The sequence below is a fragment of the Orcinus orca genome, chromosome 9 (genome assembly GCF_937001465.1).
Source record: "Orcinus orca chromosome 9, mOrcOrc1.1, whole genome shotgun sequence".
NCBI lineage: Eukaryota > Metazoa > Chordata > Mammalia > Artiodactyla > Delphinidae > Orcinus > Orcinus orca.
In genome coordinates, this window is record NC_064567.1 from 23,376,938 (window position 1) to 23,446,688 (window position 69,751).

The window sequence follows — 69,751 nt, forward strand, 5'->3', positions numbered from 1 at the left end:
GTGAATGGATTAAATGCTCCAACCAAAAGACACAGGCTTGCTGAATGAATACAAAAACAAGACCAATATATATGCTGTCTACAAGAGACCCACTTCATACCTAGGGACACATACAGACTGAAAGTGAGGGGATGGAAAAAGATATTCCATGCAAATGAAAACCAAAGGAAAACTGGAGTAGCAATATTCATATCAGGTAAAATAGACTTTAGGGACTTCCCTGGTGGCGCAGTGGTTAAGAATCCGCCTGCCGATGCAGGGGACATGGGTTCGATCCCTGGTCCAGGAAGATCCCACATGCCACAGAGCAGCTAAGCCTGTGCACCACAACTACTGAGCCTGTGCTCTAGAGCCCGCGAGCCACAACTACTGCAGCCTGTGTGCCTAGAGCCTGTGCTCCACAGCAAAGAGAAGCCACCGTAATGAGAAGCCTGCACACCGCAACAAGGAGTAGCCCACGCTCGCCACAACTAGAGAAAGCCCACACACAGCAACGAAGATCCAATGCAGCCAATAAATAAATAAATAAATAACTGAAAAGAGGGAGAGGACTCAAATCAACAAAATTAGAAATGAAAACGGAGAAGGTACAATGGACACTGCAGAAATACAAAGCATCATAAGAGACTACTACAAGCAACTCTATGCCAATAAAATGGACAACTTGGAAGAAATGGACAAATTCTTAGAAAGGTATAACCTTCCAAGACTGAACCAGGAAGAAATAGAAAATATGAACAGACCAATCACAAGTAATGAAATTGAAACTGTGATTAAAAATCTTCCAACAAACAAAAGTGCAGGACCAGATGGCTTCACAGGTGAATTCTATCAAACATTTAGAGAAGAGCTAACACCCATCCTTCTTAAACTCTTCCAAAAAATTGCAGAGGAGAGAACACTCCCAAACTCATTCTACGAGGCCACCATCACCCTGACACCAAAACCAGACAAAGATACTACAAAAAAAGAAAATTACAGACCAATATCACTCATGAACATAGATGCAAAAATCCTCAACAAAATACTAGCAAACAGAATCCAACAGCACATTAAAAGGGTCATACACCATGATCAAGTGGGATTTATCCCAGGGATGCAAGAATTCTTCAATATACGCAAATCAATCAATGTGATACACCATATTAACAAAATGAAGAATAAAAACCATATGATCATCTCAATAGATGCAGAAAAAGCCTTTGACAAAATTCAGCACCCATTTATGATAAAAACTCTCCAGAGGGGCTTCCCTGGTGGCGCAGTGGTTGGGAGTCTGCCTGCCGATGCAGGGGACGCGGGTTCATGCCCCAGTCCGGGAAGATCCCACGTGCCGCGGAGCGGCTGGGCCCGTGAGCCATGGCCGCTGGGCCTACGCGTCCGGAGCCTGTGCTCCACAATGGGAGAGGCCATAGCGGTGAGAGGCCCACGTACCGAAAAAAAAAAAAAATTAAAAAAAGGCAAAATTAAAATGAAAAAACATTTAATCAAAAGTCTCCAAAATATGACATTATCTCAACTAGACAATTTCAACTCATCTCGATAACCATCAATGTGGGATGTGGGTGTATTTTAATGTGATGGGGGCATCATACGATAGGCATGTTGAGGGCCTGTGGAAGTTCTTAAAGTGGGTGGATGGTAGATTATGGATTCATTTCATAGTTTCCTGTAGTTTCCAATTTTCTACTATAAGCATATATTGTATAATAATAAGAAAAAAATCAATGAATGTTTTGAAAAAATGTTAATGAAAAAGCTTAGGAAGGATTTGGGGTGAAGAAACCCTGTTTCCTCATCTCAGTAAAAGCTTGTGGACGGTCTAGTCTTCTCTTCTGTAGGTAGTAAGCATCAAAGGGGAAACTCACTCAAAACATGTATTTAAAAGTGTTTTCTCTTTCTGTGCTATCTACCAAATTATGTCCATCCAAGAGTTTGGGATAAATCTGTGTGTTGACACTCTGCTCTCTCCTTCCTTCATGGAATCATAAAATTATTAAGCGTTAAGACGAAGTCTTTCCCCCTCCTGTCCTCTTGTCTTGCGATCAAGGTGGGCTCTCTGAGAGCAGGGGAGCCCAGGCCAGCTGTGACCAAGCCAGGCATGGAGTGAGCTTCATGCCACCTGGCAAGTGGCAGCGGGAGCCACAGGGGGTGGCAGGTGTCCTGCCATCTTATCAGGGAGCTGGCCGTTGGGATAGAGAACTTGGGAGGCAATGGGGTTCTCCTGATTTCTGTGCTGTTTTCATTCATAGTTACAATAACACTTCCCCCTCTTCTGGGTGTGGCTACACACACATGCCCTGTATTGACATATATGTGCACACATGGGTGCATTCTTCCTCTTCCTGGCTGGCTGGCACCTTTCCCCCAGACACAGATGCCCAGCCATTTCTGCTGCCAGCTGACTAACTCCTTGGCTCTGTTCCAAGTCGGCTAGTGAAGATGCAGGCTGCCCTGCCGCCTCTTATCCCAGCCAAGAAGGGCAGAAGCTGCCGTGGGGAAACACTGTCCAGCCAGAATCTGCCCCTGCATTCCCCTCAACCAGGATGGCCCGTCCCTCCTGAGCCTGCCCCCACCAACCCACTGGCCTGACGGATCCGGAAAGGCAACTAAAACTACTCAGTATCTTAGGCTCCCAGCTCTCTTCTTTGGCCCTGGAAACCTCCCCAGACCACCACCAGTGGTTCTTTTGCATATTCAAGTATTGCTTCCTGATGTCATAGCATTCACTGTTTATGCCTCTCAATTGATAAGCATGTTCTGTCTAGAGAACCTCTTGTACTGTTCCTAAAAATTATCACAAACATTTTGCTTATTCACTTCTCTCCACTGTTAGATTGTAATCACTTTGAGAGGAAGAGTTATTTTAAGACTTAAAGATGTATTATCTCCTTAGTCTACGCCTTGTGCAAACCAGATGCTCAGTGGTTATCTGTTGATCAATCTCCTATCACGTGCAAGCACTGAAGATCAGTAAGCCCCCTGAGCTCACCAAGCCCTTTAGCTAGACTGAACCTGTACCCTCTCTGCCCGTCCCACGCACGCACGTCACCAAACTCAGGCTCAGCCCTTCCCAGCCCGGAGCAATGGGCCAGTCTCTTTCTCCTTTCAGCCTCAGGGTCCTCACCAGTAAAACAAATGGACCGAGCTCTGTAATGTTCCTTCCAGCTGATTAGATTCTATAACTCAGTGCTTTTATGAGGTCCTGGCAGCCTCCCATTCTCAGCCGTCTGGAATGAATTCATAGCTGTCCCCTGCCTCTTCTCTCTCTGCTAAACAGGGAGAAGTCAAGAAGAAAGAAGAGCAGAGGGTTGTGGAGAATCTCCTTTCACAGCAAAAGAACCAAGCAGCTTTGGCACTTCCTCAAAATGGGGGCTACCCAAAAGAATGAGCTTGGTGTGTAGCGGGATGTAGAGCTCAGGGGCCTCTGAGTGTGCACACCAAGATGGGTGTGTGTGCTTCAGGGCAAGCATGTGCACACTAGGAACCTTTGCACTGTCAGTGGCTCCAAGCCTGTGGATGTTCTCATTGTCGGTGTGACTCCTGATGCCCGGAGTGCCTGGGCATGTAGCTTTCACAGCCTCCTTGTGCAGGTCGCTTAGTCAAGGGACATGTGACTATTGGTGATATGTGTACCTGAAACTATGTGCTGGGCTCATCACTGCAGGAAGTTGAGGTTCTTTAGTTGGATTAGTGAATCACCTGGTAAATAGTGGACATGGGCTGCCTGAAGCTCCCTTACTTCTTCCAAGCCAGGAAAGGAGGGAAGTCCCCCAAGCTCCAGGGGCCAGCACACCTGAACAGCCCCTTTCCCACAAAGGGTGTGCACTGTGAAAGTCACCCTTATCTCCTGGGGATGAGTTCTCAGTTATGAGACCCCTAATGGGGAGGGCATGAAGTCAAAGTCATTCCAGGATCTGGGGACAAGACTAGGGCCTGGAAGCAAGCCCAGTAACCAGTCCTGCACTTGCTAAGCCCCTGAGTCACATTGCTTCACCTGGTTTCTCACAAGGAAAAGACATTTTCACATGCCAGACATGTTGCTACTATCGTCAGAGCCCAGGTTCCGACTCACCCTGCTCCCAAGACTGGGCTCCTGTGACCTGTCAGGGCAGGACAGAGCTGGCCCTGCCCCTCCCCAAGCACTCTCCCAAAGACTGCTGTCCACCTGCTAGAGTTGAATTTCGTCCCCAGAGGGTGAGCTCACCCTCCAACCTCTTCCCAGTAAAGCCACATTCCTGCTTGCAAATATCTCTGATTTTTCTGGCTGCTTTCTCCAACTTGGGACGTCTGATCACCCAGTCAGTCCCCAGAGCAACCCCTCTCCTGCTCTCTCTGGCTTGTCTGAAAGAGGTCTAACCCAGCTCCCCTGCTAAACTCCATGCATTTTCTGATTACTTCCCTCTTCTCACATTCCTGAAGTCCGCTTGTCGTCATATGGTCCCCAATGCTCTCTTGCAAAATTAAGGTGCTGCCTTCCAGGAGAGGCATCTCTCCGGTAGCTCCAAGCCAACCATTCGTTCATTCTTCATTTATTTGGTGTTTTCATTTTTCTATTAAAGATATCATATTTTTTGTATCAGTTTTCCAAGTTCTTGATATATTTGAGCCCTTCTTCATATATTGAGCCCTTTCTTATTGTATTTATGAAAATATTTCCCCATCTATTTGCTTTTAATTTTGTTTATGATTATTTCCTCCTGTTTACACACATTTATTCAACAACAATTTATTAAATGTCACTACGAATAAGCATTGGGTGAAGCATTTTGGAGACTAAACTACTTGCCTTTAGGACTCTACCTCCCTCCTACCCCAGTTATTCAACTTATAGATCTAGAAGTTTAATAGTATAGGCATACTTTTAGTTGATAAGGCTCTGATTTTCTTTAAGGTTAATCACTTAAATTTATATATAGCTCACTTATATCATTAATAAAATTTTGGAACATTAACTTAAAATATAAAGTTAGTTATTATAACTCAATATTAGTAAAACACATGAAATTGACATAAAAATACTTATTGATTGATTTCCATTTATTAAATCACAGTGAGGAGTGCTTTCTTTCCTCTGTACGGAAGTCCATTTGGGGATCCAAAACATGACAGATGGTAGCTCGGGGCAGTAGAATCAGAGCTGGGGGAGCTGGTGGGGCATCTTGGAGGTGAGTACCGCCAAGCTCCACCAGCCTGCTGTCCTCACTGTGCCTCCACGAAGAGATACAACAGGACTGGATTTCTCATGTAGGTGTTTCAGGGTTAAGAGCAGTGGCCTCCAGGAAAACTGGACCTGAGTTGAAACTCAGCTCCACTACTCAGTGACTAGGTGACGTTGGACAAGCTCCTTAATCCTTCTGAGGCTCAGTTTTCTCTCAGTGGGATTAATGCTGCCTACTCCAATAAGACTGTTTTTTTTTTTTTTTCTTTTTTTTTAGGCTGCACCATGTGGCATGTGGGAACTTAGTTCCCCAACCAGGGATTGAACCTGTGCCCCCTGTGTCGGGAGTACGGAGTCTTAAGCACTGGACCGCCAGGGAAGTCCCACGTTTTGAAGAATAAATGAAATTTTTGCAGACAAAGCATTTGGTACAGTGTTTGGCACTGATGTGCTCAACTGATGTTAGTTATATTTTGTTATTATTATCCTTATGTTATGTGCCTGAGACTGTACTGGATGCTGGGGATGCAGCAATGAACAAGACAGGGTGCCTGCCCCATTCTACCCCCAGGGATCTAATACCCTGATTCAACTCCCACTGCCACACTTGATCAAATGAGATTTGAGTTTTCCACACCAAACTCAGATAGCCTCAATTATACACGTGGCCTCGTATCCCTTACTGCACTGCCTTGTTGAGAAAAGTAACTTTAAATCAAGTAAAATCTTGAATTATAAGTTCTTTGAGGGCAGAAATTTAAATTACTTGTTCCACTGAAGAGCACAACAATACATGTTTGGAAAATTAATGAATTGTAATCATCCCTTACATATGCAGAGGACTGTTAGTTGTCAAAGCACTTTCTTTTCTCTTTTTTTTAAATTAAAAAAAATTTATTTAATTTATTTTTGGCTGCTTTGGGTCTTTGTTGCTGCACGCAGGCTTTCTCTAGTTGTGGCCAGCGGGGGCTACTTTTCGTTGCGGTGTGTGGGCTTCTCATTGTGGTGGCTTCTCTTGTTGCAGAGCACGGGCTCTAGGCGTGTGGGCTTCAGTAGTTGTGGCACACAGGCTCAGTAGTTGTGGCACGCAGGCTCAGTAGTTTTGGTTCGCAGGCTCTAGAGCGCAGGCTCAGTAGTTGTGGCACATAGGCTTAGTTGCTCCATGGCATGTGGGATCTTCCCGGACCAGGGATCAAACACGTGTCACCTGCATTGGCAGGCGGATTCTTAACCACTGTGCCACCAGGGAAGTCCTATATCAGGGTTTTTGAAATATTAAAAATAGCCCTGGGGAAATTTTTAGTGTGGATAAGGCTGATTTCCTAATTCTAAAGGGTGAACAGAGAGCAAATTTTTTTTCTAACCTTGTGACCCCTACACAAAGATCACAGACTCTATAATACAAATAAAATAAAAGCAAGATTTATGCCACTTCTCATAGACCTTCAGACCCAGAGGCAATAACAAAACAAAACAAAACAAAACAAAACAAAATAAAAAAGAGGATAGCAAGCGTTGACAAGGATTTGGAGAAATAGGAACCTTCACAAACTGCTGGTGGGAATGTAAGTGATGTTGCTTCTTTGGAAAAAAGTTTGCTAGTTCCTCAAGAAATTAAACACAGTTGCTGTACATCTGGAACTAAGACAACATTTTTAACTATACTCCAATACAAAATAAAAATTTAAAAAAAAGAGTTACTATATGACCCAGCAAATGTATACTTTAAAAGGGTGAATTTAATTGTATGTTGTTGTACCTCAATAATAAAAACAAGGTTTCCAACCCATCTCTATGCTCTATCCATGAGTCTCCCATCTCCAAAGGCAACCACTTTCAACAGTCTCTTGTGCAACCTTCCCCCAAAACCTAGATATCTATGGATATATAGATATCTATAGATATAGATGTATAGGTACATAGATTTGCAAAGGTGTAATTTAAAAATTCTATTCAAAGGAATATTATTCTGGATATTTCATATGAATGAATCCTGCAGTTGGTGATCTTTTGTGTCTGGCTTCTTTTATTTAGCATAATGTCTTCAAGGTTCATCCATGCTATAGCATGTATCAGAATTTCATATCTTTTTTTAACTGAAGTATAGTTGATGTACAATATTATATAAGTTACAGGAGTACAATATAGTGATTCACAATTTTTAAATATTAGAATTTCATTTCTTTTAATGTCCAAATAATATTCCATTTTATGAATATACAACATTTTGCTCATTCATTCATCAGTTGATAGACATTTGGGTTATTTCCACTCTTTGGCTGTTATGAATGATGCTGATATGAATATTTGTGTACAGGTTTTTATATGGACATATGTTTTCAATTCTCTTGAGTGTATAACTAGGAGTGGTAACTCTATATTTACTATTTCCTGGAACTGCCAAACTGTTTTCCAAAGTGGCTGCATCATTTTACAACCCCACTAGCAATGTATAAGGGTTTCTCCATATTCTTGTCAACACTTTTTTTTTTTTTTTTTTTTTTTTGCGGTACGCGGGCCTCTCACTGTTGTGGCCTCTTCCGTTGCGGAGCACAGGCTCCGGACGCACAGGCTCAGCGGCCATGGCTCACGGGCCCAGCTGCTCCGCGGCATGTGGGATCTTCCCGGACCGGGGCACGAACCCGTGTCCCCTGCATCGGCAGGTGGACTCTCAACCACTGCGCCACCAGGGAAGCCCTCTTGGCCTCTTTTTATTCCATTTTCTCCTTATAGAATGCCAATTCGATGAATATTAGTCCTACTCATTCTGATCATCATGTCCCTTAATTTTTCCTTATTTTCCATATTTCTGTCTCTCTCTACTACATTCTGTGTAATTTTTTAGATTTTTTTTTTTTTAGTTCACCAATTTTGTCTTCCATTCTATCTAAATCTTCTGTTTAACTTGCCCATTTAGTTTTTAATTGTGACTATTATGGCTTTCATTTTTAGATGTTCAATTTGATTTGTTTTTCAAACCTCCTTCATCTTTTTTTGGTAGCATATGGTCCTTTTCTCATGTTTTCAGTTTCTTCTTAGTTTTCTTAAACATTAAAAAAAGTTTTGTTTTTTTTTGTACTCTGTACCTAATAATTCTATTATCAGAGCTGGAAAGCCTCTTATGCAGCTGTTTATCAGGTCTGCTGACATTTGTTCATAAAGATTTTTTCTATGTTTTTTTAGATTTTTTTGTTGTTCTTTTGGCCGCACCTTGCAGCTTGTGCAGGATCTTAGTTCCCCAACCAGGGATTGAACCCTGAGCTCGTAGTCCTAACCACTGGACCTCCAGGGAATTCCCTAGCCTTTTTTTTTTTTTTTTTTAAATTTGAGCTCTACTTGTCCAAACTTTTTGTGTGGGAATCCTATGTAGCCTGGGGTGAGGGGGAACTCCTCCAGAGAAGCTTTATACAAAGCTCCTTCAAAGAACCACCAATCCATTTCCAATTTTTGTTAATGTTCCCTCTTGTGTCTTCCCAGACCACGTGTAGTATACATTTTACTCTCAAATTCACCGGAAGCGCAAAGTCTCACTGGAAACTGTTTATTCAAGTCAAGAATGCAGGTAGAGACAAACACATATCACTGACCCCTCCCTTTGCTGGTGGCCAGATTTCTCCTGGCCCACCCTTCCTGGAAAGCATAGCCTTGAGGGCCCTGCTGTACTCCAGGTTTCGGTTATCAGGATTGGCCAGCACGCTCAGGACAGCCACAGCTTCACTGACAACACCTACAACAGCACATGTTTTGTTCTTTGCTTTGTATGTTTGTTTGTCTTTTGCCCCTATAGATTCCCCCCCCCCCCGTTTTTTTTCTTCAAGCTCTGCTATGCATGTAAAAGAATCTTTGCTATGTTTTAGGTGTTTTGTATTGGGAAGATTGTCCTATTATCTAATTCTTATGTTTTCTGACATAGAACTCCTAGGGAAAAATGCACACATTGACAAACACGTGATTTCCAGTGTTCACAGCCCCACCAAAGCCCTTTATGGATCCATTTGCTCCAGAAAATGAGTTAATCAGATAGTGCACTTCTCACTGCTATTAAATATCTAATGTATGACCTCTCTAGGTAGCCTAGAACTTTGACCCACCAGAATGCATCACCTTAAGAAGGGTTTGAAGAAGTGAAATCAGTCTAAATCTTTCAAGCAGGAGGAGAAAGATTGGAGACAAAGGCTGATCTTTCTGAGACTCTTAAATCAATCACCCTCCACCTAATTCTCCTGTGTGGGGCTCTAGGGGAAGGCATGTGAAACATGATGCCTGGCACATAATAAGTGCTCAATAAATACTTGCTGTCAGAATGTTGAATCTATAACTGAGTCATTGTGTCACAAGACAGCTCCTTGATTTCCTGCAGTAAACTTCCTTCTCTATTGATGTGACCAATTCCCCAGGATAGTGTTAGAGAATGAGTTTGTTAAAATGTTGATATCCAGAAATGAAGTGCATTTGGGTGGTATGCAACAGATAGGCATTTCAGATTAATCAAAGAGTTTCTTGTATAGGGTGTACTTGGGTTGAATGGTGAAAGAAAAAGATGGGCTGCTCCAAAGCTTACATATGAATTGGGAATAGTAACATCTAACATTTATGAAACACCTACTATGCACCATCACTGTTCTAAGTTCTCTCCATGTATCAACTTATTTAATCATCCCAACAACAACAGGAGCTGGGTATTATTACTATGATTCTATTTTATAGATGAGGCACAAAGAACTTAAGTAAGTTGCTAATAAGTAATAGAGCTGGAATTCAAACCCAGGCAGTATAGCCCATGAGTTCATGTGCTAAGCTCTTATGCCATAGTGCCTCAGCCGGGACCTAGATTCCTTTACACAGAGCCACATATTATTCCACAGAACATGTCCTGGGAAGCCTCTGAGCCTTGCCTGTGCTCATCTCAATACTTGAAATGACCTATTCTTCCTTTATCTGATGAACTCTTATTTATCTTTTCAGACTCAGCTGAGATTTTTCGTGCCTCCAGAAAGCAACTCTAGATTAGACAATGGTAAGTTCCAAGGACAAATGGGAGGGGAAGAATCTATACTCTATGATTAAAAAACCAAATATCAAGTTCTCTGTTGGCCTAGTGGTTAGGATTCCAGGCTTTCACTGCCCTGGCCCGGCTTCAGTCCCTGGCTGGGGAACTCAGATCCCGCAAGCAAAATACAACAAATAATAGACTGATTGTAGGAAGCCAACATGGAGACATCTACGTTGCCTCTTGGCTTGTGGCTCTGGGGGACTGGGCTGAGACCTTGTGTGGGGCGGAGGACGGGGGTGGGGGGGTAGGGGTGGGGAGTGGCAGATGGGAGGATTGGTCGTTTTAGGAGTTTTAGGAAGCACTCTAGCTTCCTAGTTCCTAGATGCCTTTAATTAGGACTGTTTTTGTAACCGAACCATACTTAGGTTCGCTTGCCCACGTGCAGTAAAGCCAATCTACTGACCCTGGTTGGTGGTGTAGGAAAGTGCAGCGTTTATTGCAGGGCACCAAGCAAGGAATCCAGGGCCGCTCGCTAGTGCTTAAAAGACCTGAAGTCCCCGAAGGTTTTCAGGGAAAGGTTTTTAAAGACAGTGTGAGGGAGGAGGATTGTGGTGTGTGTGATCAGCTCATGGACAGTCCTCTGATGGGTTGGTGGGAGTGGATATCTTCAACCTTCTGGTTCCAGCCGGTCTGGGGTCTATGTTCTTGTGGGTGGCATACAGTTAACTTCTTCCACAAAGAAGTTTCAGTATCTGCAAAACAGCTCAAAGGACCTGGCTCAGAATATTACCTATTGCCCTTGAGCAGGAACTAAAGGTCCTTGACTTTCTTTGTCTTGCTTGACAGTTTTTCTTTCTTTCTGCATTTTCTCACCTCTCTGATTAAATTTATTCTTTGACTAGTTTTTCTACAGACGAAAGGCAGGCAGAGGACGTGGGGGGAAAGAGGGGGAGTCCTGTTCTGGGAAGGCCCCATAGGGTCCTGCTCACTTACATTTTATCCAGGAGGGAAACTGAAGTGGCTGGTGGGAAACATGCTGTCGTCTACTCTGTGATTTGGGCGGCCATACAAAACCCGCCTGCTCAAATATATTTTCCTTTTGTGTGAAATCCCCACTCTTTGGGATGAAGTGCTGTCCAATAAAAGGCACATTTTACAACCACGTACTGAGTTGGTACTATGTGCCAGGCACCGTGTTAAGCATGTTCCACGTTTGTCTCCTTTAATCCTCACAGCAATCCTAGAGGAACAGGTGCAATAAGAATTATTATACATTTTGCGGGTGAAAAAACTGGCCTCTGAGAAACAACAGAAACTCACCTTGGGTGACACGGCTCAAAAAATGGCAAAGCCAGGACTCAAACCCAGGTCAGGATGCTAGAAGCCATACTCTTAACTGTCCCTTACGCTCCCTTTCATACTTAAGCCTCAGGTGTCTAGATATCTTTTCCTCGTGCTTCTTGAGAGTGGAAGGGGCCATCAGCGGCAACAACTTCTTCCTTTTAGCAACAATAGTTACTTTACTAGGAGAGTCCTGATCGGGGAAATATCACTCGTTAACGCAAGCGCCTGGAGGATACTAAGTTTGTCCCAGGTGGGAAGGGAAATCTAAGCAGGGCCCTGACTTGCTGGCGTCAAGGAGTCCCTTCTCTGGCTGGACAGCGCTGGCTTCCGGCAATCCGAGGGGCCCAGGACCCCGCACTCGCCCACCTGCTCCCGGCTCCCCTCTAGCAGGCTGGTGCTCGGGGCTCCCCCGCGGCCATCTGTCCATCCGCCCATCCACCGGCCAGGGGCCCAGGGGCGAGCCAGGGGCCGCCCAGAGCCGGAAGAGGGGAGTGGGCAAATTCCTGCTGGCGAGCCGAGCCCTGAGCTCGCCTGAGCCGCTCTCCCCGCGAAACTGACTCAGCCGGAAACTGCTCTGGGCTGCCCTAAGGGGAAGGAGCCTGTCCTCACCTTTATCCTGAACAGAGACGTCGAGGCGGGGAGAGTCCCGCCCTCACCGACCTACCACAGGAACCAGTATTCCTGCTTGCTGGGCGGGGCAGGGTAGGAGGGCTCGGAGGTGGCTTGGGGGCACCAGGTCTGCCCTCTTCTGGGGCTTAGCAGAGGGGTCTGTCTGTGAGACCCCTCTGGGTCCAGACTGTCCTTCTCGTGGAGGGGCCTCCAGCAGGCAATGGTCCCAGAGCCCAGTGAGGCAGCTGCTCCACCTTCCTGAAGATGGCCACACAGCTACCCGTGCCCTAGGGAGCCCCCCAAACCTGGGTGGGCCAGAATCATAAATCCCTGTAGGGTGGCAGAGTCCTGTCAAACTCCTGTCCCCTGTCCAGCACACCATCCTCCCCTCCCCCTCTCCAACACACATCAGAGGAGTCAGGCTGTGTGTGACAGGTGTCTGCCTGCACTCTGTAGGGACCTGGCTGCAGCAGGGAAATGAGTGGGCAGGAAGGAGGTGAAAGGTCCTCCTAAGCCTCCACCTGCACCCATGAGGTCAGCAAAGCTGGGCTAGGCAGGCAAGGCCAGAGTGACTCTTTCCAAAAGCTGGGAAGGGCATAGGTCTTTCCTGGCTACAAGTAGGTCAAGGACTGAGCAGCCAGGCCTGAAGCCTTCAGTGGCTTCTCAGAAGCACTGTCTCCTTGGGGACCATTTCTATCCTGACTGATTTTGCTTATAATTTTTTGTTTTTAACGATGGTGAGTTTGGTGTTTTACAAAAGTGGTGAGGTGTGTGTTTTAGGTGCTTGGAGTCAAGGATGGGGTGGACATCCGGACTGGCCCAGGACATCATGCCAGGAGCTTCCACGTGGACATGAGTTAGCAAGCATGTTGAGATTGGCTGTTCTGACAACACCCAACCTTCTGCCTTGCACAACCTGGGAACGTCAAAGGTTTAAATAGAATAAGCCACGTCCTTTCCTCAGCTGTGGTCAGAATGCTGGCATCCAACCCTCTGCTACTTTTGTAAATATCACCTTTGCCACCTTTCCCTGTGTTTAAGTTTCTGATAGGAGCAATGAGATGTCTCCAGGCCTCTCAAGCTCAGAATGGGTGCAGTGCCACCTTGCTTTGTCCCCTCACTTCTTCTTCTTTTTTTTTTTTTGCGGTACGTGACGCGCAGGCTCAGCGGCCATGGCTCACGGGCCCAGCCGCTCTGCGGCATGTGGGATCTTCCCGGACTGGGGCACGAACCCATGTCCCCTGCATCGGCAGGTGGACTCTCAACCACTGCGCCACCAGGGAAGCCTTGTCCCCTCACTTCTGACCCACTGCCTCTGGAAGCTGAGGGGTGAATAAAACAAGCCCTGCCTGAGGCTGGAACTCTCTCATCAGGGCTGCCAGAATGCAAAGCATGTCCATAGCTAGGACACATAAGAACCAAGACTCAAACCAGGCCTGCCATCAACGTAGGATGCCAGCCTGGGATCATGAGAGTCTTAAGGAGGTGGTGTCCAGACGTGGCAAGATAGGGAAGGTTAATGTGGGGCTCCTACTGTCGTGGTGTGTAGGTTTCCTCACATACACACACCCTCCCCACATCAGCGGAGACTCTTTGCACGTGGTGGGAGTTCAGTAAATAGTTGTTACATGAAAATTTTGCCTGGGTTTGGACTTGAAAAGACTCAAAAGCAGGTCATAACCATGTCCCAACCCTTTGTACAATTGTAGGCACCTAATTCCCATTATGCTTTTCTATCCCTGGACCTTATCCTGTGTACTCCTGCTTTCTATACCTGGAATGCTCCCCGCCTTTTTCACTTGGCTAACTCCTTTTCATCCTTTAAGTTTCAGTCTAGATCTCACTTCTTCCAGGAAGTCTTTGCTGATTCTCTAAGTCTGGATTCTGTCCCTCTTATGTGCCCCCATATGCCTATACTTCCTTCCTGTATTAACGTATATCACATGGGATTTGTAATTACCTGTTTCCTAGTTTGTGTCCTTTAGACCATAAGCCTTGAGGGCAGTGACTGCACTTTGTTCATGCCCATGCCCCTGTGCCTACCACACAGTAGATGCTCACTAGATGTGTATGAGATGAATGTGTTTGGGACACTGATTCTTCTTTCACTTCCTCCCCAGAAGCTGACCTGAAGTTTAACCACCTGCCAGGTAAGACATAAGATTTACAGAGAGAGTTCTATTTTATAAAAAGCCTTCAAGCCCAAAGAAATAATATCTAAAGGTGAAAGCTCAGGTACCTCGGCTGGTTGTAGGGTTTTCCTCCTGTGAGTAACATGTTGGGAAGGTGGTCATCTGTTCGGGGGCTGACGCTGCTAAGAACCAATGGCGGGCGAGTGTGTGTGTTGAGATGAAATGGAAGATGTTTTTAGGTCCTGAGCAGCCCTTTGGTCCAGCGTCATGTACAGTGATATACTGGGCAACTGGAGAGGCAGAGTGGCATGGATCTAACTGAGTCTGCATGATACCGTGGGGCTGGCAGAGGATCTCTCCATAGCAGTAGCTATTCATGGAGGCCATGTGGAGAAAGGGGAGTGAGTTCAAGAACTTTATTTGCTTCATTGTTCTGTCAGTTTATTTTGTGCTGATTTAATCGCCAAGGTGCTGTGATTATAGGTATATATGTGTGTATATACAATGTGCTTGAGGTTGACGATTGGGCACAGGGAGATGGTTAGATTACATGTGTGTGTTTCACACCTCTGTGGACACTGGTGTGTCCCTCTGCCTCCAGGTCTGTCATGGAAGTGAGGAGGGAAGAAAGGGAAAGAACATTTATTGAGTACCAGTTCTATACCAGATGCTTTATGATTTTTATCTTGTTTAATCCTCACAACAACTGTAGTGTAGATGTTGCTATCCCCATTTTACAGACGAGGAAACTGAGGCTCAGGACATTCTGTAACTTGCCAAAGGACATGGTAATAATTTGTGGTCCTGATAGTAATGTTCAATTTATGTCTGTTCTACCATTTCCAGGCTGACTCCTAACTCAGTGTTTAAGGTTTGGCATCTAGGACAGGACACAGAAGTAAAGCACTGACTGAGCCCAGTTAAGAGGAGAGGTTATGGACTTCCCTGGTGGCGCAGTGGTTAAGGCTCCACGCTCCCAATGTAGGAGGCCTGGGTTCAGTCCCTGGTCAAAGGAACTAGATCCCACATGCATGCCGCAACTAAGAGTTAGCATGCAACAACTAAGGAGCCCACATGCCACAACTAAGACTCGGAGAAACCAAATAAATAAATAAGTAAATATTTTTTTAAAAAAGAGGAGAGGTTAAGTGTTCAGGCTCTGGGTCAGTTCAGACTGACCAAATTCAAATCCTCCCTCTGCGTCTTCACTGCGTGACTTTGACATTAGAGTGGATGCCCTTGGTGTGTCAGTGCCTTTTTTCCCAAATGCCACAAATTTCTCTTTATTAAGTAGTCAGGTCCGAACAGCTTAATAAATATTTTTGTCCTAACAGCATAGCCATTTGAAAAAAAATGACACAAAAGTTGAAAGAGAAAATATTTTAATTCATTCTTAAATTACCACAGTTACTAATGGGATATCTATGACTCTTGGGCATTGCCTTGCTTCTCTAACTTTGGAATCAGAGTGAACACCACCAGACTCATTTCCTGTTTCACACTGATTTCATGTTGAAAAATCCAGTTTTGCAAAAAAAGTGACGTCATTGGAAGGCATGTAGCGCCATCTACTGTAGAAGCGGTGAGTTGCCTTCAGCTAAGTAGTGCCCATGATGCCTGACAGATGAGTAATTTATCCCTGAAATTTTTCAAATAACTTGTGGAACCTCACTGTGACAACTTGGAGCACCGTGACACACAGTTTGGGAATTGTGGTAATAGGGAATATCCAAGGTGAGTTGGGCAATGGACTTATCCTTTCTGTGCCTTGGTTTCCTCACCTGTAACGTGGGTAACAATACCTAGCTGATGGGATTGTAATGAGGTTTAACTGAGGCGTTTATAAAGTACCTACACAATGGCGCCTGACACTCTACATTGGAGTCACCTTGGAGAGTTAATGAAACTCATGGATGCCTGGAACCCTACCCACAGAGTCTGATTGATGTATTTGGTTGGGGTGGTGCCCAGGCATGGGAATTACTTTTTAAAGTAGCCCAGGGGATTTTAATGTTCAGCCGAAGCTGAGAATCACTGAACTGTCACATCGTAAATAGGCTATTTAAAAAATAAAAGTCATATTTTTATTATGGTTAGGCAGAAAGAACACAAGCCTAGGTAACCAAAGTCCTGGATTCTAGAACTTTTTCCCATTTAGGGGTAGTGTGGTCTTAGGCAAATCACTTGCTGTCTCTTAAACTCTGTTCTTCTATGTAAAATGACAAAAACTTTTGTCCAGTCTTAATTCACAGGGTTATGACGTGTGAAGTAAAGTGCGTGAAACTGCTCTTTAAACTGTACAGCACTACACCAATGTATCGTGGGGAAATAGAAAATGTGATCGCTTTCTTCAACGAGTAACAAAACCCCAGGAAACTTGAGGGCACTGTGTCTGCTGTTCTGTGTAGCATGGAGAGAACTTTAGACCCATAGCTGAAATGATGGAAACACATGGGCCCCTTCTCAGCTGGGGTGGAAGGCCCACAGCCTGCCTCTTTAAGGAATCATTACAGTATTGGAAAATTCCAGAAGGGGGCAGCCTTGTCTCAGCCCCAGACGGGTTTGAGTATAACCATCAGACAGACCCATTTTGTTTTGAAAAAGTTGAAGTGAATGTTCACAGATTTTATTTATTTTTATTAGCCACTATACCATAATACATAAAGTTTGAATAATTACAAACTCGAAAATTAAAACCTGAACAGCAATGTAAAAACTGTAGAAGACATGAAAGCTAATTTTTACTTGCTTAAGGCTCTTTGGCAGTAGATCTTAGAAAAAGTTTCTCTAGATTTCTTTTTAATCACCATTTGGAATTTTGCTAATTACATCTCTATTCATACTGGGCTTATATATCAGCCATGCAAATTAGGTGTGCACATGTAATGAAAACAATAACAGTGAAATAGTTATTTCAATAGTTAGGAGACAAAGCACTAGTTTTAACCAATTAACAATAATACTCCATCCTTTCACTCTAAGCATACCCCAAGGTCAAGGGAAATCAAGTCCCAGGACGCTAGAACTCACTCACATCAGAGTCTGACTGAAAATGCACAGAGCTTCTATTTAGCTCTAAGTATCATGGTGATAATAGCTACCTTTGTTAAGCAAATGCTATGTGCCAGATGCTTCATTTACAAACTATTCCTCATAGCAAGTTAACAGAGGTCATGATCTTCCTCATTTTCCAGATGAAGAAACAACTCAGAGAATTTCTGCTCATGGGCACACAGCTGATGTGGGGGGAATGAGGGAGGCCTTCTGTCTGCTCAGCTCACTGTAATTCACGTGAGCTGTTCCAGTACTCATACTCAGCTGTTCTAATCCCGGTAGCTTTGGCTTGGAGACTGTCTGAGGTCTAGTCCAAGGACTTAGGCAGGACCATGTAGAGGAGGTATCCTTCCCCACAGCTCCCTGCTCTAGCCCACCTGAGCTGCCCTATAGCTTTATGACCCTGAGGCTCAGAGGGTACCTGGCAGCTACTCTCAGAATGAAGGTCCTTGCCCATAGTCACAAATCAAGGGGAATTAGGGAGTGGCTGGAATAACAATATGAATCTGAGAAACAAAGTAAGGGGCTGAAGGGTTGGATTTTCAGTCCATTGCTTGGCCTTAATGGAAACTCTGTTTATAAGTCATGTGGGCTCTTCCTGAATCCAGGGAAAATATTAGCAGGAGGGCCTGCCTGTGTAGTGGCAGGGCCTCTGCACCCAGCCAAGGCTCTCTGAGGCAACTGTGAAAAGCATGTTGAAAATCTTGGATAAGACTAACCTTTAGAATAATGCGATGCTTTATATGAACCCCTTTTCATTTAGCGTTACCTTGCATCTTCTGAATGATCAACGATTATCTACAATACATATAGTAGGTATTAACGCTGTTCACCAGATTTTTCCTCTTCTCTGCCTTCTGACCACATGCCAGGATGGCATTGCCTGGTCCCTGGTCCCTAGTGATTGGGGGTGGCCATAGACTAGGTATGGCCAATCTGGTGGAAGTGGAAGTGATGGTATCACTTCCAGGCTGAAGCATTTAATCGTCTCTGTGAGCCCTTCCGAGCTCTCTTCCCCTCTGCAGAGCAAGTGGTAGAGCTCCAGCTAGTGGCTGCTCCATCAGCCTGAGTTTACAGTAAGGAGGGCATGGAGTAGAGGTCCCATCTGACCCACAGAGGATATGCAGAATGAATGAGAAAGAGACCTTTGTTATTTGAAGTCACTGGGGTTTGGGTTTTGTTGTTGTTCTTACTGCAGTGTGACCTAGGCTATTCTGACTGGCAGAGTGGGTTTACCAGCTACTTGCTCTGAGTCAAGGTACAGGAACTGGATTATTTAAGGAGCAGTATGTGTAGAGGAATGGGAATGGATTTTGGAGACAGATAGATTACAATTAAATATCAGCTCTGCCACTCACTATACGTATGATTTTAAGCAAATTTTAAAACCCTCTTCATACATACTTATTACAATGGCAAAATAAGCAAGCAAGCAAAAACCCCTGACCATACCAAATATTGGCGAGGATACAGAGCAACTAGAACTGGGGGTGCAAAATGCTATGGCTACTTTGGAAAATAGTTTAGCAGTTTCTTAGAAAATTAAACAACACTCGCTGTGTATCCCACTCCTATTTACCCAAGAGATATGAAGCCTTAGGTTTACATAAAACCCTGTAACCCTCGTCCCTCAGTATCCTCAGGGGATTGGTTCCAGGACCCTCAGCAGATACCAAAATCCACAGATGCTCAAATCCCTTATGTAAAATAGCATAGTATTTACATGTAACCTAAAGCACATCCTCCCATATACTTTAAATCATCTCAAGATTACTTATGTTACGGAATACAATGTAAATAGTTATAAATACAATGTAAATGCCATGTAAATAGACTCCACATGGTAAATTCAAGTTTTGCTTTTGGGAACTTTCTGGAGGTTTTTTTTTTTTCCAACCAAGCTATCTACCGTTGGTTGAATACTGTGGATACAGAAGGCCGACTGCCTGTGAATGTTTTTAGAGGTTTTATTCATAACTGCCAAACGTCCTTCAGATGATAAGTGGATTAACAACCTGTGGTTGAAGCAACTACTGATATAGGCAACAGTCTGGATGAATCTCAACTGCATCATGCTAAGTGAAAAAGGTCAGACTTGAAGGGCTACATATCGTATGACTCCACTTATAGGACACTCTGGGAAAAGCAAAGTTATAGAAACAGAAAACAGATTAGGGGCTGCCAGGGACCAGGGGTGGCAGGGGTACAGCTGGCTACAAAGGGGCAGCATAAAGTAATGCGGGGGCTTCCCTGGTGGTGCAGTGGTTTAGAATCTGCCTGCCAATGCAGGCGACAAGGGTTCAATCCCTGGTCCGGGAAGACCCCACATGCCACAGAGCAACTAAGCCCGTGCGCCACAACTAATGAAGCCTGAGCACCTAGAGCCCGTGTTCCGCAACAAGAGAAGCCACCACAATGAGAAGCCTGCGCACCGCAGCGAAGAGTAGTCCCCGCTCACCGCAACTAGAGAAAAGCCCGCACGCAGCAATGAAGACCCAAAGCAGCCAAAAATAAATAAATAAAATAAATAAATTTATTAAAAAAAAACCCTTCCTCAGACAGTTTCCTCATCTATAAAATGAATATTTCTACCTGATAGTTTGTCGTGTAGAATGATTTAATATAAGTATAGCATAGCGTTGGACGCTCAGTGGACAGTTAGCTCCTGCCAGCATACTAGATCTGGCTGAACCCCTCCATGTGGTCTTGGGAAGACCACTTCACTGAGCCTCACGTTTTTCATCTGCAGAATGAGAGCGTTGGATCACATGAACTCTCAGATCCCTCCGAGTCTGGCAAGGACTCACGACACTCCTTGATGGTTGGAAGCGCTAAGAATAATAACGTGTATGTGCAGCTCTTGACATTTGTCAAACCTCTTTCAAGTAACTTACTTCATTAGTTACCTCACCTTTTGTTTAATATCTTCCATCACAATGACAATCAAGCTTCAGAAAAACAAATGATGAATTACCAGAAGCAGAAGCCAAGGTGTGATGGGCCGGGGAGTGGACACACACGTGCAGAGAGGCCCTGGTTCAGCGTGGCCGCAGCGGCTCCCACCTGCTCGCGATGTTAGGGACACACTGCCCAGGGCTGGGGCCAGGTGCCAGGAACTCACTCCCCGTGCCAGCCCCATGCCAGGGTGGCAATGGCAGAACTGCCAGTGAGCTCGGTGGTCTTGTCACAGACACCCCGCTCCAGGGTCCCTCCCCCAGCTGGCTCAGGTTTCTAGGCTACAGGTCAGTGGTGATGGAAGCTTTCCTTACCACTTCCTAAATATGCTCTCAGTCTTGGGAGGGTTCTTTTTGTTAGCTGGAAGCTAAACAGGGCAGTATCTCCCAGCATTTTAGCACTGCAGATATAACGCCCTTTTTCCTTTCTTCAGTGTACGGAGGGAGAAGGAGCCTAGGGCATCCCAGCACGCTCTCACCCTGGCCTGGGGTCCTCAGGCCCACCTCTGTACCTTTGAGGGGGAGAACTGTTGCCTCCCCACCTCACCCCCAAGCTGCCCTTCCGGGTACTTTGGTGGCTTAGCCTCCCCAGCGGCTCTGGGCTGAGGTCCAGCTGCACCTAAGGAAGGGGAAGCCAGTGCTGTGGGTACAGGGCCTGCCTGCAGGTAACCAGGTGGGGCTGAAGCCTGCAAGGGGCCCTGGGGATTTGCCAAGAGGCCCAAGCCTCCAGCAGGGAGCCTGGGCAGCCCTCACCCTGAGGACGGAGTTGGGGTCAGAGCTGGAGGACTTGGGGGCAGGGGTGGAAACAGGAGAGCAGATGATTCCTCTCCAAGCATCCCCTCATAGTGTCACAGAGTGGGTGGGTGGGGCAGGAGGGAGTACAACCTGTGGGAGCCAGCAGGGTCTCAAGGCCTGGGAGCAGGGTGGGGAGATGACACTCCCAGTGGTACCCGTGGACGGATTAGGCAAGTGGGAGGCTATGCCTGGGGGTGGAGGGAGGCTTGGGGAGGTGAGGTGGGCCTGGGGCTACCACTCCTGTGACTGGGCCCTCCCCCTTGACTCCCCGCCTCCCAACATCCAGGCCTTCAGTCCAAGGAGGAGGTGGAGGCCCCATTCACCTCTCTCCACTGCCCTCTGTCCCACTGCCCACTGTGACCTGGCAGGAGGCAAGAGGCAGGGGCTGGCAGGCAGGGAGGGAGGGGGGCTCTTTCCAAGCTTGGGAAAGTTGATCCCCAATGACCCTCCCTCCCTGGATGGGCACATCATCCCCTTCCCGCCTTCGGTTCCCTCGGAGCACTCTGGGGACTGAGAAGCCCCACAGTAGCCACTCCCCAGGCCACACCATGCAGTGACCAGGGTAGGGGGCCTGCCCTGACACCCTGGGCCCAAACTGGCCCCACCAGTGCCCTGCGTCCCTCTGCTCAAGCCCCGGGCAAGAGGCAGGAGTGGGCTGGGGTGAAGGCCGGGCTTTGTTGTGGCTGTGATAATGTCAGGGCCTGCCTTCGCCCAGGCAGGAGAAGAGTGCAGTCTGCACATTGCTTACATTTTTCTTATGCAGCCAGGCAGGGAAATGGTTGGAACTAAAAGCGTGGGAGGGTGGACAGACTGTTCTCAAAGACAGGATTTTGGTGCCACCTGTGCCCCTGGGGGTGAGGGGAAGGGCATCTCTGTGGGGATCCAGTGCAGAGGATGCTGTGGGCGTGGGCACAAGGAGTTGCTGTGCTCTTGGCATAGATGTTTCCTGGACCAGTGATCTCCACCCACCACCCCAATCCACGCTCCATGCTCACCCATGCACCAACCCTGCATGACCAGAACCTCATCCTCACTGGAGATGCAAAAGCAATCAATAACTGGGTGACACATGGCAAAGCTATCAATCTATTTAAGCCCTGGAGGCCAGAGCTGGGATAAGGAGGGGTGAGGGAGAAGAGTCATGATGCTGGCACCGGGGTCCCGCTTCCTCCCATGGACCCCATCCTTGGATGTGGATGGCCGGCAGGCGTGGGAGTGAGACCCAGGTTTGGGGCTCTGCCTCCCACAGGACCTCTCATCTAATCTCCAGCGTGCTCCTTCTCCTCTGACCTCACCCCCCTCCTCCTCAATGTTTAGGGCACAGGTGAATGATTCCTTGACTCTGTGAAGCCTGTAGCTGCCCCTGGCAATCCACTTGGTGCTTTCCCCAAGTCCCAGGCCCCGCATCATCTCAACTAGCCTAGAACAGCCGCCCTTTGTTCTCCTTTTCACCCTTTTCTGACCCTGTTCCCAGATGCTTTGCCTCTGGGTCTTTTCTTCCCTAAATGTACACTGGAGAGGAAAGACTCCAGGTGGTCAGAACAGACTCAGGAAGGGGGATTTGTGATGGTTCCCCAGGACCCTGGACCCTCCCTCCTCAGATCAGCATTGGCCTTTGTCCTCACAGCACCTTGGTCTAGTCTCCTCGGAGTGTCTGAGTGGGAAACTCCTGGTTCTCCCTTTCCCTCCACCAGGTGAGATTTTCTCCCCATTTCATCTGCTCTGAAGACCTACCTAAGACCTACCTGTCCCCGCTCCTTGCCCCCCGCTTCCCCGCCCCCCTTCTCCCGGGCACGGTGACCATGTGACAGCACCACAGCCAGCCAGAAGCTGCTGTTTCTATTGAGCACCTGGCTGCTCTTCCCCCAGCTAGTCTGTTGACTGACTATTAATTTTGAGTTTGTGTTCTTTAGAACGTGATTCCATTTTCTACCAGCCTTTCTCTCCATTTCTGGCTTTAGAAGTGTGTGAGTGTGTGTGTGTTTAGATTTCTACAGGGTGTCCTTTCAGATAAAGAAATAGTGATCTTCCAGAGTAGGACAGCTGGATTCAGGACAGAAGGAAGCTTTTGTTTGGGTGATGCGTCTCATGGCAGATACCGGTCCAGGGTGGGACCGTGGCTCAGGTGAGGGGGACTACGGTGGAGAAAGCCCAGGGCCTGGGCAACAGGAGGACTGGCTTCTTCTCCAGCTCAGAGACCATTACAGGATCTGCTCTCAAGCTTTCTGTGCTTTGGTTTCCTCATCTGTCACCTGGAGATGTGACACCACCAGCCTGACCCAACCCCCAGACTGTGGAGTGGAGGTAATGCTCCATCCAGGATGGCCTGCTCACTGTTCCCAAAACATCCTAGTTCACCTCACCCTCAGCACTTTCGCCCATGCAATATTCCCTCCTCAGAATGTCCCCTCTAGGCCCCCTCCCTTCCTAAATCCTAACTCCTTCAGAGACCCAGGCAAGTCCTTTCTCCTCTGTGAAATCGTCCCTGATTCCTCCAGCTGTAGCATTGGGTCTCTTCTTGCAACTTCTCTAAACATAGTTGGCATTACCAGCGAGAATGTAATTGCTTTATATTGGGGATTCTCGACCTCAGTGCTATTGACATTTTGAGCTGGATAACTCTTTGTTGTAAGGGGTTAGCCTGTGCATTTTAGGATTTCGGCAGCATCCCTGGTCCCTACCCACTAGATGCCCATAGCACCCCTCTGGCTGTGACAACCAAAAAAACCAATTGCATACGTATTATTCCAGAACATGCAGGAGCATCCCTAACCAAAACATGTCTTCAGACATCTCAAAATGAACCCTGGGGACAAAACTGTCCCCAGCTGGGAACCATTACTTTATATTGTTATTTAGCTTTTAATATTTCATTTTCCAGGCTAGATTCCTTTGTGTGCCCTAATGTGCCTAGCACACTATTATACACCTCAAGTGCTCCATAATTATCTGTTGAACAAATCAATGCACACTTTACAAATGTTAAAAGTGCAAGTAGAAGTTACTATGATAGCTACCTTTTGGCCTAAGTTACGCTTTTATGGGTTGGAGATATTCATATTTGCTTCTAAAAGGTCAGTCCACTTTCTTCCCACCATCAGATCTTGAGGAACAATTGTTGGCAAGGAACTTTGCTCTATCAACTGCAGAAACTTTGTTATAATAAATGGAACCCACAATAAAAATATTTCCACACTAAACTCCACTTATTTCAAGTGATACTTAGATCAAAATCTGAATCATAAAATAATCTGAACTATCTTTTGAAGTCCCCTGCGATGGGCTATATACCTTGTATTAGATTCTCCGCTGATGGTGTCAGGTTCCCTACGAGGGAAGAGAAGATGAGAGTTACTAGGAAGATATTTAAAGCCTCAGGTGTTGGAGGAAACAGGCCCAGGTCCTTTCCTGGGTCCCACCCATCATTGCTCTCTGCCTGTGGACAAGCTGCTTACCCTGCCTGAGCCTCAGTTTCCCTGCCTGAAAAATAATAAATAATGGGAAGTAGGATTGATGAGAAAAGTATGCCAAGTGTCTATCCTAGTGTCTGATGCATATATACTCAATTAATTTTGGTCTTTGATTTGGTCTTATAGTTATCCTTGCTTTTCCCCCCCTCCTACATTGTAGGTAACTCTAGGGCAAGAGCTGTGTCTAATTCCTCTTTGCACCCCTCTAACACCCAAGCACAGCACCTTGCCCATAGGTGTTCCATGCATTTTTTATTTTTTGGCTGCACCGCACTGGCATGCGGGATCTTAGTTCCCTGACCAGGGATTGAACCGAACTCATGCCCCTTGTAGTGGAAGCGCAGGGTCGTACCACTGGACCGCCAGGGAAGTCACATTCCATACATTTTTTTAAAAGATTTTTTTTAATGTGGACCATTTTTAAAGTCTTTATTGAATTTGTTACAATATTGCTTCTGTTTATGTTTTAGTTTTTTGGCCGTGAGGCATGTGGGATCGACCAGGGATTGAACCTGCACCCCCTACATTGGAAGGCAAAGTCTTAACCACTGGACGGCCAGGGAAATCCCTCATTCCATACATTTTTAAAAATGTAATTTAAAAAATTTTATTTATTTTTGGCTGCGTTGGGTCTTCGTTGCTGTGTGCGGGCTTCCTCTAGTTGCGGTGAGTGGGGGCTACTCTTCGTTGCTGAGCGCAGGCTTCTCATTGTGGTGGCTTCTCTTGTTGGGAGCATGGGCTCTAGGCGTTCAGGCTTCAGTAGTTGTGGCACAGGGGCTCAGTAGTTTTGGCACACGGGCTTAGTTGCTCCGCGGCATGTGGGATCTTCCCGGACCAGGGCTCGAACCCGTCTCTCCTGCACTGGCAGGCGGATTCTTAACCACTGCACCACGAGGGAAGGGCAGGAGGATTCTTAACCACTGCTCCATCAGGGAAGCCCTCATTCCATACGTTTTTGATGAATGGACTATGCACCTGACTTCAGGAAGTCTGGAAGGTAAAGAAATGCAGACACACTAGCACCTGGACTGACCACCATCCCTCAATCTTATAGCCCCATGTTAATTGCATCCTAATCCTATAAATGTATTTGATTCATAAACTTTCAAACTGGAAAGGACTTCCTACAAGATCAAATCTAATACTCTCATTTCTCAGATGAGGAGGCCCCGTGAGGATACATAACTCTTTCACGTACAAAAAGCCAAAACAGTCCATTGTCCTGTGGCTTTAGGAAAATTAAGTAGTTTTTCTTTTGTTCCCATTTCTTCAAATAGTTCCTCTGGACCAGAGTCTCTCAATATCAACTACTGACATTGGGACTGGATAATTCTTTGTTGTGAAGGGCTGTCTCATGCACTGTAGGAGTTTAGCAGCATCTCTGGCCTCTACTCACCAGACACCAGTAATATACTCCCTCCCCCCCCTTAGTTATGACATTCAGAAATGTCCCCAGACATCACAAATGTCCTGAGAACCACGGTCTAGAAATTACTACAGGTAAAATCCCTTCATATGACACACTGAGGCCCTCAGGTTATGTGATTGTTTTAATGAATAGTTTGCTGGTAAATCTCATTTGTAGCCAACAAACTCTGGAGAAAAGACAGAGCCACTCTGTAAGTGAGACCAGGTCTCAGTCACTGCCGGGGCCCACTCACCATGTATGTGTGTGTCATTTATTTTTCATATTCTGCCTACCTCCAGGGATCTTTGAAGCGGACCCTGACTCATTTATTTCTCAGAACAACTGGCTATGTTCTGTGTGTTGCCCAGGAGTCTGGGCTGTGTGGAGAGGGGTCCTCCCCTGTCAGAACCCTCTGCACATTGTACTCCCACTGCCTGTTTGTCTTTCTGCCCCAGGGGACGTTAAGGCCCACGGCAGCAGAGACAATGACCATCTTGTTCAGCATGCACTCCCAGTTGGCACATAGGAGGTGCCCAATGAGCATTTATTGAATGAATATGTAATAGAAATTATAATACATTGCATTTAGTTGTGGGTCAAAAGTGTAGAACTTAGCCACAGCTTACTTAGCTTAAAATAATCATTCTGTTTATTAAGAGCCTACCGTGAGCCGGGAAGTTTACCTGTGTTATCTCACTAATGGCAAAGCAACCTTATGAGATACATATTGTAACTCCATTTGAAAGATGAGGAAACTGAGGTTCAGAGAGAGATTGTGACTTTGGTAATTATATAAGAATTATATATAATATATATATAAGAATTATATATAATATAATATATGTAAGAAACACAGATTTGGACCAAGGCCCACCTAACTGCCAATCCCAGTCATCTTTGATATACTACCTCTCCTGTTTACAGTCATAAACCTGTGTTTTGGCTCTTTCTGTGTCTAGAATGATCAGTTCACAAATAGGGACCAGAAAAATGACTTTATCACTGCATACAATTTAGATTAGTCTTAGTCTGCCCCTGCCTCTTTGCGATACCTGCAGGAACATGGTAATAATCTTTTTTTTTTGCGGTACGCGGGCCTCTCACTGTTGTGGCCTCTCCCGTTGCAGAGCACAGGCTCCGGACGCGCAGGCTCAGCGGCCATGGCTCACGGGCCCAGCCGCTCCGCGGCATGTGGGATATTCCCGGACCGGGGCACGAACCCGTGTCCCCTGCATTGGCAGGCGGACTCTCAACCACTGCGCCACCAGGGAAGCCCCCAAGTGGATTTATTTAGAGAGAAACACACTCCACAGACAGAGTGTGGGCCATCTCAGAAGGTGACAGTGGCCTCAATATATGACTTTTGAGGAAACACAAACATTCAGGCTGTAGCAAAAATAATTGTCTATAATGGCATTCACGTGTGGCTGAGCTGTTAGAGAAATTGTTTTGATCTCGAATCTGGGGAGTGGGTGTGTACATGTATAGGAAAAGGTACCAGGCAGGATAAAATCCAAGATCTTACCATTGTGTAAATTCAATTTCCTTTGTGAAATAGTTGCTGAAAAGTCTGCTCCTTAACTCTGCCTCCTTAAAATGCATCTTAGCCCACAGTCGTTTACCATTTGCTCCCTCAGATTGTCAGATTTTTGTGAAAAAAAAATATATAGTATGAGAATTGTCAACTGTTTTATTTTCTATCTATTCTGTCTCCTTAAAGAAATTGCCCGAGGGCAAGGACTCTTACTTGCCAACTCTGCTAGGTGCTCAATCACTGTTGCTAGTCATAACAATTATGAAAGTGGAAAAAGTATGCTTTCTAGTCAGTAGATGAAGAAGTTTGAGCACCTGTGTGCTCAACCCCACTCCCTGGTTATGGGGTACCCCAGGCAAGGGAAGAGAAGGCCCTTTTCCTTAAGGAGACTGCAGTCTTATTTGTTCTTTCCTCACGTAGTGGCAGGTAAGGGCTAAGGAAAATCTATTTTCCTCCTGTCTAAAGGAGTGTGTTGAGCAGGCAAAGGGGGCAGTAGGCAAAGGAAGATGGATAATCTCCCCGCCTATCTTGCCCTAGCAAGGTAGGTCTGCGGCTGGCCGGTAGGAGGCGATTCAAAGGACCGTGCCTTCGTTCGCAAGAGGCAGAGGCGCCCACACAAGACGCGAAGAAAACTCTGGCCTCTGATAATACTCTGCGCTCTTTTCTGGTTTTCCTTAGAAGGGGCCAGGAGAAACTGGAAGGTCTGGACGGCGGGAAAGGGTGCAGGTCCTCTGCAGTTCCACTTCCGTCTCCCAGTATCCTGTGGCTGATCCGGGGATGGGAGAGACGAGCTGAATCTGGGCAGCCGCGTAGAGTGGCCGGTGGGAGAGCATTGCCAGCGCGGAAAGCCTAGCGGACTCCCTCCCGCGAGCGACCAGGTCCCCGGCACTCGAGTCCCGCCCCCGGCACGCAGGCCCCGCCTCGGCGGCCCCGCCCCTTCCCCGGACCAGACTGGGCTGCGCTCACTCCCTAGCCCGGGCCGGGGAGCCTCTAGGCGGAGGGGCTCCCGCCCACCCGCCCTGAGCCGCGGCGTCCGCATGGAGGAGCCGCGCGCTCCGCCAGCCGGGTCGGGGCCGCTCCCACCGCCGCTGCAGGGAGGCGGAGCCGCCGATGTTCCGGAGCCCGGAGCCCGGCAGCACCCGGGACACGAGACGGCGGCGCAGCGGTACAGCGCCCGCCTGCTGCAGGCCGGCTACGAGCCTGAGAGGTGACGCCCAGGGCAGAGCGCGCGGGGCGCATCCGGGGCGGGCGCGGCGGCTCTGGGAACCAGGCAGCGCTGCGGGGGAGGGGAAGAGTAGGTCCCACCACCCATGCCTTCTTACCGCCTCAAGCTCTCACTTCCTGAAACCGGGCTCAGATGCCCCGCACCCAGCTTTGGTTGGGGGATGCAGGCGGGCAGTGTGGAAAAGGTTCAGTGCTGTGTTGCACCGGGGAGCAGGTCGGAAGAACGATCCCTAAAATTTTAGTCCTGGATCTGACCTCAACTACACACCTGAGCCAAGTGGCTCCAACTCCTGGGGTTCAAACCGAGCGTATTGGAGTCCATGTCCAACTTTGCTTACTCCTCCTTAGCCGTTTCCTCCTAGAACTATCTTCAGAGTCTTCCTGGCAGGTGTAGGTGTCCAGATGGAGGGCCTCCTCGGAGTCGAGTGAGGACACCGTCCCCTCCTCACCATTCACTGAGGTCTGATGAGGCGGCCAGTGCAGCTCACCCCAGGGTCTCTCCTAAGATTCAAAACCCCCTCTGCCCTTACCCTGCTGGGGTCTGTTAGGGTCACTGGAGGAAGAGTGGAGGTGTTGATCTGGGCCCCAGGGGACTGACTGAAAAGGAGACAGTGGCTAATCTCTGGATTGTATCGCAGCTTGAAATGCAATCCCACTGTCCTTCCGGTCCAGAGGATTTGGACTTCTTTCCCTGTCCCATCTGTTGGTGCTCAGCAGCTTGGGGAGGTGACCTGGAAGCTGGGTTTGGGGGGGTGGGGTGGGCGGTGGTCTGGGGGAATTAGCCCTGCAGCTCTGCCCAGGGGTTGGCCTCTTATGTAAGAACTTTTAACGGCTTAAGGGGCTGCTGGGTGAAGGCTGGCCCCTCCTGCCCCCGCAGGCTGGCTCTCTAGAATTGACAGTGGTTCTGGCAACTGTATCCTTCCTCCCATCCTAGAAATCCAGCTACTGGGGCTCAGGGTCCAGGGCAGTAGAGAGAAGCTACAGGAGGTGAGAGAGTGTGCTGGGGCACACGGGACCTTGATGGAAGCAGTGCCTTGATTGGAGAAGGTATTGCAAAAGTATCATTTCAGAACACCAGGAGCATCCCTTCTCCAGATTGTACTTCTGCACCTGTACTATCCCCACACCCCCACCAGACTCTGAAGAGTCTGTGTAAAACCTGAGACCCAGCCAGGTGGTGTAATGAGATTCAAAACCTGCTGGCTAGACCTCCATCTGCCATCACTAGCTTAAAGCTGTGGGAAGAGGACAGGGTTCCGTGAGAAGTCTAGGTCTGAGGCCAGAGTTATTGCTCTCTGGCTTGAACTTGGGCAAGCTATGTCCCCTAACCCAGGTCAACAGTGTTATTAGCACTCCCCCACCCCACCTCTCCCCTTGGAAGTGTTTTGAAATCTTGTCCCTTCAAATAGCCCCAGACTAGAAAGAGACCTCTGGGCTCCCTGCCTGGTTATGGGTGCCCCCCCTGTCCTAAGGAAGGGGCTTGAAGGGGCTTGGGTCTGTTCTGTTCCGTTGCCCTCGCAGCTGCTAGGTGTGGAGCCTCAGGGGACCAACAGCCCTTCCTCGAGCTGAGGAGGCCACTGGTTGCCTGGTGTCTCCTCCCCATGGAGGAAGCAGCGGGGGGGAAGATCAGGAAGAGGGAGGAGGAAAGCTGGGGGGGGGATTAACAGTTTCTGGAAGAGGACAGCCTAACCCAGGGCTGAGCTCAGCAGCTTAGAGTAATGAGGAGCCCTGACACAGGTCAAAGCAGGAGGAGACGGGTATGGGGCTGTGAGGTCTGTGGCCGCCAGGAAGAGGACTCTCCCCACAACTCAGCCTGGCAGCCTCCTCCTCTGGTTCTGAGTTCTACGCTGGGGCAGGTGTCATGCTAAGGTCAACTGAGATGGCAGAACCCAGCTGCTGTCCTGGGCCCCAGCCCTGGTGGAACCCTGAATAGTACCCTAGTTGCAGGAGATAGTGACCCAGGGCAGGTCCCTCAGGGACCCAGGGAGACCACAGGGGTAGCCCGTGTGCTGTGCCTGCAATGCTATCCTAGCCCCATCCTTCTATGGCTAGAAAGGTGCCCAGGACAGCCCTGAGTGGCCAGGTGCTTTCTGTGGCTGGTCTCACTGCTCTGCCTCCAGGTGGCCGGTAGGAGGTCCTAGTGCTGGTCCCCTCAGGATAACCCTCCTCCCCATATGGCTCAGGCCCTCCGGATGAGTCTGTGAGTGCTGAGGGATCAAGTACGTCCCAGGCATCCCTAGCAAGTTGGCCCCAATCCCCACTCAGCAAAGAACCCCAGCAGGCCCTCTCCCCCCTTCTCAACACCAGAGGGCCTCCAGAGGCCCCCATCAGGAGCCTCCTTGGGGCTCCCTGGGTGGAGAGGGAAGGTTGGGCGCCTGTGATTTTTCTGGGCCCCCCCAGTAAGAAAGAGGGCACTGTGGACATCTGTGAGCCCCCTGCAGCACTCTCAGCCTCACAGGCCTCATCACCCCAGCTCTGTGGGAAGCCTCCCCTCCCCTCTGCACACAGATGGAACAGGCTGTGTCTTCCTGGCAGGGTCCCCGGGCGTCACTGGGGGGGCTGGGCATCCCAGGGAGTTTCCCTTGGGCCTGGCTGCCACCACACTGGTGAGAGGTAAACAAACCCAGCCTCGAGGGCTGGGGATGGAAGGAGTACCACAGACAGCCGCCTTGCCAGAGAGAGGACTGTGTCCCTGGCCCGGCTTTCCCTCACTTCACCGAGAAATGAGCCGTAGGGACCATAGGAGGACAGAGGGAGGAGAGCGAGGCATTTGGGCCTGGGGCAGAGGGTGTGGGGGAGGGGTGGAAATCACTTTCTGGCTTCTGGTCAGGCAGTAGCGTTAGTAGTTCTGGTCACGCAAAGAGGGAGGGTCTGCCCGCTGACACCCCACCTCCTCCCATGTGAATCAACTTGCTACCTGATCTTACTACCTTCATGTAGAAATCTGGGTCTTGCTGGGCATCCAGGGCCACCAAATGTCTGCTTTGGGAAATTCTCAAAACTTCCCTAGCCTCTGCCCTAATTTATATGTATACATACTTGCCTAGGCCAGGCCTGTGATCCTCCCTCACCTTCCCACCACGCTACCCTCCCAAATAAAAGCAAACTTTCCCCTCTGGGGTTAAAACCTACGGTATCCACACTACTTTTTGATCTGGGGATGAGACAGGACGTAAGACTGAAGCATTGGATCAGGGGTAGTACCTGTCTCCAACCCCTCCTGAACTGTAGGTTTTGCATCTGTAAAGCAGGGGTGGGGTGGGACACCTAATAATTGGCAATTAGTAGATTGTAGAGTAAATGTGATCATTTATGAAAAACGCCTGTAAACTGCAGAGGGCTCCAAGGCCACCCAAAGGTCAGGGATTGTCATTGTTAAGGGTGCCTGACCCGTAGGACTGATGCCCGGTTGTGGGGAGCACGGGCGGGTGCACTGCCCGGAGGGTACAACCTCAAACTGCTGCGTTGGGGAGCTGTCAGCCCAAACCAGTTCCTCAGGGCTCCAGGCCCTGGTTAAAGTCTGAGCCTTAGTCTTGGGAAAGGTAAACCGTGTGAGAGGTAACCCTGGGGCTGGGGAGTAGGGCCAGGGGAGACTCAGGCCGGCGGGGTCGTATGGCTTGGGGTGGCCCAGGATGCTGGCGGGCCTGGGGGAGGCGCTGCGGGGAGCCTAGGAGGCGGGACGTGGGGCTGTGGAGGGGGCGTGTCCCGGCCTGGCTCAGCCCCCTCCTCCCGTTGGGTCCACACGTCCTCCCCCGCCCCGGTCCCGAGTGGCCGCTGTGCCACTGCAGGCGGTCCTGGGCGTGCGCGCGGCGGCGGCGGCTGGGCCGGGCTCCGCGGGGCTCTTTGTGCTGTTCCGGGCGGAGGAGGCGGCGGGCTCCCGGGGGAGGGGCGGGAGGGGAGGGCGGCGCCCTGGGCCCGCCCCGCCGCTGCCGCAGCCCCCGCCCCCGGCCCTCCCTGCCCGCGGCGGCAGCGTGGCCGTGGCGCGGCGTCAGCAGTAGCAGCAGCGGCAGCAGCGGTAGCGGGGTGGCCCGCGCGGGTGTTTATGTCGGGTCGCGGTGTTTTCTGGCAGCATGGCGGACTACCTGATCAGCGGCGGCACCGGTTACGTGCCCGAGGATGGGCTCACTGCGCAGCAGCTGTTCGCCAACGCCGACGGCCTCACCTACAAGTAAGCGCTGGGGGCCTCGGCCCTACCTGGGTGCGCGCACTAACGCGCCGTGATCCCCCCCCCATTCCCGGCCCCGGCCCTGCACGTGCACAGCTCCCCCCTTGGTGACGCCCGCGTCCCCGGCCCGATTCGAGCGACTTGGGCGGGGGGCGGGGGAGGAGGGCTGGGCAAGGGAAGGAAGGCGGCCCGCGCCGAGAGCAGACGGACGTGGCACAGCGACATCGCGGCCCTCGGTGCCATGCCCCGTTTCTGGCTAGATCCGGGTCCGGCCTGCCCGCTTCCTCCTCTCACGGGCATCTTGGCCGCATGGAGGGGCCTTGGGGCGTGTGGGAACGCGAGATGTGGGAGTAATGGAGACTTTTCCCAGACCTTGGTCCACGACACCCTCTCAACTCCCAGCGTCACCACGAGGGCAGAGGGGGCCCTGGAGCCCAGCTAAGGCAGCTGCTTGGGTGTTGCCCCCAGGAGATGCCCAGCTGGGCAGATGGGATGGCTCTTTTTTTCCACCGTCCAGTCCAGCCGTCTTTTCACTTGTGCCCCTGGCTGCCTACAAGTTAGTACTGGTGCCCCTCGGGCATGAGTATTCTTTGACTATCACCCACCCAAGCCCACCTCACCCAGGATTTTTGAGGAGGACAAGACCTATCCATTTGCCTCTGGCGTAACGTGCTTTTCCGTGGGCCCTGGGCCCGTTGTCCTGTTGGCTGCAGGCCTGGCACTAGCTCTTCTGTTGGCTGCAGGACTGTGATGCCAGGAAAGAGCATCAGGACCTGGGACTGGGGTGGAGTGAGGATGCTGGTGAGCCAAGAGCATCCCTGCCCCGTCTCCTGCCAGTTCCTGCCTTTGCCTGTAAGCACTCCTGCTTGGCAGGCGGTTTCCCTGGACACCAGGATACCCAGTCACTCCTGAGGAGTGTCTCCTCTTCCTTGTCAGAGTAGCTGGGGTGTGGGCCAGGTGAGGGGTGTATATAATACCTAGAAAATGCCGAGAGGCCCAGACTCCAGCATTTCTTCCCTGCCTCTAAGTGAGCCACAGAGGCCTCTTCACTACAGAAGAAGGGCCGCCAAGGGACAGGGGCAGTGAAGATTCTTTATTTCTTTGGTGGTCTTTGATGAGGGGGGATAGAGTATCTATGATATAGTTTCCGTGGAGTCTCCTAGGGAAATTGTTGTAGGCCTTGGGGCAAATTAAAGACCCCACCCCTCCCGTCCACCCCATAGCTTTTCCTTCCTGCCCTGGGGTGCCCGATGGCTTTGCTTAGTCTGGTTGGGGGTGTTCCTGAACACCATGTGGCATTTGCTTTTGGTTGTGTCTGTCTAGGCCCTGTGATTTCAGGGAAATTGAACCTGTCAGGGCTCCTGGGCAGTGACACTGTGCTTTGCCTTACCCACGCAGGCCTGCATTCCCTTTCCGCGCTAGTGTTGACCACTGCCATGCTTTGGCTGGGCCCCCAGCGTCCTGGTCCTAACTATAAGGCCCCTTCCTCCCCTTTCCCATCCCAGGCCATGTCTGTTGGCTGCTCCCGTCCAACTGGGCAGACCTTTAGCAACGCCTGCTCTGTCAGAACATGCCCCGCACTCAGCCCCCTGGGGTCCCTCTGTGCTGTTCTGAACCGTGTGTGACTCAGCAGCCCTGGCACTGGGCTGTGCAGCTTGTCCTGTGCTGTGTGGTGTTCATGCCATGCTGCCCTACTAAACTGTTCTCAGGTATATTCTGTGTTTATTTATTGTCTCCCTCTCTCAAGATCGAGAAGTTTTCAAGGGCAGGCACCATATCTGCTGTGTGCAGCATTATGGGAACGTCTAGGTTCCTAGACGAACTCTGAGCCCGAAGGCAATGGACATTTGGGGCCCACTGCCTTGGTGGCGCCCTAGGACCACAGAGCTTACGCTGCCTTTGGCTCTAGCTCTCTGGGCTAAAGTCGACAAGATGCTAGCGAGGGGCATGAGGGTGGTTCAGTCCTGACATGGCACGGGGCTCAGAGGCTCTGCCCGTCTCCCCACCCCCGTGCTGCTTCCCCTGGCGTGGCAGGCCCTGCCCTTTTCAGGGACCCCTCCTCACCCAGGAACAGTCACTCTCCTCTCTTCACAGCGATTTCCTGATTCTCCCAGGATTCATAGACTTCACAGCTGATGAGGTGGTGAGTACCTCTTCCACTGATGGGGTAGAGGGGCTGTGTATGTGGTGCCAGAGGCTGATCTCTTGCTCAAGGGCGGGGTGTGGGAGAGACTTTTTCTTTCTTTCTTCCTTCCTTCCTTTCTTCCTTTCTGTGTTGGGTCTTCATTGCTGTGCGCGCGGGCTTTCCCTAATTGCGGCGAGCAGGGGCTACTCTTCGTTGTGGTGCGTGGGCTTCTCATTGCGGTGGCTTCTCTTGTTGCAGAGCACAAGCTCTAGGCGTGCGGGCTTCAGTAGTTGTGGCACGTGGGCTTGAGTAGTTGTGGCTCGCAGGCTCTAGAGCGCAGGCTCAGTAGTTGTGGCGCACGGCCTTAGTTGCTCCGTGGCATGTAGGATCTTCCCGGACCGGGGCTTGAACCCGTGTCTCCTGCACTGGCAGGCAGATTCTTAACCACTGCGCCACCAGGGAAGCCCGACTTTTCTTTTTTTAAAAAGCTACACCTTGCCTCTTTTGCAGCTTGTGGGATCTTTGTTCCCCAACCAGGGATTGAACCCGGACCCTCAGCAGTGAGAGCGCAGAGTCCTAACCACTGGACCACCAGGGAATTCCCGGGAGAGACTTTTCTTGGGAATGTGGTGGATGGAACCTTCAGTGCTGTCAGAGAAACTGGCACAGTCAGTGGATTATGCCTAATGGGTTAGAGGCAACTATGGGGATTTGGGGATATCCTGAGAGGTGGGCCTGGCCTGAGGCCAGAGGGCTCACTGACAGAGCCTGAGGTGAGGTTCAAAAAGGCCCAGAGAGGGGCTTCCCTGGTGGCGCAGTGGTTGGGGGTCCGCCTGCCGATGCAGGGGACGTGGGTTCGTGCCCCGGTCCGGGAGGATCCCACGTGCCGCGGAGCGGCTGGGCCCGTGAGCCATGGCCGCTGAGCCTGCGCGTCCGGAGCCTGTGCTTTGCAACGGGAGAGGCCACAGCAGTGAGAGGCCCGTGTACCGCGGGGGCGGTGGGGGGAAAGGCCCAGGGAGGAGGTGGGCATGCACGTGGGTGTGGCTGCTTTATTACTTACTGGATTTTGTCTGAAGTGCTAAGCAAAGACATCATAGAGGCCAGTAAGATTATGGAGACTTTGGAAGAGGTGGACAGACTTGTCTGTGGATCCATGATATATAAGAACTGGCAAGAGGGTTTGAAGAAGTTAGATTGTGGGGCTTCCCCGGTGGCACAGTGGTTAAGAATCTGCCTGCCAATGCAGGGGACACAGATTCGAGCCCTGGTCCGGGAGGATCCCACATGCCGCGGAGCAACTAAGCCCGTGCGCCACAACTACTGAGCCCGTGCACCACAACTACTGAGCCTGCGTGCCACAACTGCTGAGGCCCATGTGCCTAGATCCTGTGCTCTGCAACAAGAGAAGCCACCGCAATGAGAAGCCCACACACTGCAACAAAGAGCAGCCCCTGCTCACAACTAGAGAAAGCCTGTACACGGCAACGAAGACTCAACACAGCCAAAAATAAATAAATAAAATTAAAAACATTAAAAAAAAGAAAAAGAGATGAGGTTTAAAAAAAAAAAAGAAGTTAGGTTGTGGACAAATACAAGGAAACAGTGCCTCCCTTAACTGGAGGGGCTCAGCAATAAACCAGGTGAATGACCAACGTCCTTTACACAGTTAACATATGACAAACCTACAGGAGCCCAGGGGCTAATACTGATGGGCGTAAGTCATTTCATGGAAAAGTTAGACTATTCTATCATAAATTAATACACATTAAAAAAAAAGTTTTTCTGTTGCTGTTATCATTGATATGTATTCAGGTCTGATTCTCATGAAATGCCAGAGGGCCCGAGTGTCCCTGGATCACTCATACGTTGGGGAAGCTCATGTCCAGCCTGTGTAGCCAGTGCTGACCCAGACAGATTTTTCAGGGGGAAATGAGGACTGTTCTGGATATATTCCCCTTGTGACAGCAGCCAGGAAGCCTTCTTGGTTTGGCTGTTCCGTTTCTGAGCACCCTGGCTTTGTGCCAGATTCTGGGCAGGGTGCAAGGAAGAGAGGGATGGGAGAAGCCCCCCTGGCCGTCAAGGGTCTCCCTGTCCTATGGCCCATGTCAGGAGGCTGTGGCTCTTCTCCTGTGCTAGGATCAGAGAGGAAAAGGGGCAGTTTTCTAGACTGCAGGGCCAGGATTCTCAGCCAGGGTCTGGGAATGGACCGCAGGGGCCTTTGTGTCTCCAAAAAATTATATAGCGAAGTCTGTGTCTGAGAGTTTTGAGGGCTAGGATCCACAGCTGTTGGCCTGAATCTCAGAGGAATCTGTGATCTGGCCTTGGCTGCCACTCACAGGCAAATGCTTCCTGAAAATCCTTGCAGTCCTGAGCTCTCCCTTGAGCTGCAGACCCTTAGTCACCTATTCCCCTGGATTGGATGTCTGATAGACTGCTTCCCACGCCTCCACATTCCCAGTGCCCAGCATCTCCCACCTGGACCTGTCAGCAGCCTCCCTGGTGGTCTCTCTGTTTCAGGCCTGGTCACCTAGAATCCCATCCCCACATCGGAACCCGAGTGACCTCTTTAAATCAGATCATGTCTCTCCTCCGCCTGAGGTCCTCCAGTGGATTCTCATCTCAAAATTGAATGCAGGCTCCTTTCAAGGCTGCATATCCTTGACCCGCCCCCTGCCTCTGAGCCCTCAGCTCCCGCCTCTTTCCCTTCCCTCCACTCTGCTAGCTTTTTCTTTCTTAAACGCACCTCAGGGAGAATTGGAATCAGAGGCGGGGTTTCACACACAGCTCCCTCAGCCTGAAACAACAGTCCCTCTTTGGGGACTTTCTCTTGATTAGTTTTCATCTGTCGCCTCCCAGGAAAGAGGTTTCCCTAATCCCCACATTCTTTCTCCAGTGGTCACTTTGCCTCGTTTGTTGCCTTTGGAGCCATCACCCCAACTGGAATCGCCTCGTGCACGTTTCGTGTGTGTCATTTTTCCTTCCGAGTATAAGCTCTGGAAGAGGTAGCAGAGACCTCAGGCACCTTGCTCACTGCTGTATGCCCAGGGCCTGTCCTGGTGCCAGGTACATATAGCAGCTCAGTAAATGTCTGTCAAATGAATGATAAAACTTTTCACATAGCCTGTGTCTCCACCTTCAGGACCTGACTTCAGCCCTGACTCGGAAGATCACGCTGAAGACGCCACTCATCTCCTCCCCCATGGACACTGTGACAGAGGCTGACATGGCCATCGCCATGGCTGTGAGTTGAGCACCCGGGTGGGGACCCCAGGGCCAAGAGGACCAAGTGGGGTGGGCGTCAGGAGGAATTGGAATCAGAGGCGGGGTTTGCAGAGTGAGGAGGGTTGGCCCCCTGGCTCTGACCATTCTTCCCTTCAACCCCAGCTGATGGGCGGTATCGGTTTCATTCACCACAACTGCACTCCAGAGTTCCAGGCCAACGAGGTGCGAAAGGTCAAGGCGAGTACCAGGCCCGTCATGAGAAAGAAGATGCCCTCTGGCAGCCTCCGCCTCACAGGCCCTCCCAACCTCCCATTGCCAGCTCTGCGGGCCGGTGCGCTCCCTGGCTGGTGGCTGTGGGGTGTTGTCTGCCCTTCTCCACAGTGGGAGCGCAGGGCTCAGCCCTCGTTTCCCCACTGTCCTCTTGCCCCATGGCGGGCCCTGGCTCCCCTGTGGCACAGCCAGGAGACCCTCGGCCCCCTGTGGCCAGACTGTACACACCTCCAGCTTTCTTCCAGCCTTTTCCTTCCCCTGTCTCTGCCCGCAGAAGTTTGAACAGGGCTTCATCACGGACCCTGTGGTGCTGAGCCCCTCGCACACCGTGGGTGACGTGCTAGAGGCCAAGATCCGGCATGGCTTCTCTGGCATCCCCATCACTGAGACGGGCACCATGGGCAGCAAGCTGGTGGGCATTGTCACCTCCCGAGACATCGACTTCCTCGCCGAGAAGGACCACACCACCCTCCTCAGTGAGGTACCCGCGGGGCAGGGAGAGCATGGCTGGGGCAGAGAGGACCGCACATCCCGGGGCCTCAGGCCGGTGCCTGTGACCAGGGACCAGAGGGAGGCCTGGCTCCCTTCTCTCTCACCTGCCAACCTGCAGGCAAATGTTCTTGCCCCACAGGTGATGACACCGCGGAATGAGCTGGTGGTGGCTCCAGCGGGTGTGACATTGAAAGAGGCAAACGAGATCCTGCAGCGTAGCAAGAAAGGTACCAGGGAGGAGGCGGAAAATGCAAGACCCCCCCCTCCCCCAGCCCGGCTCCCTGTACCCCAGAGCCCCCTGTTCCTTCACAGCCTTGCAGGTTGTCCCTGCAACTAGGCTGGGCCGCAGGGAAGGTTTGAATGATGTCAGGCTGGAGAGTGACTTCTGAGGTCTTTTTCCTGGCTCAGGAAAGCCCATCCCTTATTTGGCATCTTCACAGTATATTTCCCAAAACGACTAGTCCTGTGAAACACTCATGAAAAAAGGGCTCCGTGTTCTTATAAGTCTGAAAAATGCTGCTTTTCTGTATTCCCCATCTTGCATAAAGAATTGTACGTTACTTTATCAAAGGCTCTGAGAAGTCTTGTGGTTAAATTTATTTGACATTGAGGCTGTTGACATAATATTCATTAGGTCCCTGTGGGACCTACTGGGAAATGCTCCCCTGGCCCGTACTGGATTGTTTTCTGGGGTGGTGTTGGGCAGGACACACGTTCCTCCCTGCAGGATAGCCTCGTGTTTGTGCCCTAGCTAGGAGTTTTTTGACCACTGTGGCCTGTGGCCCTTCAGGGGAAAGGCTGCCAGTGCTCAGGGGCTGCCCACTGAGCCTGGCCAGGCCACAGGGCAGGAAGAGCTCCAGGAACTGGGTTTCTTTGCTTCCTGTTCCTTGGGCAGAGAGCCAGGTCCCTAGGAGCGCTTCCTGGGTGGGTGCTGTCACCTAGTGGTTAGTTTGGGTACTGCAGTGGAATCTCTGGCCTGGTCCATTTTCATTCTCACCATCCCCCTACCCCACCCTCAGAAGCCTGCTCCTTCAATTCACCCCTGCGTTCCTTGTCAGGGAAGCTGCCCATTGTCAATGATCGAGATGAGTTAGTGGCCATCATTGCCCGCACTGACCTGAAGAAGAACCGGGACTACCCTCTGGCCTCCAAGGATTCCCACAAGCAGCTGCTGTGCGGGGCGGCCGTGGGCACCCGTGAGGATGACAAATACCGCCTGGACCTGCTCACCCAGGCGGGCGCCGACGTCATAGTGCTGGTACGGACACTGCCCTGGAGCAGGGGCTGTTCAGTAGAGTTGAGGCTTATGAAGACCAGGTTCACCTCTAATTAAGCCCGGGGTCAGAACTGAGAGGGTCGCTGGTACTCTGACAGCTCAGAACAAACTGGGACCCCTCTGGGGGCCCTTCGCGCTCATAACTTGGCCCTAATAGTTACCACTCACATTCAGTGAGCACCTCCCACTTGCCAGGCGCTGCACTAAGGCGTTTATGCAGATGAACTCAGTCCTCACAACAGCCCCCTGAGGTACGATCACCATGCCCACTTGTCACAGGGGGAAACCGAGGCTCAACAGGTTAAGTAATTCTGTTTGGTTCGTGAGTTGGTGGGAAGTGGATACGATCGCAGGCACCATCTCTTTGCTGTGAGAACCAGTCCATATTGTGGGTATGAAAAGGCTTTGTCTGCTGTGAGACTGTATGTTAGGGGTGCTTAACCTTTGGGGGAAGGCAGGCCCCTTTGAGACTCGGCCGAGAACTGTCCATTGTCTTCCCAGAAAAACACAAAGGTGTGTTCTCATGTATCTTTGATACAATTTCAGGATTTGTCCACTTAAGACCCCCTCCCTCAGTGAGGATTGTCAGCCCCCAAGCCTAAGCTTTCCTGTCCCCCTTCTCACAGGACTCATCCCAAGGGAACTCTGTGTATCAGATCGCCATGGTGCACTACATCAAGCAGAAGTACCCCCGCCTCCAGGTGATTGGGGGGAATGGTGAGTGCTGGCCCTTGCCTCCTCACTGTGTAACCTTTCTCTGTCCTTTGGCATTCCCTGGTGATGGCATCGCTCTTGGCATGGAGGGGCAGGGAGCTGAATGAATGGGCTTTGGTCACAGTAGGTGAAGGGGAGGTGTAGACTGGGGTCCCAGGAAGCCCCCGGGCAGGGCAGGGGCAACCCATCCTCACACTGTTCCTCCTCTCCCACTCCCCCTCCCCCCCAGTGGTGACAGCAGCTCAGGCCAAGAACCTGATTGATGCTGGTGTGGACGGGCTACGTGTGGGCATGGGCTGCGGCTCCATCTGCATCACCCAGGAAGGTGGGTGTCAGTAGGAGAGTGAGTGACTGCCACTTAGAACACCCCAGTCGCCCTCCACAGGCCCTGGGGCCTCAGTCTCGCTCCACAGATGCACGCGGAGTGCTCACTCAGCCAGGCCCCTTTCTGGGATGGTGGGTTCAGGGGTGACCCAGGCTCAGACTCTGCCTGTCTAGCCCACTGACTTGGGGGGAGGCAGGTGTAAGATGAGGCTACCGTGAGTTTGGGGTGTGTGCCAGTCTGCTTCTCAGATTCTGGTCAAGGAAGTCCAATCTGCAGGCCCAAGACTGATGTATCTGGCCCCTTGGTCACGTCTGGTCGTGTCTCCCAAACGCTGAATGACCCATTTGGTCTTCTCTGCCCCAAACATCTTCCCACTTTGGTCTCTAAGCCTCTGCTTTTAACTGTCTACCTTCGCATTAGCTGACCCCTGAGGTGAGATGTGGGCCTTCTCCACAAATTAACAGATGTTAATTGAGGACCTACTGTGTGTCGGGCGTTGTTCTAAACCTTGGGGTGCAATAAGAACAAAACAAACAAAGGTACCACCAGAGAAGTCTTCTTTTCTCCTTTATCCAGCCTTGCATCCATCCTTAGATAAGTGCTGGTTCCTTAGAGTTCTCGCTTAGAAATGTAACATGTAAGGACCTTGGACAATTAAACTGAAAGAAATGCAAGCCAATATCCCAAAGGAGGCTGTGAGTACCTAACTCTAGTAACTTTGTAAGGGAACTAGTGCCTGGAGAGAGGTGAGGCTGAGGCCAGTGCTGATGCTGCCGCCGGAGTCCCCGTAGTGCTCTTGTAGGTGGGGCGGTCCAGGTTCCTGGAGTGCGCTCCCCTGGTGTTATTTGCTGCCACTTATGTTTCTGACACATTAACGTCCAGCCCTGTCCCTTCTCCCAGGTGGAGGCAGGGCACAAGGAGAAAGGGGCCTGTACTGCACCTGGCTCCCCTTGCTCTTGACGCCTTTATCTTGTGTACTGTCCCCAGTGATGGCCTGTGGTCGGCCCCAGGGCACTGCCGTGTACAAGGTGGCTGAGTACGCCCGGCGCTTCGGGGTGCCAGTCATAGCCGATGGTGGCATCCAGACCGTGGGGCATGTGGTCAAGGCCCTGGCCCTTGGTGCCTCCACAGGTGAGGGGGCAGGTCTGCCGGGGATTGGGCAGGCCGGTGGGGGGGCGGTTGGGAGGGCCATGGGGCTAGAGGCGCTGACCCCCCGACCACTGCAGTGATGATGGGCTCCCTGCTCGCTGCCACCACGGAGGCCCCCGGCGAGTACTTCTTCTCGGATGGCGTGAGGCTCAAGAAGTACCGGGGCATGGGCTCGCTGGACGCCATGGAGAAGTGCAGCGGCAGCCAGAAGCGCTACTTCAGGTGCTACTTCGGGCAGATCAGCTCCCAGCCTTGCAGGTCCACCCGAGCCTCTGGCTGCCCAAGGTGGCACCCGGTCTCCATGCCACAGTTCTGGAACCCCCGGCACAGGGCCCGTTGCAGACCTGGGGTAGCGCCGGGGCCACCTCACTCGGAATCCATGCTTACTTATGCTGTAGCCCAGGGAGCGGCGGCTTTGGGGGTCCTTCTGGGTGGTAGCCCCTCTGCTGGTACCCTCGAGAGGTGGGGTGGGGTCCCCTGAGCCATGGTGGCGGGGCTCAGTCTTCCCGCCTTCCGTGCAGCGAGGGAGATAAGGTGAAGATCGCGCAGGGTGTCTCGGGCTCCATCCAGGACAAAGGCTCCATTCAGAAGTTCGTGCCCTACCTCATAGCGGGCATCCAGCATGGCTGCCAGGATATCGGTGCCCGTAGCCTGTCTGTCCTGCGGTGAGTGCTACGACTAGAGGGGCAGCGGGTGGGGGGCATCAGGGAGGCTCCTGGCGCCCCCGTATTTCCCATTTCCTTTCTCTCTCTCTCCTCCACCCTTGGTGCCCCTGACCTGCACCACTTCCCTGCCTGCAGGTCCATGATGTACTCAGGAGAGCTCAAGTTTGAGAAGCGGACCATGTCAGCTCAGATCGAGGGTGGTGTCCACGGCCTGCACTCGTAAGTGTGGCAGCCTCCTTGCCCCAGCTGGCTGGCACTGGGTCAGGCAGGTGGGGCCGTGGTTCAGAGGCTGAGCCGAGGTCTCAGGGACCCCGAGGACCATCTGCACCAGGGATGGAGGCTGCTGCAGGATGACCCCCATCACCCTCTCCTACAGGGCCCAGCCCACCGTGAACCCTGTCCTTTAGTCCCCACGCAGGCAGGCCCTCCCATCCCCTCGGGCACCTCCCCCGAGCCGGGCATGGGAGATGCGGCCTCCAGCCCCTCCTGGGCTCCCCAGCCCTTGCTTGCTCAGAAGCTTGGTGGCTGGTGGCAGGGGCTGGCGGTGCTGGGCTCTGGCTGGTGGCGGCACCAGGCAGGCAGGTGGAGGCTGGGGGCATGAGCCCTTGGCGGGGAGAAGGGCAGAGAGACAGATGCCAGGGCCGGCGCTGGGGCGACCGTGGGCGGGGGCAGTGCTAGTTGGCAGCAGTAGTTGCAGGCATGCAGCCCCGCCCTGGTCGAGAGGGCCTGTCCCCCCAGGCATAGGCGGGCATCTAACCTGTGTCTCTTTCTGCCCCATCCTCCCGTAGCTATACCTTTCTGCCGTGTAAGTAACCGCGCTGCCCGGGCCAGGCGTAGAGTAGAGCAGGGGCAGTCTGGGTGGGGCCTGGGCTGGGGCGGGGCGTTGGGTTGGGGGCGTGCTGGGGTGTAATCGTGGGACATGGGCCCTAGTACTAGCATCTTGCTGGGGGCAGCTGGCGGTGGCCCCTCCTCCAGAGGAACCGTCCCCTCCCGGGGTGCAGAGAGATGTCCCTGACCACAGGCCTGAGGCTGTCCTGTCTTGGACTGGACCCAGTGACCACAAGGGACCTAGGCCACAGTGCCTTCAGGGGTGGGGTGGAGACGTGGGAAGCAGAGGCTCAGATTGGCCTGACCTTGCTCTGTGAGGATGGGCCGTGCCTTCCTGAGCTGTCTCTCCACCCCGGCACTGAGGACAGTCCACCAGCTGCGGCTGTGGCCAGAAGGAGCATGGCTGTCCCTGGGCCTGGCATGGTTCTTCCGGGAGCCTTGGCCTGAGGCGGACAGAGGCACGTGGCCTGCTTCTCATTCCCTCCCGCCCCCTGTGGCTGACAGGCAGAGGCTTCTGCAGCTCACTGCCTCTCCTGAGTCTGGGGGCCACCCGGCGGCCCAGGGCTGGCCTGGGCAAGGGGGTCTGGGGTGGTGAGGCCACCTTCCCGCATACCCACTCTCAGTTTCCCTCTTGCCTTGTGCCCACAGTTATGAGAAGCGGCTGTACTGAGGATGGTGGTGGAGGCCCAGGCGGCGGAGGGGTCATGCCCCAGGGTCCCCCTTTGGGTACAGCCTCCCTCCATAACTGAGTGGTCCACAGATTTGCACTACTGGTTCCCCAGCTCCTTTCCAGGGAGAGAGGAGGGGGGGCCCTGAGGGTCTGCGGCCCCTCCCTGGGCTTCCCCCACAGAGTCAGGACTGCTCCCAGGCCGGGCTGCCCTGGGAGCCCCCCGGGTTCCCCCTTCTTCAGTCCCCCTGAGCCCAGCCAGCCTGGGCTCTCAGGCCCTGCGCCTGCCTCAGGTCTTTCTTGCTGCAGCCTGCTCCGGCCCGGCTCCCACCCCTGGGACACGTGGCCCCTCCTGGCTTCTCCTGTAGGGCACCTCCCTCCCTAACCCCCACCCCAGAATCGGTGCTCTCCTGGCCCTGCCTCTGGCCCCTTCCTGGGCTGCTGCCCCCTCAGCCATGTGGCACTTCTGGGCTCCTGACCTAGGCCAGAGGGAGGTCTCTGCCCCCTACCCCTGGCCCTGGCCCTGGGGAGGAGGCGGCCCGTCGTTCCTGGCTCGCCCCCACCCCCAGGTGGACCGTCCCTGCCCTCTCCTCTCAGCTGTGGACTATCCGGGCCCTGCTCCTCAGGCCGCCCCGTCCCTGGCCCTGGGGAGGAGGCGGCCCGTCGTTCCTGGCTCGCCCCCACCCCCAGGTGGACCGTCCCTGCCCTCTCCTCTCAGCTGCAGTTGAAGGCTTTAAGTTTGCACACTTTGGGGTCACAGTTGCGTCATTGTATGTTAAATATTCTGAATAAATCAAGAGGTTTCAACGCCTCCGCCACCCTGTCTCTGTCCCTTGTCTGCTGGACAGCGAGCCCCTCCCCTGGTGGTAAGCTGGAGCCCAGAGCCCCATCAGAGCCGAGCCTCCCTGGGAAGGTGGCGAGAGTGCTGCGGCACTCCAGGGGGTGCTGGCGCAGGTGGGCCGCGTGGCGCAGGGTCCCCCAGGCCTGCGCCCACACCGGCTTGCCCGGCTGCTGCCAGCTGGCCAGCAGCTCCTGCAGGCAGGCCCTGTCGCAGAGGGGGTCGTCGTGGCTGTAGAAGACTAGCGTCGGGGGCCTCGCGGGCGGCTGCCAGAAAGCGCTCACCGCAGCCTCGTAATGCCGAACGGTGCAGCCCGCGCGCAGGTGGAAGAAGAGCATGGCTGTGGCCCTGACCACCGGGCCCAGGGCCTGCGGTCTCATCAGCTGAGACACACCTGTGGGTACCAGGGAGAGGGGGCTAGTGCCCATTGTCATGTGTGGCTCAGGACCCGCCTTCTGGTGGGGACAGCACTGACACGTGGGCTGCTGAGTATCCCTAGAGTAGGGGGTCCTGGGATGTTCACATTGCCTTCTCTGCCTCTGTTGTAGTTGGGCAGCGGGCACCCAGCTGTCCCACCAGGTACAGACACCATTCGGGGCAGAAGCAAGGAAGATGGCCTGGGAATGCTCTGGTGGCAGGAAGCAGAGGGGGCAGAAGGCCCTAGCTGTGGGTAGTGAAGAGCTGGAAACATCCCCATGACTGCCAGGGAGGGGCTCCCTCAGCCCACTCTTGGCATCCTGGGCCGGTAACTGCCCTCTCCCAGGCCCTTCCTAAAAGAGCCACGTGGCCTGGAGTCAGCCTCTCTCTGTGGCATTTTCCAGCTTTGTGGCATCTTCAGGGACAAGAAGGAAAGTGCTGGACTGTTGGGTGGGTTCAGAACTGGTTCAGCAATGGCTCCAGGAGTTGTTGCAAAGTGACTGGGTCATCGAGAGTCCCCAGAGGCCTTGTGCCCTGGAATCTGTGGCCTTGGTGAGCACCTAGGAGTCTGAGGTGACCCAGCTGGGTGGGAGAAGGATGTCTGGATACCAGGAGATTGTAAAAGATGAGAGGGGATGGACCAGAACGAGGCCATGTTTCATGGTTTGTCTTCCACACTGCTTTACAAAAACCATCCAGGAAGCAATTTGACCAGGAATTGATATAGAAAAGATCTAAGGATTTTTAGAGAAATTCCCAGTCACTCTGCATGAGTTTTCCTTTTGAACTAGATGTAGTTGGTCAGTTAGAGCTGAGGAACAGAATGGGTTACTTTGTAACAATAACCTTCCTGTACTTGGTATGTTAGCATTAGTTTGGTCCTTCTAGAGGAAGTTAGAGCACAGTGGTCCTCAAATTGTGGTGGGTATCAGAATCACATAGAGAGCTTAAAAAGCCAGAGGCCCAGGCTCACTGAAATAGGATGGGCTCTGGGCTTCTGAATCATCACTCAGCACCAGGTGATTCTGATATTTACCAAAGTTCGAAAATCACTGTTGTAGAGGAAACCTGTGTGCATCCAATTACAGTTGGCCCTTGAACAACGTGGGGGTTAGGGGTGTTGACCTTCCACGCAGTTGAAAATCGCATATAACTTTATAGTTGGCTCTCCACATCTGCATATCTGTTCCGCATCTGCAGATTCAACCAGCCTCAGATCCTGTAGTGCTACAGTACGTATTTACTGAAAAAATCCCCATATAAGTGGACCTGCGCAACAGGTCAAACCCGTGTCGTTCAAGAGTCAACTGTACCCGATTTCTGAGACTCTGCAAAGCATGTGTCCTAAGAAAATTTCAGAAGGCACAGCACCTACTTCATGGCCTCACTGTGGGGATTATGTGAGTGAGTATGGAAAGTTACAGGCGCTTAGTAAATTAGCCTTGATAGAGGCTGCAGATAAAGGCACGCCAGGCTGGACCCAGACAACACGATCACTCTGCGTTGTAAATTCAGCCACAGTGGGGGAGGCCCAGATGGGACAAAACAACAGATGCTCCGGGTAGGAAGGCCACATCAGGTGGACGGTCAGAGGAAACCCAGAGCCGCATTTGGGACAGACGCAGATCACAGACCCCTTGGTCGGCAGAACTGCCTGTCCGCCTGGAGTGCAGCCTGGTTTGTGTGGCCCAGGTGCCCCCTCACCCTTGCCCCGCACACTCACCCAGCGCCATGCGGTCCAGGCTGTCGAAAATACGGCACCTCAGGCACTGGGCCACGCTGCTGTGGCGCCCCAGGTCCTGGCCCACGAGCAGGAGAATCTGTGCAAAGGTGTAGCCACCCAGGGAGAGCGCGTGCATCACCAGTGGGCGGCTGGCCAGTGCCCCAGGCCCTCACAGCAGCGCCAGCACTCGGGGAGCTTGCCCCAGGCCCCGGTGCGGGCACAGGAAGCAGCTCAGCGTGCTCTCCACGGCCAGCACGTCGCAGCCGCAGGCCAGGAAGGGCTGCAGGTACTTGGCCTGGGCAGCGGGCTGCGCCCCCAGCCATAGCAGGAGCAGAAGCATGGGGCAGGGCCCCCGGGGCCCTAGAGGGCCCGGCTTGCAGTACAGGTGGATGGGGCAGGGGAGTTGGGTCGCCGTCACATCGGTGGGGGTAGCAGCGGGGCCGTGGCTGGTGCACCCTGGAGGACAGGTGAAGAGTGGTGGTTGGCCCTCAACTCTGGCTCCACCTTTCCCCACCCATCGCTCTCCGATGGCACGACTGGGTAGTTCAGGAGAGGTCGGATTAGCCCTCTGGGGGCCCTTTAAGCTTCTGTGGTTCTAATGCCAATCAGGAGCTGGTCAGCACCCCAGCTGCATACAACTCAGCTGCCCTCAACCTTTCCCTCCACCCACTCCCCTCACACCCGGAAGTGCAGTCTGGAGAGGAGGCGGGACCAGCCCCGGGGGCTGGTGGGGAGGCAGCGCCCCCCTCCACTCTTATGAAGAGCTTTTTGCTCCTTCAGTATCCCTCCAGGTTTGCAGGGCCACACACGCCCCAACTCCAGCATCTCTGTTCCCCCGCCCTGCTTTACCCACAGGCTGCCCCCCATCTGGAGGTTGAGGGGCCAGTTCTATCCACCCCAGTGCACCCCCAGCAGCCCTTCTGCCTGCAGCTGAGGGGAGTTTGGAGTAAGGGCATCTGGTCAGAGGGTAGTGCCAAGGTCAAAGGATGCAACTTCTCCCGGGCCCCTGCCCTACTACGCCTGCTCGCCGTACCTGTCGTCCTCAGAGCAGTGCCCCTCACCTGCAGGGTTCGGACTCACCTGCATCAGCCTCCTCCTTTACCACCTGGCAGCTCAGCTCGGGAGGGAAGATGGGCGGGGTCAGGGAGACCTTGGTCCCCAGCCTGCCGCTCCACGCCCTCTTAAGCCCATTGGCGGCCTCAGCTTCTGGGCTGGGAGCCAGGGTGTCTGGCTCCCAAGGCATCCACATCCCCAGCTCAGTTGAAGTCAGGGAGGAGGCATGTGGGTTGCAAGGGGCAGTATTACCCTGGGACGGGTAGACACCAGCCTTTCCCTCTCTGTGTGCCTCTGCCTGGGTTTCTCCACTTGTGATCCTAACCGGGGAAAGAGGAGCACCCCCCCCCCAGGCACCCCAACAGCTTCCTGTCTTTTGACCCCACACGTCAGCTGCTCCACCTCACCCTTCACCTTTCAGGGCAGGATGACCTCAGGATGGCCAAGCACAGGGGCTGCCTCAGGCAGGAATCCAACCCAGGAGACCTTGTCTCTCATAGCAGAGGGCTTTTTGCTTCTCCCTCTTCTGCCCCTTGCGCCCGGGAGTTCCCTCTGAGGCAGGATGATCTGAGGCTCCGAGGGGTTTGTCTGACATGCTGTCAAGGTAGGTAGGGAGGTTCTCCCCAGAGAAGAAAAGATAAGTCAGGACTAGGGCATCAGGGGCTGAGCCGCTGGAAAGGAGGAGGGAGCCAGGAGGGGATGTTGCGTAAGGACCTGGCTGTGACCCTGCACGTCACTCTCCCACCCCCAATTTTAACCTCTTCCTCCCTACTGCTCCCTCTTGGTGGAAAGTGGACTAATGAGAAACAAAACGTGTGTCTGCACTGCGGGGTCCGAGCTTCAGGAAATCAATTAAGGGGAGGGACTTCCTTCGGACCCCGCACTACCAGAGCCCTCCGGCGTCCTCGTCGTTCTCCGGGAAGGACGTGGCTCCCACTCCTCCCTGTGGTTCACAGTGCTTCCAACTCCTTTCCGTGCCTCTGGCCTCTGGGAAAATGTAGGGACAAACAGTAAGAAGGACCTTTTATGGTGGAGATGCTGTGAGGAGAAGAGGGGCGGGGCAGAGAGTGTTCTCTGCTCGGGGATGCGGGACTCCCGGGTCTGGGTGCTTTAGGAGCAGTGCGGCACTGCACCCAGCAGGTGGCGCAAGAACCCAACGACCTGTGGGACCCCAGGGAACCCCGAGTGGGGTAGTTTCCTGGGCGACCGGCAGCCTTTCTGAAAGCCCTGCCCTTGGCAACCATTCCTTGGCTGCCCACGTCCATAGTAAAATTTGGCTTCTGAAGGACAGGATGGGGGTAAAATAACCTAATCTCTCAGAAAGGAGAGAGGCTGGCTGGGGGGTGGGGAAAGGAGTCTGAAAGCCCCGCCACCTGCTGTCATTTATTACTAAGCAACAGCCACTGTGGTAGGTGCATCTTACCCTCAGCAACCCTATAAGGCAGTCACACCTATCCCTTTGCTATGGATGGGGAAAATGAGGCTCAGAGAGACAAAGTGTCCCGCCCAGGTCACCAGCTGATAAGAGGTACACCCGGTTAGGAAGCTGGGCCTGCCTGGATGTCCCCCTCCATTCCACTGCACCTCCTGGCGGGTGTGAAGTGTCCAAGCCCCCAAGGGAAACTGGCATGGGGGGTGCTGGGGGTCAGAACTTGTTGGGAGACCAGGAGAGCATCCACCCCTCCTAGCCCGGCTGTCCTTTCCTGGCCTGGGTGGGGAACCCTTCTGCTCAGGGCTCCCCTCACCTTGCGGGGGCTCCCCTCTGTCAGAGACCACAGAGTTGGGGAGGGGAAGGGATTTAGGGCTTCTGGAGGTTATGTGAACCCTCTGGAGAAGCCAAGGACAGGAGAGCTCACCAAGCAGGACACAAAGCTGGAGCCCAGGGCTATTCTGGGGAGAAGAAGCAGGAAAGGATTCCACTTTAGCAGTTGTGCAGAGGAGAAAACCGGCCTCAGCTGGGTCAAGGGACAGAGATCGGGAGGATTCAAATTCAGTTCAGTGATCGGATCTGGTCTCAGTCCCTGTGATCTCGTGTCTCTGCCTGTTCTATGTCTCCACCAGGACACTGACCAGGATCTCGTGCTGAACATAACCAACACCCGACTTCTGACTCCCTGTGTTAGTCCTCCAGAGAAACAGAACCAGTAGGAGGTAGGCACACTATATTTATTTATGCCTGAGAACAGGAGAGCCATCCAGTCTGAGTCCAAGTCTGGAAGCAGAAGATCCATGTCCCAGATCAAAGACTTAGGCAAAGAGAGCAAATTCTCTCTTAGCCTTTTTTTGTTCTATTCAGGCCTTCAGCAGATGGCCCACACTCAGGAGGGCAATCCACTTTACCCAGTCTTACAGATTCAGATGTTAATCTCATCCAAAAACACCAGCATGAATACCCGGAATGTTTGACCAAATATCTGGGCACCCCATGGCCCAGTCAGGTTGACACATAAAATTAACCATCACACTCCCTCACTATCCTCCCAGACCTTTCCTCCTTAAATCTACCCTGTCTGGAGAATAGCAATTCCATTCTATAGTAAATTTCCACAGTAAAGCCTGGTAAACTCCAGGCTTTACTATGGCCTGCAAGGCCATGTGTGATCTGGCCCCAACTACGGCAGACCTTGTCTTCTATCCCTCTCCCCTCACCCATTCTGATCCCACCACACCAGCCTTGCTGTCCTCGAATGCTTCCACCAGGCCTGAACCCTCCACTTCCCCAGAAATCCACAGAGCTCACTCCTTCACTTCCCTTGGGTCTCTGCTCCAGCAGCATCTTGTGAGACAGACCTTCCCTGACACCCTGTACAAAATAGCAAACCGCTCTGCTTCCCCCTCCGCTGGCACTCCCTCTTCCTGCTTTGTTGTTTTTCATAACACATCACAAACATACTCTCTGTTTACATGCATACGGTCTGTTTTCCCTCATATGTTTTCATCATCGAAAGCAGTGTTACACATAAGTACTTGTTGAATGAGTGAATGAATAGGTAAAACACATATTCATCATCTAATACACACCAGTAATTGTAGCAATGCTGAGATGCAAAGATAGGCAGGACACCATGTTCCCTGGAGGAACTGGGCACCTAGCAGGGCAGATAAACTTGATGTTCTACCTGTGGGCAGTAGCGTGTATACATGTGATAACACAAAGACCAGCTGCACTTAGAGGGTTTACTCTATGCTGGGCACTGTATTGTGTCATTTAATATAGCCCCGTGAAGTGAAGACTCTTTCCTCAATTCCAGAGGAGAGAACAGGCTCAGAGAGACAAGGAGATTTGCCCAAGGTCACCCAGCTACTCAGCCACTGAGCTGAGATTGTGACCCCATCACTTGCTCTCTACCCCCAAGTCCCTCCTCCTCCCACTTTCCTAGGGGAGCCCAGGGGTGGAGAGGGAAAAAGAAGAGAGGAAGGGAGTGCTTCGTGTCCCACAGGAGAGAGGTAGAGCAGGACGAGCTGGCAGAGGGCCCTGGGTGACAGGGCACCTTGCCAACCCCTGCTGGCCTCCCCCTCCACTGCTGTGGCCTCTGCAGCCCCAGGGGCTGACTGAGCTCCCTCCCCTGGCACCAGCCTTCTTTGCTACAACCCCACCCTTGCCTGGGGCCTGGCTACACGGGGATCCCTTTCTGGCCCAGTGAGGCATATAACCTCGGGTTGACAGGCGTCCGGATGCCAGGGCAGCCTGGCTGGCCAAGGGTGAGGTCACGGGCTGAGCACTCCATGCCCAGCCCCTCCTCCCTCCCAATGCAGTCTCACTCCTTGCCCTGCCCTGCAAAACTCCCCCTCCGGCCTCCCTCCTGCACCACAGCCTCGCCCCATCAGGCTCTGGCCTCCCCTGGCAAGGCCTGGTGTATTAGTTTACTGTGGATGCTGTAACAAATGACCACAAATTTAGCCTCTTAAAACAACACGAATTTATTATCTTATAGTCTGGAAGTCAGAAGATGAAAATGGGGACTTCCCTGGTGGTCTGGTGGTTGAGAATCGGTGCTTCCACCAGGGGCGGGGTGTGGGTTAGATCCCTGGTTGGGGAACTAAGATCCCGCATGCCACGCAGTGTGGCCAAGAAAAACAAAAACAAAAACAACCAAACAAAAACAACCAAAAAACCAAAACAAAAAAAGAAGATGAAAATGGATCCTCCAGGCTGTGTTCCTTCTGGAGGCCCTAGAGGAGAATCTTTTCTCTTGCTTTTCCCAGCTTCTAGAGACCACCTGAATTCTCTGGCTCTGGACCCCTTCCTGCATCTTCAAATCCAGCAGGGCATCATCTTCAAATCTCCCTGCCTTTCTGACCTCTGCTTCCATTGTCACATCTGCTCGACTCTGACACTCCTGCCTCTGTCTAGTACGGACTCTTGTAATCATTGAGTCCACCTGGATAATCCATAATAACGGCCCCACCTCGAAACCCTTAATGTGGTCTCATCAGCAAAGTCCCTTTTGCCATCTAAGATAAGAGAGTCACAGGTTCCAGTGCTTAGGATATGGGCAGTTTTGGAGGGCCGTTATTCAACTTACCGTGCCCAGCCGGGCCAATGGCACATTTACCTGAGCCTCGCTCCGCGCTAAATACCGTTGACACTATCCCACGCCATCCCGGTGAGGCGGTCATTGATCTCCACTGTATAAATGAAGAGACTGGCCAACTCCAGAGCCTGTGGGCTGGCTGTGATCCCAAGGCTGCCTCCTCAGATTGGAAATGAGCCCCTCCTTCCTGGGAACTCCCACATGGGCCCCTCTGCTTTTGCTTTGAGTCCCTTGGGTGTGCATCTTGGTCTGGCCTGCAAGCTCCCAGAGGCAGGGCTTGTGTCTTAGCTCCTGGGGCCCTGGCATGGTGCATGGAGGAGTAGGTAGGTGGGCAATATCGGGATGGGAAGAAGAGAGAGGATTTTGTGGGTTGGGGTTCATGGATGGGCTCTGGCGGACCCCCTGCCATGCGTGTCAGGTTGTATGTCTATTTTTCTGGGCAGCGGGAGCAGAATTTCCACCAGATTCTCAGGAGTTCGACCTCCAAGGATCAAGAAACCCTACTCTGGGGCTGGCCCTCACCCCCCCTTTCCGGGGCTCCCTTCTCTTAACCGGACTGTTGCTGGCGCACTCAGCACCAGGGGCCAAGGCCAAGAAGGCTGTGAGGTGTCGCTGGGACGAGGGGCTGGTCCACGGTGCACACTGTGAATGGCACGGGTTTAGAGGCTCCACCTGCGGTCCCTTCTCCCCTGCAATCAGTCAGTGATTCAGTATTTTTTAATTAATTAATTAATTAATTTATGGCTGTGTTGGGTCTTCGTTTCTGTGCGAGGGCTTTCTCTAGTTGTGGCAAGCGGGGGCCACTCTTCATCGCGGTGCGCGGGCCTCTCACTATCGCGGCCTCTCCCGTTGCGGAGCACAGGCTCCAGACACGCAGGCTCAGTAGTTGTGGCTCACGGGCCTAGTTGCTCCGCGGCATGTGGGATCTTCCCGGACCAGGGCACGAACCCATATCCCCTGCATCGGCAGGCGGACTCTCAACCACTGTGCCACCAGGGAAACCCTGATTCAGTATTTTTTGAGCTCTCACAGTAGGTCTCTCTGCCCTCCTCCCATGTCACTCCCTGCCCCTCCCTCCCACTGGCTGTGAGGGTCTGAGTGGGTGCAGCCCTCCCCTCAGGGCAGAGCGCAGCCTTGCCTGGGGCCGGGATGAAGTGGGCTGTCCTCACCTCAGCAACTTACTGCCCACCTCTGCCTTCCCTTATCGCCTCCCAAGCGCCTGCGTGCCCTGAATCTCCCGGGGCGGGGGGGGGGGGGGGGGGGGGGGGGGGGGTTCCGCCCTCCAAGCTTTTCCTGTTCTTGTCCTGCAGACGTGACCTCACCCTCCTATTGGCAGCGTTCAGGCCCTGAAAGAAGAAGGGTGAATGTTCTTCTCAGCTCTGCCCCAGACAGGACTGGAACGCAGGTCTCCCGGTTCCCAAGTGAGGCTGCTTCAGACACATTATTATTACTATTACTGTTATTGGTAGAGTTTGATGAGTGGCTTATTTCACGTAGTAAAACAAGAAGCATGTTATAAGCATCTGCTCCAACCGCCTGAGGCAACAGTGTTTCTGGTTCGCTCCCTCACCCGTGCCCTTTTTCTTAGAAAAGTTTTACAAGGGGCTCCGCCAACCCCCCTCCCACAGGCAACCAGATCAGGTGGGAGTAGAGCCACTGGTACCCATGGCCTGCGCTCCAGGGGGAGGGGATGTGAGGGCGAGGGAAGGGACCCGAGGGCATCCAGAAGGGCAGCCCAGGCAGCGGAGCCCATCCCCTCCCTCATTCCCTGCCCGGCCCAGGTGCTGTGGTAGGTGAGGTAGAAGCGTGTCCCCGGCATCAACTTTGCCATTTACATAACGAAGGCATCAGGTCTCAGGAAACTGGGAAGAGGGCTGAGATGAGGACCGGAGATTGCTGTGAGGTTCCTCCCCAGCCACAGGAGGAGGGAGGCCTGCACGGGTAGCCGGGAGAGCCAGCCCTTCGTTCGGCCTGCTGGCTTCTCCTCTGGCGATAGACGGAGAAGGGGGTGCCTACCCCCACCTACACCCTGACCAGGCCGCACATGGGTGTTGCCGCGGTGGCTTTTGTCATCCTGCCTCAGCCCCGCAGGTCCCTCAGCTGCTCCAGTCTGTCCTCCCAGCACCTGAGGGCTGGGGGCATCACCAGGACGGGGAGGGTGGTGGGCAGAAGCGCTCGGGGCCGCGGGTCTCCGCTCGGCTGCTGCGGGCAACAGCTGGGTTCTCTGGGCACTTGTGGGAAGACGTCAGGTTGTCAAAAGCCAAAGCCCAGCCGAGCTTTGTGTGGGAGGCGGGGCAGGGCCCCCAGTGCAGCCCTCAACCTTTTGCCCCATTCCCCTCTTATCCTGAGCCTGGGTGGTCCAAGGGTCTGGGCAGGATGGGAGGGGCGGGGCAGGGACCTCTGCTCTAAGCAGGGCATGTGCTTTTTCACCGGGATGTGAGAACCAGGACACTTTTCCCTGGGGCCGACTCTGTCCTATAAAACTTAAACAGATCAGCCTTGCAGATGGTATCACAGCTCCTACCAGCCGCAAGCTCTTCACCTCTCTCTACCTGCTGGCTAGAGTGCACCTCGTAGCCCATCCCCGGGAAGGAATCTTCCTCTCCTAGCCACTTCCGTCTCTTACTTATCCCCACCCGCATCCCCTACGAGCCTCTTCTGTACACTGCCCCCAAACTTCACCTCCTCCACTCACCCCAGAGGCTTTATTTGTCACTCCTGGAACCATAATACCGTAGTAATACGGTAGCAGACACTTCCATAAGTATTTCAATGTGCCATTGCTACATATTCAAAGCACTTTGTATATGTGGGCTCATCTAGTGGTCCCAGGGACTCTTTCGAGGAAGGATTGTTATTATCCCATTTTGCAAATGAGGAATCGGATACACTGGAAAACAGTAAGGTAGAGTTAAGTCTCAGGACTGCAGAAAACAAGGAGATAGAGGCCCACAAAGCAGACATTTGGGAACAGCTGCCCTTGTCAAAAGATTAAAGCACCGTTCTTCTTTTTAAAAAAAATTACACAGCAATGTGTGCAGCAGACCTCCCTGACCCTTGCCCTATTCACTCCTAATCTTTGAGCTAAAGCTTTGTGTCTTTGAGCTAAAGACACAAAGAGATGAAACACAGGGACTCCCTGGAGGGACCCTCTGCCAGCCTACCCCAGCTCCCCCACCCCAGGAACCATCAGCAGGAGTGTCGCCATCTCCATTCCTCGAGACTCCTTCCTCTCACCACTCTGCTTCTCATTCACCCCCATTTTTCTTCATCTCTCTTGGAGAGAGCAGGCAGTCACCGGTAGACACTGGCCTTCTGGGTGCTGGGGAGGTGTTCTGACCTCCTGGGAGAGGGCAGCCCCACACAGCTGGACTGAGGAGCCCTCATCCCAGACCTGACGCCTGACTCTTCTCACTGATTCTTGCCATGGCCCTTCCACGCTGCCATTTCCCTCCCTCTGCCTCTCAGGACCAAACCAAACTCCACTCTCAGGTGGCTGGTTCTTGGCTGCTAAGAGTATCACTGGAATGTGGCCTCATTCTCAGACCTGGGAGAAGGGGCAAGAAGCCTCAGAGCATGGTTGAGAGGAAGTGAGAGAGAACAGGTGAGCTCAGGAAAGCTAGACAGGGCAGTGGCTGAGGGAAGATGCTAGCCAGGCCACTGGGAGCAGGTGAGGGGGATCCTAGTGTGGGACTCAGGGAGATCATAGGATTCTTGGGTGATGGAGGTGTTTAAGGTGTCGAGGCACTCGCCTGGGTGATGTGTGTTGTGTTGAATCTGAAGAGCTCTTTTATTTCTGATTAAACAGTAGTATTTGGACAAACCACAGACAGAGAGAAAATACTTGCAAAAGACATATCTGATAAAGGACTGTAATCCAAAATATACAAAGAACCTTTAAAACTCAACAAGAAGAAAATGAACAACTCAATTTTAAAATGGACAAAAGTTCTGAAAGACATCTCACCAAAGAAGATGGTAAGTAAGCATAGGAAAACATGCTCAACATCATATGTTATCAGGGAATTCCAAATTAAAACAACAATGAGATACTATTATGCATTTATTAGAATGGCTAAAATCTGAAACACTGACACCACCAAATGCTGGTGCTGATGTGGAGCAGTAGAACTCTCATTCATTGCTGGTGGGAACGCAAAACGGAAAGATAGTTCGGTGGTTTCTTATAAAACTAAACATACTCTTACCATATGACCTAGCAATTGTGTTCCTTGGTTTTTACCCAAAAGAGTTGAAAACGTATGTCCGTACAATAACCTGCACATGAATTTTCTTTTTGTCCATTGGTTGGTTGGTTTGTTTTGGCCACACCAGGCAGCATGCAGGATCCTAGTTCCCCGACCAGGGATGGAACCCGCGCCTTCTGCATCAGAAGTGCAGAGTCCTAACCACTGGACCGCCAGGGAAGTCCCTGCATGTGAATGTTTATAGCAGCTCTATCAGAATTGCCAAAACTTGGGAAGCAACCAAGATGTTCTTTAGTAAGTGAATGGATAAATAAACTGTGGTGCATCCAGACAATGGAATATTACTCAGCACGAAAAAGAAATGAGCTATCAAGCTGTGAAAAGACATGGAAGAAGCCTAGACACATATTACTAAATGAAAGAAGCCAATTTGAAAAGGCTACAAACTATACGCTGTCAACCAACTGACACTCTGGAAAAGGCAAAACTGTGGAGACAGTGAAAGGATCAGTTGCTGCCAGGGGTTGCGAACAGAAAGCAGTAATCTAGGTGAGACAGTGATGGCGGCAGAGAGCAGCGAAGAGCATGGATGTGAGAAGTCTTTTGGAGATAAAGCTGCCTAGATTTGCTGATGAATTGGATGCAAGGGTGAGAGCAAGAGAGGAATCAGAAACCACAGCTAGATATTTGGTTAGTCAACTGAGTAGGGAAAAGTAGTAGTATTACATAAAATAGGAAAGAATGAGGGAGACTGGAGGAAAAGTTCTTTTGGTGGAGAGGTTGACTGGATTTTCGTGGGAAATGATTGGGGGAAAGGGTTCTTTTTTGGACATGTCAAGTTTGAAGCATCTCTTAGCTAAGCAGAGAAGTCAGGTAGGTGGTTAGATAATATGAGACTGAAGCTTAGAGGTCAGAGTTGGTATTTAAAACCGTATTACCAGGTGAAATTGCCTAGACAAGACTATAAGTGGAGAAGACCAAGTGGCAAAGGAGGGGAGCAAGGCAGGTGCAGTGTCTCCAGAGCCAAGAGGAGTGAGCGATAGAGGAGGGGTGAGTGATGGAGGGTATCTACTGCTTCAGGAAAGTCAAGGAAGAAGATTCACGTCTACTGCAGTTGGTAACCTAAAGTCATCGTGACTTGACACACAGCTTGACAGGAGCTGTTTCAGTAGAGCAAGGGGATGGAAAGCCGGGCTGGAGTAGGAGGTAAAGAAGTGGAGACGATGGTGCAGACAACTGGAGTTCTGCCGTGAGGAGTAAAGAAATGGGCCAGTTGCTTAGCTAGTGCTTCTTCCCACTGCTTTCCCCTCCCCATTGATTCTTGTGCCAGAATCACAGTTTAAAAAAATCATTGTGTATCACTTATATGTGGAATCTAAAAAGTACAACAAAATAGGGAATATAACATAAAAGAAGCAGACTCTCAGATATAGAGAACAAAATAGTGGTTACCAGTGGCGGGAAGTGGGAGATACAAACTGTTGGGTGTAACATAGGCTCAAGGATGTATTGTACAACACGGGGAATACAGCCAATGTTTTGTAGTAACTGTAAATGGAAAGTAACCTTTAAAAATTGCATAACAATAGGGACCTCCCTTGTGGCACAGTGCTTAGGAATCCGCCTGCCAATACAGGGGGCACGGGTTCGATCCCTGCTCCAGGAAGATCTCACATGCTGCGGAGCAACTAAGCCTGTGTGCCACAACTACTGAAGCCCGCGCACCTAGAGCCCGTGCAACTGCAACAAAGAATAGCCCACGTGCAGCGACGAGGACCCAACGCAGCCAAAAATAAATAAATAAATTTATAAAAATAGCTTTTGTATATTTTTGTACTATATAGCTTTGTACTATATAGCTATACTTTGTAGTATAGCTTTGTACTATATTTTAGTATTTATGTAAATCAATACACACTACCCAAGGAGCAAGTTTTTGCCATACATCCCGTTTGCCACTCTTTCTCTTCCTGTGCCTGTTATTCTTACAGACGGGCTATGGAATAATTATTTCAAATTAAAAAAAATCTCATTGATATTTTCATTGGAATAGTGCTCAACATACGAATCAAGTTGGAAAGAATTAATGATCTTATAAAATATTGAGAGGTTCTATCCAGAAACAAGGTTGGTTTCTCCATTGATCCATTGATCAAGGCTTCTTTTATTTTCTCAGCTTTATTAAGGTACAAATTGACAAAACTGTAAGATATGTAATGTGTGCAATGTGATGATTTGACACATGTATACATTGTGGAAGGATTTATCAAAGTCTCTTATATCTCTCAGTAAAGTTCTGTAGTTTGCTTCACATAGGTTTCTTTCATTTTTTAATAAGTTTATTTCTTTCTTTAATGCATTTTGCCTATATCGAATGGGATATTTCTCCCCTTTCTTGTATAGAAAAACTATTGATGGGGATATTTAGCTTTAACCTAATCACATTTTTTTTTTCTAATGGCTTTCCAAATGTTTCACAATATAATGATATTTTGGCTTCTCCTTTACTCTTTTTTTTTTAAATATATATATATATATATATATTTATTTATTTATTTAAGGCTGCGTTGGGTCTTCGTTGCTGCGCACTGGCTTTCTCTGGTTGCGGCGAGCAGGGGCTACTCTTCGTTGCAATGCGCGGGCTTCTCACTGCGGTGGCTTCTCTTGTCGTGGAGCACGGGCTCGCGGGCTTCAGTAGTTGCAGCACACAGGCTCAGTAGTTGTGGCTCGCAGGCTCTAGATCCCAGGCTCAGTAGTTGTGGTGCTCGGGCTTAGTTGCTCTGTGGCATGTGGGATCTTCGCGGGCATGTGGGATCTTCACGGACCAGGGCTTTGAACCCGTGTCGCCTGCATTGGCAGGTGGATTCTTAACCACTGCGCCACCAGGGAAGCCCCTCCCCACCTATATTTTCTATCTCTTTGTATATTTGCTTTACTTTCCAGGGAGATTGTATCAACTTTATCTGCCTATCTCTGTGTTGAATGTTTTTGTTTCTGCTGTCATGATTTTAGACATAATTGTTGCTTTTGCTACAAACATCTTTGGATGTTCCTTTGTAGAGCATCTTGTTCCTGTTTCATGGATGCAGTATCTTTTATCTCCCTAAGGATAGTAACTGTGGTCTTTTTGACACTTTCTTCTCCCTGTGTAACCTGTTTCCTCCAAGTTACTTTTTTTCTGATTGTTTTGTGGCTGTCTTCTGCATTAGAAAATTTCTTGGATGTCTGGTAACACTTGGCCGTGATTAAGGTCGTGTAGGTGGGAGGGAGGCTAGTCAGAAACTCTGAGCTCAGAGGTTGGGTTTGCCACCGTAGGGTGAGCTGGCTGGGCTGTTTCTTATGTCAGTATCTTTAGGTCTTTCCTCGTGCACTGGTGAAATACCCCAGAGTAGTGTCTTCCAGTTTCCTGCCTAGGTCCTGCTTCCAGCACTTGGGGACCCTGATGGTGTCAGAAAGCTCAGCATTCAGCATTCCGCATTCCATATGGCATGGTCACTTAATCCCTTTGTTTTCAGTATTTTTCAGTATGGTATCTCCATGCACAACTGTGCTCCAACCCAGACACCTTGTATCTTACATTCTTCAGAGGAAAATCCCCCAGACTCTGGCTGGCATAGGGGAGGGACTGTTGCCCAGGGGCTTGGAGCTGGGGGAGAGATGGAGGGATCTAACTTCTCATCCTGGTCCTTATCTTAGCAACCTCTTCCACCTTTCACCTCTGGGAATCCAGAGGTACCTTGGACTCCCAATTTCTGTGCCTCTGAGAACCTTGCCATGTAGATCAAGTTGGCTCTCAATTTTCGCCACTGCCAGGTGAGATGTCTTTTTCCTTGGGGCTGGTAAGTCAGTAAATAACCAGATGGCTGGTCTGGCATTCTGCTTCAAAAATTTTGTGACTGTTGTCTTTTTCCCTGTTCTGTCTATCCTTGTAGGTTTATCTCTTGATTTAAAAATCTCTTTATGGAAGTTTTAGTGGGGTTTTAGGAGGGAGTGAAATGAGATGTACACATTCAATTACCATCTTAACCCAGAACCCTAACTTCCCTTTTAAAAAATATAATTAGGGCTTCCCTGGTGGTGCAGTGGTTGAGAGTCCGCCTGCCGATGCAGGGGACACAGGTTCGTGCCCCAGTCCGGGAAGATCCCACATGCCACGGAGCGGCTGGGCCCGTGAGCCATGGCCGCTGAGCCTGCGCGTCCGGAGCCTGTGCTCTGCAATGGGAGAGGCCACAACAGTGAGAGGCCTGCATACCGCAAAAAAACAAAACAAACAAACAAACAAAAAATATATATACATACATATATAATTACTGGGAGGATTGTTATTGGTCATGGAGGATTGTTATTTTAATGTACTGGGGCATGTTTATTTCTGTCTGTCTTTTCATTTAGAAGTCTTTAACTGAACATGATTAGCAGGAAATGAGCCTTTCTATGAGGAGGATTCAAGGAAAGCGTCTCTAGTGGGATAACTTTTATTTAGTGGGATATCTTTTATTAAGTATATGAGAGAAACCCGGAGGCTGGATCCCAGTATGCAGCCTCCAGGCAGCCCCTAAATGACTAGGGCGATTTCCTACTAGAGGAGGGGCCCTATAGTGATCCCTGAGGGTGCATCCAGGGAAAGCCCCTGGCAATATTTTGTTTAGAGACCCAGAATAAATCCCAGACTTCATCGTTGATGTTTCCTGGAGAGGGGCTCAGTTAGTGGCCTGAGTTTATCTTACATCAATTGGGGGAATTCTGTGATAAGAAAGTGAGTTCTGGATGCCTTTCTGAAATGCAACCCATCGCCCATTTGGGCCCTAGAATCATTCATTCATTCGTTCTTCACTTTGCTAATATTCATTGAGCATGTGCCTGGGCCAAGTGCTGTGCTAGCCATTCCTGAGACAGATCTGCCCTAGGTAACTTTTTTTTTTTTTAACGCGGGCTCTGGAGCGTAGGCTCAGTAGTTGTGGCGCTCAGGCTGAGTTACTCCGCGCATGTGGAATCTTCCCCGACCAGGGCTCGAACTCGTGTCCCCTGCATTGGCAGGTGGATTCTTAGCCACTGCGCCGCCAGGGAAGACCCTGGGTAACTCTTTAAGCACCCTCTCCCCAACCTTGCAGAACAGCAAGGTAGGGGGATCAGGGTAACATCCAAGGCTGTTACCTGGTGACACTCATTTTTCTCTCTGTGTGGCCTATGATGAGGACTAAGTGAGGAGACACCTAAGCATCCAGCATGGTGCTCGGCACACAGTAGAATGTCTGGGATTTTGGGGACAGCTTTGTATGGTGCAAGGAACCGCCTGTGTTTTATGTTCGCCTGATACTTTCAAATACTAACATTTTGGGAGGGATTTATTTATTAGAAATTTAGTTATTTATTTTTGGCTGCATTGGGTCTTTGTTGCTGTGCACAGGCTTTCTCTAGTTGCCATGACCAGGGACTACTCTTCCTTGCGGTGTGCAGGCTTCTCATTGTGGTGGCTTCCCTTGTTGCGGAGCACGGGCTCTAGGCGCGTGGGCTTCAGTAGTTGTGGCACGTGGGCTCAGTAGTTGTGGCTCGCAGGCTCCAGAGCACAGGCTCAGTAGTTGTGGCTCACGGGCTTAGTTGCTCCGCAGCATGTGAGATCTTCCCGGGCTCGAACCCGTGTCCCCTGCATTGGCAGGCGGATTCTTAACCACTGTGCCACCAGGGAAGCCCTTGGGAGGGATTTAGAGATTCAAGTCAGCACAAACGAGCCAGTACTACTTAAATCAGTCACTGTGACAGCATGATAGGGTCCATGAAATATCCACAGTGACATCCCTGCTCTTTAGTTATCTTCAACACTGGCCTGCGTGCTCTTATATTCCTGGACCACACACTCTTTGACTTCATTGTTCTCCTCTTACCCCTTATTGGAAACAAGTTGTAAGCCACCTCTCACAAGGTGAGAGACATTTCTGAAACTCTTCAGTATTTTTGAGAGATCAGTTTTAGCAAAAAGAAATGTTACACACGGATTGACACTTGGTGGTTCACCTGTGAAGTGTTGGAGGCACTTCCAAATGTTGAAAGCCACCAGGTGATGGAGAAAACTGCAGAGGGACTGGGTTCAGGTTGCCCAGCTTTGTAATCTTGGGCAAGTTCGTGAGTTTCCCCACCCACCCCGGGCCTTAATTTACCTGTCTGTGAAATGGGGACACCCACAGGGTTGTGCTGAGGACTAATGAAATAAGGGGTGCAGACGTGCTTATTACACCTTCCACTCACGGCTTAATAAACATAGTGGTTCTTCTTGTTGGGGGTGCCATCCTGGGCAGGCTGCCGTGTGTGCGCGCGCGCGCGCGCGCGCGTGCACACGAGCGCGCGCGTGGTGCTCTGGCCCGCGGTGTTTCCTGGGGACGGCGTACGAGTGGATGTGTGTGATGGGCCGCCCTGGGAGAGTGCGGCTGCGGCGCCGGGCTGAGAACGCGGTGCCCGCGCCTGCCGCGGCTGGGCGGCAGCGCCGGGTGAATGAGCGCGCGTGGGGACACGGGCACAGAGGCGGCGGCGGCTCAGCGCTGCGGTGCGCGCCCGCCTGCCTGCCGGTCAGGTTGGGGGCGGACCGCGGGCCGCGGTCCGGGGAAGGAGGAGGGGAGAGGGCGGGCGCGAGGGGCGGGAGCGCAGGAGGCGGGGAAGGCGGGCGGTCAGAACGCGGCTGCCGCGGAGCCCGGCGCGCGGCTCTGCCGGGGAGCGAGGCTCGCAGCCTGGAGGCGGCGCAGTGGGAGGGAGCGCGGAGCCTGAGCCGGGCCGGGCCGCCTGCCTGGGGCCAGCGCTGCGGGCCGGGGACGGGCCGCGCCAGACCCGGGGCAGCGCGTCGGCGAAGCCGCGGTGGCCGGGACGAGCCAAGGGGGCGTCGGGCGCAGAGAGAACCGACCAGAGTCGGTGGGGCATCGCCCAGCGGGGCGCCTGGGCCGCCGCGACCGCCCCTTCTCGGGGTACTTGTCGGAGGAGACCCGCCTGCGGGAGAGAGCAAGAGGAGCACGTCTGCCGTCAGGGCAGCGGGAGAGGGAGGTGTGTGCGCGTGCGCGCGCGCGCGCCTGCCTGTAGGGGCGGGTGGGTGGGTGTGTAGGAATGTGCATGTCGGGGGATGACGGTGTGTGCTGTGTGTCTGTAAGGAGCGTGCGAATGTGTGTGTAGGGGTGTGTATGCCTCTGTGTCGGTATATACTGTGTGTGTCTGTGAGGTAGGTGTGTGTGTGTGTGTGTGCCTGTGACACAGAGCAGGCTGCGAGCTCACTGAGCTTGGGTCTGAACCCGTGTAGGAGGGAGGGGGCTCGGCAGGACCAAGTGTGTGTGTGTGCGCGCGCGTGTGTGCGCACTTACGTGCAGGGGTGTGTGAAGGGTGAGTAGGTGAGTGTGTCATGGGTGCTAGGTGTGGCCGTGTGTGTGATGTAAGGGTGCTGGGTGCACCTCCGTCCCTGGCTCACCCTCCCCTTCCCCTACCAGATGTAGGCGCCTGGGGGCCGGGGAGTTAGGAGTCTACTGCAGCAGCCCCTTGTCCAGTTTGCCTGCCTAGCCATCTTCCCCCCCGGAAGCCAGAGATGGCCAAGCTGACCCTCCCCCCAGTACTTCTAGGGTTAAGGGATAGGGAGCCGGCCAAGCCACAGGAAAGAGGGAAAAGGCTGAAGGGACAGAGCTTCTGCCAGACCAGGGCACCCTGCTTCCCTGGCCAGAGCTGCCTTCTCCATCTCTGCCAGCTCACTCACCCTGTGCTGCATCCCTCCGGGGACCAGTGCTCCCAGGGTCTGAGCGAGCGGACACACATCGTAGAGGGGGCCGGAGCTGGGGTGGGAATGTGCTGAGGCTCACCTGTGAGGGCTAGCTTGTTCACAGTTGTATTACCAGAAGGGTGCTCAGCACATAGTAGGCCTCAACAGATATTTGAGGGAGGAAAGAGAGAAGAGAAGACTCAGAAGGGATCTGAGTCTGGGAGCCACGTCCACTCACTCGCTCTGCTGTCAGTCAAGGATGAGGGCAGCTGGATGCAGTCAGACCCGTCCCCAGACTGAGCAGGTGGGGGAGGCAGGGGCTTAGGGAGAAGGAACCTTGGCTGGGAGAGAAGGGAAACTGCAGGGAAGAGATTCGTGCTGGGGCCTGAATGTTCAGGAAGAAGCTGGCAACTCTCCTTGGGCAGAAGCCTTTGTGTCCTATCCCCACCACCTGCTTCTCTGGGATCAGAAGTCTCTCTGGGGCATCAGATCCCAGGCAGCCAGAGCTCATAGCACCTCTCCTCTCTCCAGGACCTTCGTGCTCAGAGGTGCTGAAGACCTGAGCCCCCTGCCTACCCAGGCCGCCTGAGGCCAGGAGGGGCCATGGCGGGGTATGGCTGTCTGGGGCTGGGGCTGTTCTACTGGGTCCTGCTTGCTGTCCCTGTGGGCGCCCAGGCTGCCTCCTCTGTCCCAGGTGCCCATGTCACCACTTTGGCCCCGCCACCTCAGAGTGAGGCCTCCGTGCTGTCTCTCAACCTGGGGCTTAACTTCAAATTCCACCTTCGGAGACCTGCTGCTGCTTGGGGGAGCTCTGTCACGGAGACCCGGGCACTTTCTCCTGGGCCGAGCCGGGAGCCAGAGGAAGAGGTGGCCGGTGGGCTGAGGACTGGCCCCCTTTGGGAACTCCTGGTGGGCTCTCTCGGGAACTCCCCCCCAGAGCGGGGCTCTGCTGAAGGCAGCTCTACTCCCTGGGCCTCCTCCTGGCCTCTGGAGTCCACATCCCTCCTCGCTGGGCCCACTGACCGGCCCACTGCTCCCCACCAGCCCAGGATGGGCACCATGACCTGGGATACTGCTCTGACAGCTACAGCACCTCCATCCAGTGCTCCCAGACTCCACCAGAGTGAGCTGGAGCTGAAGTTTGACATGGCGCTGAGAGCAGGCGTAGCCCCAACGCTTGGACATCGAACACTGCCCCTGCTGCCCAGCCTGCGGGCCAGCCTGGCAGAGATTGCTGGGCGCCTGGGACCCTTTGGTGAGTACCCACCCCAACACAAGGAGCGCCCCTGCTGGGCAATCTGGCAGGTAGGAGGAAGCTTCAGCCTGGGCTCCTTTTGCAGGGTTCTTTGGCACTACTGTGTCCCCACTCCGGAACTTATCAGGCCTGAGCCCCCCGGACCCAGTTACATCCCCAAGCTCTGCCTCTGGAATTTCGGGTTCTCCAGGTGAGTGTTTACTGCAACAAGCATTTATGGAACACCTCTAAATGCCAGCACCTCCTTTTTCCCTTGACTCAAGGGCAGCTCGCATTCCTTCTCCCAGGACCTGGGATACCAGCCACTGCTCTATGGGGAAATGCCCTCTTTGCCATACTAAGTCTGGTTTAGTCCTTGTAGCTTAGCTTCTGGTACACATGTGGCTACAATTCCTGGGACAGCGGCTCCCATAGGTCAAGCTCTGAGAAAGGACAGGATTTTCTCCAAAGCTCCGGAGGCCAACGCCGGCTGGTAGGATGGCAGAGTCTAGCCCTGTGTGCTCCCTTTGCAGGGCTCTTTGGCACCACTCTGTCCCCGCCCCCATCCCCCCAGGAGACAAAGCTCCCAAGTCCAAGGCCACTGGACCCAGCTGCTTCCCTAAGCTCTGCCTTGATTGCAACAGCATCACTAGGTAAGTATCCAATTCATTTAAACTTGACAATTTTTTTTTTTTTTTTTTTTTGCGGTACGGGGCCTCTCACTGTTATGGCCTCTCCCGTCACGGAGCACAGGCTCCGGACATTCAGGCCCAGCGGCCATGGCTCACGGGCGCAGCCGCTCCGTGGCATGTGGGATCCTCCTGGACCGGGGCACGAACCCGTGTCCCCTGCATCGGCAGGTGGACTCTCAACCACTGTGCCACCAGGGAAGCCTGACAATTATTTATTGAGCACTTACTACATGCTAGCCACTCATCAGCAGTCTGGGATCCTTGTATTTCACTGTCATCACCATTCTCTTCATCACCACTGTGGAGATATATACTAATGGTCTGAGAACAAGTGTTGCTGAGGATGGTCCCACACAGAGTTAAGTAATGGTCCTCTGGGAGTTTTACAATCACAGGCAGAGCAGGATGTAGACAAATGTATCAGGGGCAAACGGACACAGGAACTCCTTCATGATTTCCACAGCCTCAGCACTAACCCCACCCTCTACTCCAGTCTGCCTGGCCTGCCTCCCTACCCTCCCACTCCGACCTTGGGGCTCTCTCCTTTGCCGTCTGATCTGACGTGACATGCTGTCAGATATAGGCAGAGTTGGGCCCCTCATTGGGAAGACGTTAAAGAGAAGACCTTACACAGACAGATGCCATCCTTGTTCAAGGGAGCCTTTCAGAACACGCACATAGACAAGCTGGTGGTGCAGAGGAAAGACCAGGGGCTCTGGAATCCTGAGACTTGGCTTTGAGACTTGAATCCCAATCCCCTTCCTAACTGGCTGGTGACCTTGGACAGGCTATTTAACTTCTCTGAACCTAAATTTTCTCCTATATCTGGAGTTTAATAATAGTGCCTATTTTGTTATTGTAAAGCTTCCGCATAATGTAACGGGCACAAAGTATTAGCTCATTAAATAGTGTCTGTTAACCTTGCTTCTTTCCCCGGTGTGTCCCAAGTACATTCCAGATCTACCTCTCAGACACGGCAACCGTGGCCCCTAAATGTGGGGGGACAACACATACCACAAAAGGCAGAGGGCATGCTGCCTGGGGAGAGGTTCTGGTAGGTGAGGCCAAGCGGGACATGCAAAGGGTTAACTGTGGCTGGGAATCCTCTCAGCCACTCCACACTAGGAACTGGTGCAGCAGTGGAAATCGCTGGTCCCCGCCCGAGCTTCTTCCAGCTCCAGACTTAACGCAGCACCTGCCTGTCGTTTCCTCCCGAGCGGACTCAGCACTCCTGGGCGTGTGGGTGGGGAGCCTGCCGTCTCCTCCCCATCGAGCCCAGTGTGCAGCAGTGGCAGGATCTGCTGTGGAGTTGGGGGCAGGCTCTGTGGCCTCAGGGGAAGGATGCTGGGTGGCGGTCTGCCAGCCTTGGTGACAGCGCTGGCCAGGCAGGTTTAATGAGTCTGGACAATATCAGAGGCAGCCCAGCGGCTGGGGGCCCCGCCCTCCTTCCCCCTCCTCTCTACGGCTGCAGGAACCCAGCCTCTTCCTGGCTGTTCCTCTTGGATAAACCCCGGAGGGCTGCAGGCCTCCTGGAGAGAAGGCCAAAGAGCCTTGTTCCTGCCAGCACCTTCTGCGGGGAGTAGTGGCAAGCAGTTAGGGGATAAAGGGAGTCTCTCTGTGTCTTCTCTGGGAACTTTCTAACCTCGGTACAGTTAACCTTTGGGCCTAGGGCTTCTCTTCTCTTGCATTAGGTCTGCTTCACCTCGGACAGAGCTTGCATTCAGCCAGTAAGGGCTGAACAGTTGTGCAGGTCGTTAACATAGTAAAAGACTTCCATACCAGTTGATAACTACCCACTCTCCTTAGCCTCCTGAGCGCCACTCGCCTCCCTGACCACCTGGCTGGCAGCTGTTCTGATTCCCTGAAACAGTGGTTCAATATTTCGAATGTCACCCTTACAAGGAGTACCAATCCTCTGTGATCCTGGAGGTGGGGCTGGGGGGAGGGATGGGGCCAGGCCACTGATGGGGCTGCAGCTTCAGGCATCCAGAGTAGAGAGTGATTCCCCAGCCCTTTGATCTGGGCGCTAGTGGACTTTTCCATAAATTGAGCCGGGCCCTCTTCGCAACTCCTCCCCAGTCTGCTCTGGCTTCACCAGTTACTCACATTGACATCTCCTCTCCACATCCCATCTCCTCTCTTGCCCCTGAGGTCAAGAGGAGTCACAGGGCCAGAGTGGGACCACCTTGTAAGGGAGGCCTGCGCAGGACAGGGATCCTAGGAAGTCACTACCTTCTGGGGGAAACCGAGGGCCCCTTCTGTGGAAGCCTCAAATGGGGAGACAGAGGATGAGGTCAAGCGGAGCCGTCAAAGACAGAGGCTGGGCCTTCTTCACCTGTCCCCACCCATACCTGGCCTGCCCTGCCCCCTGGGAGCAGTGCTCCTAGGTCAGAGCTCTCTCCTCTGACACTTGAGCTGGGCCTGTACTCTATTTCCTGGTTTTCATTCTTTTTCTGGCTTCTTAGGAATGTTGCAAGTTGCTCTAGTTGCCATAATGCTTTGGGCCAGAGGTGAAAGATGGGGTCTTCTGTGGCCATCGAGTGAGAAGTGGAGCTGGAAGAGGGTGAGGTGGGGCAGCTCTCTGAGAGCTGCACTTGTCTGTACAGTGAGCGAGGAGGAGGCATGAGGGGCAACAGGTTGGCGCAGGCTGTGGGCTCCTGGCTGGGGTCTCCTTGCCTCTCTGCAGAGCCCACCAAGACCGGAAAGACCAAGGAGACTCATCCACTTTGCAGAAGTGGTTTGGGCAAGGGTA

The 69,751-nt window shown here is 52.1% G+C and overlaps 2 protein-coding genes across 17 annotated transcripts in view; both read left to right on the forward strand.

Annotated features, from left to right (window-relative positions):
* The first annotated feature begins 28,450 nt into the window (after positions 1-28,450).
* Positions 28,451-54,599, forward strand: IMPDH1 (inosine monophosphate dehydrogenase 1). 13 transcript variants are annotated; one of them, XR_007479059.1, is made up of 18 exons: positions 28,454-28,661; positions 32,748-32,846; positions 34,938-34,986; positions 37,862-38,031; positions 38,089-38,209; positions 38,353-38,427; positions 38,735-38,941; positions 39,092-39,179; positions 40,011-40,210; positions 40,855-40,945; positions 41,172-41,267; positions 42,255-42,398; positions 42,494-42,638; positions 42,938-43,081; positions 43,217-43,300; positions 43,870-43,886; positions 44,278-45,145; positions 45,267-45,394. XR_007479059.1 is itself a non-coding variant. In XM_033432541.2 (18 exons), exons 1-18 carry the CDS (start codon positions 28,492-28,494, stop codon positions 44,656-44,658), a joined length of 2,091 nt encoding a protein of 696 aa, XP_033288432.1. In that variant the 5' UTR covers positions 28,455-28,491; the 3' UTR covers positions 44,659-45,394. The 13 variants fall into 13 exon arrangements, 12 of the variants coding, with proteins under 12 accessions (XP_033288433.1, XP_033288431.1, XP_033288432.1 ...); XM_033432541.2 differs by having other exon boundaries at positions 28,455-28,661; positions 44,278-44,367; positions 44,558-45,394; XM_033432540.2 differs by having other exon boundaries at positions 44,278-45,394.
* A 9,097-nt stretch (positions 54,600-63,696) lies between these two features.
* The window catches only part of PRRT4 (proline rich transmembrane protein 4), a 10,644-nt gene continuing 4,589 nt past the window's right edge, over positions 63,697-69,751 (forward strand). Inside the window, exons 1-4 of one of the 4 annotated variants that reach the window (XM_033432551.2) lie at positions 63,968-64,376; positions 65,605-66,328; positions 66,414-66,518; positions 66,841-66,960. In XM_033432551.2, coding sequence (XP_033288442.1) covers positions 65,677-66,328; positions 66,414-66,518; positions 66,841-66,960 — 877 coding nt within the window. In that variant the 5' untranslated portion in view covers positions 63,968-64,376; positions 65,605-65,676. Of the gene's footprint in view, positions 63,833-63,892; positions 63,911-63,967; positions 64,377-65,604; positions 66,329-66,413; positions 66,525-66,840; positions 66,961-69,751 lie in introns of those variants that run through there. The other 3 variants (XM_049714481.1, XM_049714482.1, XM_049714480.1) reach the window with 3 other exon arrangements.

Excerpts from the sequence above, each read along its gene's own strand:
- IMPDH1 (XM_033432540.2), top strand. The coding sequence starts at position 28,492 with ATGGAGGAGCCGCGCGCTCCGCCAGCCGGGTCGGGGCCGCTCCCACCG. Across the intron at positions 38,032-38,088 it reads AGGGCCTGTCCTGGTGCCAG|CCTGTGTCTCCACCTTCAGG; the intron begins GTACATATAGCA and ends CTTTTCACATAG. Across the intron at positions 42,639-42,937 it reads AGCCAGAAGCGCTACTTCAG|CGAGGGAGATAAGGTGAAGA; the intron begins GTGCTACTTCGG and ends CCTTCCGTGCAG.